The sequence below is a fragment of the Nicotiana sylvestris genome, chromosome 12 (genome assembly GCF_000393655.2).
Source record: "Nicotiana sylvestris chromosome 12, ASM39365v2, whole genome shotgun sequence".
Classification (NCBI taxonomy): domain Eukaryota; kingdom Viridiplantae; phylum Streptophyta; class Magnoliopsida; order Solanales; family Solanaceae; genus Nicotiana; species Nicotiana sylvestris.
Window position 1 is genome coordinate 138,513,078 of NC_091068.1, and position 71,848 is coordinate 138,584,925.

At 38.3% G+C, this 71,848-nt stretch overlaps 5 protein-coding genes across 6 annotated transcripts; 2 read left to right on the forward strand and 3 right to left on the reverse strand.

The window, feature by feature from the left end:
* Positions 1-11,723: 11,723 nt before the first annotated feature.
* On the reverse strand, positions 11,724-14,696 carry LOC104213127 (probable WRKY transcription factor 70). The gene is made up of 3 exons (XM_009762562.2): positions 14,340-14,696; positions 12,734-12,838; positions 11,724-12,158 (listed from the first exon to the last, which is right to left on the reverse strand). Exons 1-3 carry the CDS (start codon positions 14,642-14,644, stop codon positions 11,885-11,887), a joined length of 684 nt encoding a protein of 227 aa, XP_009760864.1. The 5' UTR covers positions 14,645-14,696; the 3' UTR covers positions 11,724-11,884.
* A 7,375-nt stretch (positions 14,697-22,071) lies between these two features.
* On the reverse strand, positions 22,072-27,084 carry LOC104213505 (uncharacterized). 2 transcript variants are annotated; one of them, XM_009763026.2, is made up of 7 exons: positions 26,434-27,084; positions 26,182-26,262; positions 24,994-25,068; positions 23,250-23,294; positions 23,096-23,185; positions 22,877-22,978; positions 22,072-22,515 (listed from the first exon to the last, which is right to left on the reverse strand). In XM_009763026.2, the coding sequence occupies exons 1-7, from the start codon at positions 26,926-26,928 to the stop codon at positions 22,336-22,338; spliced, it is 1,068 nt and encodes a 355-aa protein (XP_009761328.1). In that variant the 5' UTR covers positions 26,929-27,084; the 3' UTR covers positions 22,072-22,335. The 2 variants fall into 2 exon arrangements, with proteins under 2 accessions (XP_009761328.1, XP_009761329.1); XM_009763027.2 differs by lacking the exon at positions 23,250-23,294 and having other exon boundaries at positions 26,434-27,078.
* A 2,203-nt stretch (positions 27,085-29,287) lies between these two features.
* LOC104213504 (serine/threonine-protein kinase STN8, chloroplastic) lies at positions 29,288-33,281 on the forward strand. The gene is made up of 4 exons (XM_009763025.2): positions 29,288-30,027; positions 30,925-31,098; positions 31,364-31,768; positions 32,551-33,281. Exons 1-4 carry the CDS (start codon positions 29,470-29,472, stop codon positions 32,884-32,886), a joined length of 1,473 nt encoding a protein of 490 aa, XP_009761327.1. The 5' UTR covers positions 29,288-29,469; the 3' UTR covers positions 32,887-33,281.
* Positions 33,282-36,156: 2,875 nt separating this feature from the next.
* Positions 36,157-43,726, forward strand: LOC104213503 (leucine-rich repeat receptor protein kinase HPCA1). Its single transcript, XM_009763024.2, has 19 exons — positions 36,157-36,292; positions 37,575-37,698; positions 38,232-38,303; positions 38,413-38,487; positions 38,644-38,715; positions 38,800-38,961; positions 39,048-39,122; positions 39,198-39,269; positions 39,391-39,462; positions 39,566-39,634; positions 39,724-39,798; positions 39,888-39,959; positions 40,042-40,176; positions 40,256-40,728; positions 40,800-40,952; positions 41,053-41,192; positions 41,283-41,502; positions 41,832-42,067; positions 42,880-43,726. Exons 1-19 carry the CDS (start codon positions 36,208-36,210, stop codon positions 43,381-43,383), a joined length of 2,886 nt encoding a protein of 961 aa, XP_009761326.1. The 5' UTR covers positions 36,157-36,207; the 3' UTR covers positions 43,384-43,726.
* An 11,514-nt stretch (positions 43,727-55,240) lies between these two features.
* On the reverse strand, positions 55,241-55,648 carry LOC138883830 (uncharacterized). The gene has a single exon (XM_070164544.1). The coding sequence runs from the start codon at positions 55,646-55,648 to the stop codon at positions 55,241-55,243; it is 408 nt and encodes a 135-aa protein (XP_070020645.1).
* Positions 55,649-71,848: the final 16,200 nt, after the last annotated feature.

The following is a 71,848-nucleotide window of genomic DNA, read 5'->3' on the forward strand; positions in this document are numbered from 1 at the left end:
TCGGTGAGAAATATTTTGCAATGAACTTGTCCGCCAACTCATCCCAAGTAGTGATGGAATGGTTGGGAAGTCGTTCGAGCCAATCCAATGCCTTCCCTCTAAGTGAGAATGGGAAGAGTCTCAACCGGAGAGCATCCTCGGACACATTAGTTTGCTTGCTCCCCAACATGTATCCACGAACCCCTTGAGTTGTTTGTAAGCATTTTGATTTGCAGTGCCGTGAAATACCCAAGTTGCTCTAGCAATGTCAATATCACATTAGTTCTTTGAAAATCGCTCGCCCGGATTCGGGGTGGGACAATAGCACTTGCATAGCCTTGGTTCGGGAGCACTCTCGAAGCCACTCTTGGAGGTGGCAGAGGAGGGTCTGGAATATCACCATTGGGATTAGCATTGGCATTTCGTCCTCTACGTTGTCCTTGAGGTACAAGAGGCACCTCATCTTCTCCGACATCATCTACCTCCTCCCCCGCAATCACATTTCCAAGAGGGTCATTGGCATTGTTTGCCATTTGGTACCTAAGTTGTGACACAAACAAATTAGTAACAAAGAAGGAAAAAGAACAATACACAAAACTAGTTAGATAGATAGCCAAAACCGTTAGCTCCCCGACAACAGCGCCAAAAAGTGATCGAGTCCAACCTTGCACAACTATTGTGTAGCAAGAGAGGGTCGAAACAGCTTTTACCGATTTAGGGTCGGGATTGACTTCCACATGGAGCTAGAAGTTGGAGTCGGATTTCTATCTAATCGAGAGTTGTGTATGTGTTCCAAATTGCACTTCTAAACATTTTTGGGTTTTTGATTATCTTCTAAGTTTATCAACTACTATGCTCAATTAAACTAAAGTAAGCTAAGATTAACTATTGTGAGTTGTTTCAAATGATTAAAAGGCACTAGGGTAGTGACTTTCGCCTAGGTGGTTAATTGACGGATACTTGAGTCTAAGGTATGATTGACATATTTGGGGAGTATGATATAACCATTGCACTATTCTACTCACTCTACACCTCTCGGTGGTTCAAGTGATTTTGCCCGAATTGACTTTCTCAAGACCAATTGGGTATGCAATTTGCACAAACAATCAAGGTTCAAGTCGGGTATTGCTATCTAGGTTTAACCCTTTAATTGGGGCTATCAATCTCTTGAGTACGCCCCAATTCCTTGTTGGACCAATCTCAGAGACTTAAGCTCTCTTTCTCAAGAAGAGCCAAAATCAACTAAATTCAAACTAGTGTTTGCAACCACTAATTCAGCAATTAACCATGAAATTAGCGCCCAAATATCAAACACTCATAATCAATATAGCCCTAAAACACAAGACCCATCAATTACCCACACTAGGGTTGAGCCACAACCCTAGCTTATGGGTCTAGCTACTCATAATTGAAGAAGAAAACAAAGAAACATAAGAAGAAAAACTCATATTAATTAATTACTAAGAAAGATTCAATGTTGAAATGTAGATAAAATTGCCCAAAACATCTAAAGACTTCGAACCCACGAGCGCATCTCTTTTCTCAAACTATCTGATGACCTAAAAATGGGAAAATAAGCTATTTATACTAAGCTAAAAAATCTGGACAAAAATAACCCTGCGGGGTTAGTGCGGACCTCAAAATCACGTGTGGCCGCACTAGAGCTCTGAACTTGAGAATACAGCTCTCTGAACTCGGGCAATGCGGACCGTACAGAATGGACTGCGATCGCAATGGCTTCTAGTGTGGTCCGCATGAAATGGAGTGCGGACCGCATTGACTTCAATCTCCAAAAGTGGCAACTCTCTGATCTTTGGTTCTGCGGACCGCACTAAATCGAGTGTGGCCGCAGTGCCTTCAGTGTGGACCGCATTAAATCTCATGCGGCTGCATTGCATATTGGCCTGGAAATCACCTTCTCTAAACCTCACTTGTGCAGACCGCACAAAATGGTGTGCGGCCGCATTGGGCCTGTTTTGCCTGAGCTTTGTCTTGTCTTGGTACTTGTGCAAGTTTCACTCCTTTTGAGCTAATCTTTGACATCTTGTCACTTTATTGATCAAACCTGCAATCAAGCACACTTGTGAGCCTTTTGGGACTATTTTGTATAAATTTCTAATCAAAACTAAAGCAAGAAGGAGTATAAAATGTATCAAAATCCCTAGTTATCAGGGCCATACGATACATCGGGATAGAAATTGGCTGAGTGCCCGGAGCCAAATCAATGCAAAAATCAATATCCCTATCTAGTGGCATACCCGGCGGGTCCGAAGGGAAAACCTCAAGAAACTCATGAACAATGGGCACAAAATCAATAGAGGGAACCTCAGCACTGGAATCACGAACATATTCCAAATAGGCCAAACACCCCTTCTCGACCATACACTAAGCCTTCATATAAGAGATAACACTACGGGTAGAATGACCAGGAGTATCTCTCCACTCCAATTGAGGCAAACCCGGTAAGGCTAAGGTCACAGTCTTGGCATGACAGTCTAAGATAGCATGGTAAGGTGACAACCAGTCCATCCCTAATATGACATCGAAATCAACCATGTCCAGAAAAAGCAAATCTATACGAGTCTCAAGACCTCCAATCACAACTATACATGAATGATGGACTCAATCTACCATAATAGAATCACCCACCGGTGTAGACACATAAACAGGAGCACTCAAAAAATCACTAGGCATGACCAGATACGGTGCAAAATAAGATGACACATACGAGTATGTAGACCCTGGATCAAATAACACTGAAGCATCTCTATCACAAACCAGAACCGTACCTGTAATAACTGCATCTGAAGCCTCAGCCTCGGGCTTGGCTAGAAGGGCATAACATCGGGGCCGGGCCCCACCACCCTGAACCACATCTCTGGGACGGCCTACTGCTGGCTGGCCTCCACCTTTAGTGCCCTGAGCTCCACCTCTAATACCTCTACCTCCACCTCTAGAACCTCTACCCCCATCTCTAGCTGGCTGGGCGGGTTGTGGAACACCTAGTGCCTGAATCATGGAACGGGAACCCGTACTGAGAGCTACTCGATGCTCGAGGGCAAAACCTAGCAATGTGGCTCACATCACCACAAGTGTAACAAGCCCTTGGTTACTAAGACTGCTGACCTTTTAAACCTGAATGACCACCCCGGAAACTCTGAAGTGGCGGTGCACTGATAGGAGCTGGTGGTGCACTGTAGGACATAATGCATCTGAGAACCACAGCCACCTGAAGCACCGTGAGAAACCTGAAGTGCTGACTGAAAAGGCCTGGGAGGATGGCCTCTACCATATGAATCCCTACCTCCAGACGAGGTACCACTGAATCAGCCTGAATGACGGGGCCTCTTGTCCAACCCATGACCACCTCCCTGTGACAGAACCATCTCAACTCTCCGGGCCGCATTGGCCGCCTCCTGGAAAGAAATCTCACTCCAAGTATCCCTAGCCATCTGAAGACAAATCGGCTGAATAAGACCATCAATGAACCTCCTCACCCTCTCTCTCTCTCTCTCTCTCTCTGTGGGAAGTATGATAAGGGCATGACGAGTCAAGTCGATGAATCTAGTCTCATACTGGGTAACAGTCATAGAACCCTGCTGGAGATGCTCAAACTGCCTCCGATAGGCCTCTCTCTGAGTGATGGGGAGAAACTTCTCCAGAAATAGTTGTGTAAACTGCTCCCAAGTTAAGGTTGGCGATCCGGCTGGTCTAACTAAGCAATAATCTCTCCACCAAGTCTTGGCAGATCCAGATAAGCGAAAAGTAGCAAAATCGATCCCATTGGTCTCAACTATCCCCATGTTCCTGAGAACCTCATGACAGTTGTATAGATAATCCTGGGGATCCTCAAAAGATGCGCCGCTGAAAGTAGTAGTGAAGATCTTGGTGAATCTGTCCAATCTCCACAAGGCATCGATAGACATAGTTGCTCCACCGCCGATCTGAGCTACCACACCTGCTGAACTGCTCCAACTGGTTGAACTGTTGGAGTTTGAAACTAGGGAGCTACCTACTCTGGAGTGCGAGTAGCAGGAGTCTGGGCTCCTCCTCCAGCCTGAGAGATGGTTGGTGCTGCAGGAAGCAAGCCTGCTTGGATGACACTCTCCATAAGGCCCACTAGACGGACCAGAGCATCCTGAAGAATTGGGTAGTAATAAACCCCTCTAGGACCTGAGCTGGGCCTACCGGAACTGCTGGGGCCGGAACCTCATCATCAAAGTCAACCTAAGGCTTCGCCGTTGGTGCTGCTGCTCGGGGTTGAGCCCTGCCCCTACCTCGGCCTCTGGCACGGCCTCGGCCTCGTCCTCTGCCCCTCGTGGGAGCTGCTGTTGGGGGATCGGGCTGCTAGTCAATGGATGAGGAAGCGCGTGTTCTCGCCATCTGCGAAAGAACAGAGTAGAAATTCAATTAGCATTGAGAAATCAAACCGCACAACAGGAAAGAATAAATGTGAAGTGTTTCCTAACTCTGTAACCTCTGAGGGATAAATACATACGTCTCCGTACTGATCCCTTAGACTCTACTAAGCTTGTTTGTGAACTGTAAGACCCATGTAACCTAGAGCTCTGATATCAACTTGTCACGACCCGGATTTCCCATCCTCGAGAGTCGTGATGGAGCCTACTAATGTGGGCTAGGCAAGCCAAACCTTTACTATAATTACTTTATTAACCAATTATTTCTTTTTAATAAATATAAGGCGATAACGTGATAACAGCGGAAATTCAAATTTAAGCGGACGACAACAATAAAATATATGAAAACTGCATCTATTACAAATACTTAAGCCTTAACCACCCAAAACCTGGTGTCACAGTGTCACAGACTGTCTAAGATTGCTACATACAAAGTCTGAAGAAATAACAGTACAATGTTTCTGAATAAAGGAAAATGAAACAGGAAATAGGGATAGAGGTAGACGCCAGGGCCTACGGACGCCTGCAAGTCTAACTTGGATCTCCGCGCGGACTGAAGTTAGCCTCCACACTACTGTCCAAAAGTTTGCTCCGGGATCTGCACATAGTGCAGAGTGTAGTATCGGCACAACCGACCCCATGTGCTGGTAAGTGTCTAGCCTAACCTCGGCGAAGTAGTGGCAAGGCTAGGACCAGACTACCAAATAAACCTATGCAGTTCAAATATATACAGCGGAAAAGAAATACAGAAATAATCAGTCAATATGGGAGGGGGAGCATGCTGTGGGGGAGATAACAATTTCGAATAGAAAGACATCAAGTAACGAAAGAAACAATATAACCTGGATATCAACAAAGAATCAGAAATCAATAAATGCACGGTATCATCCTTCGTGCTTTTAATCTCGTCCTCACCAAAGCAATTATATAATAAAAATGTGCACGGCATCACCCTTCGTGTTTTTACTCTCTTTCCTCACCATATAATCAATAAAATCGGCACAGAATGGTACATCGTACGACACGGCATCACCCTTTGTGCTTTACACTCTTTCCTCACAATCATACACGGCATCACCCTTCGTGCTTTACACTTTTTCCTCACAAAACAAACAATACACGGCATCACCCTTCGTGCTTTAACACTCTTCCTCACCCAAACAACAATCACAAACAATGGGGCAAGGGAATAACAAGATTATAATACGAATCCCGGCAAGGGAACAACAATTCAATAATTAAGTCACGACAAGGGAGCAACATCAATAATATCAACATCCCGGCAAGGGAGATAACCAATAAAACAAAAATATCCCGGCAAGGAAGATAACCAATAAAGCAACAATATCCCGACAAGGGGAACAATTTGATGACTTCTTTCTCTTTTTCACTTTAATTTACAACTCACTTTACCACTTGAGTCAATGCTCCAAAGGGTTCAATCAACTCTTATACTTTTACAATTCGTAATATAGCTTGAGCCAACGCTCTTTGATGTTCAAAGGTCACAATTCCTTCCACAAACTTTTCACAACAAATAGAAATCACCACTAAAGCATGGATAATACAACGAAGTCATGATAATCACAGTATAAAGACTCACGGGCATGCTAGACACCAATGTATAGATACTCGTCACCATGCCTATACGTCGTACTCAACAATTACCACATAGCAAATAGGACTCGACTCTTAATCCCTCAAGCTAAGGTTAGACCAAACACTTACCTCGAACTTTCACGGCCAATTCAAGCCTCAAACACCGCTTTTTCCCTTTTGAATTTGACTCCAAATCAATTGTATCTAGACATAATCGACTTAATAACATCAATAAACGCTAAACAATCCAATTTCAATGTTTGATTATATTCTTCCCAAAAAGTCAAAAATTGACCCCATACCCGCTTGGTCAAAACACGAGGTTCAGACCAAAACCCAATAACTCATTCACCCCACGAGCCCGAATACATAATTTGTTTTGAAATCTGACCCCAAAACGAGGTCAAATTCCCAAATAATCAAAAAACCCTAACTCTACCCAAATCCCCAATTTTCTACCCTTAATCTCATGTTTTAAGCCTAGAATCTAATGGGTGATGATAAAAATGGAAGAAAACAAGTCAAAGATTACTTACCGAAGAGGTTATGGTGAAGAAGTTCTTCAAAAATCGCCCAAGAGGTGTGGAGAAGATGAAGTTTATGAAAAATGGAAGAATTCTCGTAATGCATTCTGTTTTTGAACTTAAAATAACTTGGCGAATTTTGGTCTATGCGATAGCGAAGAAAGGAATGTGATCGCATAGGGTAAGGGAGATTGGTCACTGCGATCGTATAGAAGAAAACGGGTTCCCTTCCCAGACTTGGTTTAATACATCGCGATCGCGGAAGAAACAATGTGATCGCATAGAACAAATTGGACCTCCCAGAATTTACTCTACGCGATCGCGGAAGGACCTATGCGATCGCATAGCACAAAACAGGACCCCTGAAGTTTACACTATGCGATCGCGAGCCTTCCTATGTGATCGCATAGCACAAAATAACTGGACACCAGCAACAACAGAAAACCAGATTTTTTCTAAGTCTAAATCACCCCGACACCTATCCAAAACTCACCCGAGCCCTCGGGGCTCCAAACCAAATATACACACAACCTCGAAAACATCCTACAGACTTATTCGTGTAATCAAATCACCAAAATAACATCATGAACATCGAATTAAACCTCAAAATCAATGAAATTTTTCAAAACTTCTGTAAACATCAAATTTGCATTTAAGGTCTGAATCACGTCAAACAGATTCTGTTTCTTACCAAACTTCACAGAATTGACTTAAATCACATATAAGACTTGTACCGGATGTCGTAACTAAAATACGGGCCCGATACCAACATTTCTAATCAAAATTCCTTTCCAAATCCTTTAAACAATTTCAGAAAATAATTTTCTTTAAAAATTCATTTCTCGGGCTTGGGACCTGGAAATTCGATTTCGGGCATACGCCCAAGTTCCATATTTTCCTACGGACCCTCCGGGACTGTCAAATCACGGGTCAAGGTCCGTTTACCCAAAACATTGACCGAAGTCAAATTAATTCATTTTATAGTCAAAATTTATCATTTTTCACGGTTTTTCACATATAGGCTTTCTGGCTACGCGCCCGGACTACTCACGCAAATCGAGGTGTACTAGAAGAGGTTTTTAAGACCTCGAAACGTAGAATTTCATTTTAAAATAATTAATAATTTTTTTCTTTGATTGCTTTATTTTCATTAAATGCTCATGGGCCATAACTTGGTAAAAGAAAATGTATATTTCTCCTAAAAAGTATGTAAAATATGTATACTATATATAATATACATATATACGGAAAAAGATTATCTGCTATTAATTTTTGTAACAGTTAAAAATATATATATTTCTCTAAAATCTTAACTAATCATGGACTTGATTTATCAAAACACGTGTATAATTAAGATTTTATTGTTTTGAATGTGATAAAGTAGTAATAAGTTTACTCGGGTTATATCCAACATAACTTTAATTTGACATAATTTTATAAATAACTGAGAGAACCGTCACAAATATGTCAGAGTAAAATAGTGAAAAAATAATACTTTTTGGAGGTGATTCAAAGGTGGACAACTATATGTTTTACTTTTGAGATGGAGAAGCCAAAGTTATAGAAGGAAACATACACCAAAAACGTCCTCTATAAAGAAGTATTAGATATGATACTACCACACTGAATATTTATACACTATAAATAGAATATCATTTAACTTAACTAAATTGATCATCTTTGTAGGTTAAGGCGATATAATTTTGAATTCAAGTATTCTATTAATGTAATAACGTTAATTTTTAGCATTTAAATGATTGTTGTATTTTTATCACATTAATTACTTTACAATGGTTATATCATCTTGTAAATAATTTTTGCTAAATTTAGTTAGTTGTTCTTTCACATAAAAGTTCCGACTAAATATTTACGTGCAACGCACGTACATAGTAACTAGTGTTATATTAAAAGCACGAAGGCCCTTAGCGAAATATCGTTCGTCTTTTTTACCCTTTTATAGTAGAGCTCATATTAGATAAAATAGTCATTTTATTATTTTCCTAATATTTAGTAATAGTAATTTAATTAATTCCCTACTATTTAGAAATAATCATTATTTTATTATTCCTCTAATATTTATAATATTGATTTCAATTCCTTTCAATTCTAGAATTCAATCGCTTACAATTCGTACAAAGGAAGTTTCTCTATATTTAGGAGTCTTCATATTTCTTCCTTTTTCGAATTAGGGCTTTCTTTAGTTAAAGAGTCAAAAAACAATTAATTTCTTTAATAGAAAAACCTATCTATAAATTTATTTAGGGATAATTTCACATAAGTACATTTGGGGAAAGTACTTTTTAGCTTCCTAACCCACAAATATAGTTTTCATGCGGTAGCCCACAAATAATTTTCAGCCGCCTAACCCACAACTTCATCAACTACACCCAAAACGCCTAAATCAAATTTTACTTTTTTCTTTCATTTTTATCTTTACCCTTTTCCCATTTTCATTCTTAAAGTAAAAAATAAAAATATATTCATTCTTAGAGTCTATAATTTTATTTTTATATTTTTTTGCAAAATTTAAAGTTTTGTAAGGGAAATTCTTATTTCACTGGAAAAAATAAAAATTTACATTATTAAACACCTTATATACATTGTTATACACACAAATATACATGGTTATAATTATGTATAATCTTGTATACTTGTGTATAATCATGTATAATTCTGTATAACTATGAGAATACCCACAAATATACATGATTATACAACGTATATATATGTATATACAACATATACATCATTCTTCCTCCCTTCAGAAGTTATTTAAAGTGAGAAGAAGAAGAAGAAGGAGAAGAACAAGCAAAATTACCAAAAAGAAAAAGGAGATTTCATAACTTAGAAGAACAAGAACTTATTCTATTGAGCCGCTGTGTAAAAACCAAGAAGAACAAGTGAAGGGATCTGAGTATGTCCATGGGCAAGAAAAATCGTAAATCTAAAACCAAAGGCAAGCGGAGAAAACCCAAGTTTTCTCCTAAAAAATCTCAACTGTCAGATCATATACCGGTAACGTCCACCGCTAGCACTCATGATCATCAGAATTCTCAACAGCTCAATCTCTTTCCTTTGCGCCCAGAAAATTTAGTCGACGACAAATACAGTGGGGTGGGGAGCAAGAGATTGAAAATGAAAGAGCAAGAGATTGAAAATGAAAGAGAAAGTAGGATGGGGAGAAAGTCTGAAAGAGAATTTGGGAATCGAAAAATTTCCTCTGCATAAAGAAAAAGAGTGGGGGCGGCGATGGCTAATCAGTGAAAAAAAATTTCAACAATATAGAACTGGGCCATACCGGGTAAGAAGGAAAAATATGGGCGGTATTTTGTTAGGATAGTGGGCCAAGTGACATAGAGTGTAATTTCTTCATTTATTTCCAACCAAAAGACTGTTCGATCCCAATGTCGCAATTATTATTCCAAAACTAGGTTCAATTGATCTTTAACAAAGTAAAAACTCGAAAAATATTATGTTATGTTTATCATGACATTTTTGTTTAATAAATGTGAATATTCATTCAAGATTATCAATATAACAAATAAAAAATAAAAGAAACATCTTAATATTACTTTTTATGTGGCTTTATAAATTTTGTACTCATGACCAAAGGTACTTTCGTATTTATATATCACAAAAATTGCTAATTTAATAAAAATTAGTTGACCTAAATCAAGGTTATGTTGAAGCATTGTGCTATTAAGATTTCTGTTTTTTCGAGCATAATATCTTAATATTTTACAATTAATATTGTTAGTGCTCAAATTGTATAATCTAGCATTCTTATGGGATGACCGGAAGCTTAAATATGAGTATGTTGTTTGATACAGATAAAGAATCACAAAAATAATAATTATGTGATTCTACAAAGATGTTTGTCGAACAAGTTTTATTTTACAAAGATCTAATGACATCTTTGGGATATACTCTCGATTATTATTGTTATTTAATTATTATTTTAATATTAAAATTTTGATGATAATTAAATTAATTGTCAAAGTTTTGACATAATTAAAAAAAATTATTCTTAGTTATTTAATTGTTATATAAATTATTTTCTTATTTGTTGTAATTTTGAGAATTATTTATATAAATCATGTGAGTACAAACAAATATACAATACACCTAAAATTAATTTAATTTATCGCTTCATAATAAAGTTCGTAGAATTTAAATATGCATTCTTTGTAGTGAGTACAACTTTGGTAACTCAAAAAGAAATATGATAATTTATGAAATTTATTTGGTGCAATTATAAAAGTATACATTTTCTTAAGTTGAGCATAATGACTAATGACTGAGGACTTTTTTTTTTGTAGTTTTTTCTTTATTGAGTTAGCTATATATGGTAAATGCTTTTTATGTTTACGATTTTTACACTTTATTTTATAATTCAAGTTTCAATTATTTTATACCTATATTTATTAAGATAGGGTATGTGCGTTGACTAGTTTAAATAAAAACCGAATGACATGTACTAAACCAACAAAAAAAAGATAATTTTATGAGTAAAGATAAGATTTTGAAGAATATATCAACTCTATGTATGTTATTAAATTTACAAAGAAAAAGTAAATAATGAACAAAAGAAAGCGAACAAACGCTATTAATGCACATTTGTATAATTGTATTCGTATATACATACATCAAATCACTAGTTTAAGAGCCACATAAGAATTTCTTTTTCTTTTTTTCCGAATTCAGTGCTTGGCTATAAAATTTTCACTCTTTACTCAAATCATTCACAAAACTTATAAAATAACCTAAAATTATATTTACGTCCAAATACAACTCTAGTTTTTAAATACTATTTTTACTTGAAAAAACAATTCACTTTTTTTGAATTTTTACAATTATTGTGTCCAAACGCCGCCATGAGTTTTACCAAAATAAATTTGGGATTTATTTGGCAAACTCATGTTTGGCCATAAATTTTGGCTACATTTTTACAAAATCCCAAAATCACCCCAATTACTGATTTTGGGCCAAAATCCCAAAACTTGGGAATTATATACATGTTTTTCCAAAATAAAGTTGGGAAATATGTTTTGAAAACGTATGTCCAAACACATTTTCATTTCAAACCAAACCTCACCCAAATCAGATTTTTCAAAACAAATTTGGGAATCTATGACCAAACGCTAACTAAGTCTTTTGAACAGAGTGTTACATCATTCACAACAAACAATAGAAAAGAAATATATGTTAGAAGCAAAAATTATTCTCATTCCAAACCAACTAGTGCTTTGCTACAAACTATACATCAACATTATACAAAACATTTACACCTATTCTGAACCACATATATCTTCCCCCATTACACGAGAAATTAATTAAGAAAAAGAGATCGAACCTAATTAATGTTTAAAATTCAAAAGATAAATCCACAAAATCAACAGTTCCCTCCATCAAATCCAAAAAATGGTGATGATTACTGGTAGAATTAAAGTTAAGTAGAACTGAAGAATCTTCATCAGTTGGTGAATCACAGATCATTTGAGAAACCTTAGGAAAAGTTTTGCATGTGTGATGACCATAGTACGTGACTCGAAATAGTGGCGGATTTTCTTGAATTCTTTGCACCTGTTTGTTTGCTTCGCATCCTTGATCAAATTTATTAGTGCACCTAAAGTAGTTCCTGCATAATTTTTTATTCATATGTCAATCACTATAATTTTCCAAAAACATAAAGAAATTATATATATACAGGTAACTAAAATACAGCTTTCTTGATTATCGACAATTGTGCTTAATATAAAAAAATGTGCAAGTGTTGGTAGACAACGTTACCTAATACCTATCCGGTGAAAGATAACAGGTATATGCAGGGAGAACCTACCCTTCGGATAGGAGGTACAGTCGCCCTCAGTAACTTCGGAAAAATGTATGCATGCATATACATATATGCGTGTGTGTATCGATTTTAATAAAAGTATATATTTTGAACGGAACCATAAGTTAAATTGTAGGCAACTGCGAGCATTAGTCGATTTAGGGGGCAAAACTTAACTTTTAATGCATGTTTGGGTTTGATTCCGACTCCAATATTTAATCAAATTTTTATTTAACAATGGTGCCTATACAACTTTCAAATCCCTGGTCCGCGTCTAAAAATAAGGGTGAAATTAGACGAAGTGCTTGCAAATTGGCTCGGACACTATTGTTATAAAAAAATACTTGTGCTTAACAAAATGTGAAGATGGTGACTCAAACCTTGGATATTTGGCATTGAGAATGTGCTTCTGACCATATTTTCTCCATGCATGGCCATCATCCACTAAAGTTGAGGTTTCGTTAATGGTTGTCTCTAAAGTTTTCCTGTATCAAAATGTTGAAAAATCATTTGTTAGAAATTTATATTTAACTTAAAATTTCACTCATCTTAAACTTTCGTATAAACAGTACCAGGATCAATCTAAGGGTTTTATCACTTCTAGCCCGTGCCAGAAACTATTCACATTCAGTAGCTAAAAATATATAATTTTTGTATATAATATACCAAAATGTATATATACAAAAAATATATTTTTTTGTTGGCTATTATTTAAAAAGCAGCTATACAGTGTCATTTTCCCATCAAATTATCCTTTTAGTATATCTTATTCAACAACAATTCAAAAATAAAGTCATTTTTCGATACCAAAATGCTCTTAAAATCTTGTCTTCCACATTTTTGTATTTTTAGGTTGAGTTAAAGGATAAAACTGTCAATGGGCATAAACGAATCCAACCAAATTTCCTTCTAGTTAACTAATTGCCCATTTGATCAAACTTCTTTTTGGTCAAAAATATTTTACTCTCAGAAATAATTTTTTAAAAGCAGAAAAAATTATTTCTTCCTAAAATTGCTTTTTAAAAAATATACTTGTAGCACTTTTAAAACCTTGATCAAACACTAATTATTGCTCAAAAATATTTTTCAAATTAATTAGCCAAAAACAAATTACTTCTTAAATAAAGCACTTTATAAAAAAATTAATTTTGAAAAAAATACTTTTTAATTAAATTAATTTTAAAAATTTGGCCAAACATGCTATAAATAAGAAGTAAATGACTAGTAGACCATCAAATCCAAAGAATAGAACTTGCTAAAACGTGGAATAATCTTTGTGTCACTACTCGTAAAAGCCTATAATACCCTATAAGATACTGCTATAAGAAGTACTTGTTCATTTATTCCACTTCTTTCTAGTCTATGCCAAAATAATACTAATAACAACTTTCTATATTTAAAAACTTTTAATTTTAAAATTTTCCATTTGACATTTAATAGCATGCTTTTGTAGCCATAAAATACTATAGTTCTTACGTCTTAATTTATGTGACACGCCTATTTTAAAAATATTTTTTGCTATCAAGGATCTGTCACAAATAACCTATCTATAAAAATTTTGTCTTTTATTTCTATATATTAAGTTTTGAATCCCCTGACACAACCAGAAAAAGTAGCTTACAGGTCAAGGGTATTCAAAACCAGTTCATGGTTCAATTTGCGCTAGCTATAATTATTTTCAACTTTTTTCTTTTTTGAACTCTCTTAGCGAAAATCTTACATCCGCCAAGATATGTTATTGTTGTTGTGTTGTCTCAATTTATATAACATTTTTTTCTTTATATTCCATCTAAATAAAAAATGACATATTTTTATATTTAAAAATAATTTAACTTAAATTATTTTATTATATTCTTAATCAGATAATTTATAGTCATATAAATTTCTAAAGCTTGTTTTAAATAATAAGTTTCAAAAAAAAAAATCATGCTCAATCAAATAATATCATATAAAAGGAAATCGAAATACTAAGAATAGTAAAATCACCTTCTTTTGTAGTGTCCTCGTCGATCTTTCAGTGACGAAGTCTTGCAACTACCACTTGAGTCTTCAGTCGACTTCAGAATTTGAGAAACTTCGCTGCATTCGTTAGATCTTAGTATCGATAAAGTCTCAGAAAATGAACTCATGATTTTCCCCACCAATTCCTCGGTCAATATTACAGATCCATCTCCGGCGCGTGCTTCAGGTTTCTTTATCATTTCTCTTAGCCGGCGCGTGAGTTCCCGGCCGCGATTCAACTTTTCCGTTACCTTTTCCAGACGAGACTGTGTGTAATTTTCAGGCTCCATTTATTACTACGTTGCTATTAGCTGAAGTAATTAACTAGCACTGAGAAACAAGTGAAGAGACGTGAAGGCTTCATTTATAAGTAAAAGGATTTGATTAAACTTTAGAGGAAAGTTGCTTGGAAAATTCGTCCTTACCTTGTGGAAAGACAAAACCCACGCGCATTGATTGAGATCGTTTTTGTTATTAACTGTTGTGATTAGACAGTTATGGTTATGGTTCATGAACCTACAATTATATTGGATCTCTTAGAATTTAAACTTAATCGGTAAATTTATACAATTTAGAAATTAAATATTTATGTCTTGTGCAGTGGCGGAAGGAGGTTCGAATCCTGTCGAAAAATTACATTATATATAAGATCAAAATTATTTTTTATGTATAAATAGTTTATGTTGAATCTCTTGGCTTATTTGTCTGTTTACTTTTTAATATTTTGAATGTTCTTGATAAAAAAAAAAATTACTCTGTCGCTAGCCTCACTTTGAGAAAACTAGGTTGATTGTGAAGATATTGATTATTTGGAGCGGGTCTGCATGAAAGTATGGGTTCGACAGAACTCATTAAATTTGATTCAAATTTTATATATATCTTTTGAGAAATTTATAAAATATGTAAATATAATAAACTTCAGAACTCATAAATTTTAAATTTAAATTTTAATTCAATTATGTAGATGAAATATGTTACCGACGCCATTAAGTAAGAATTACGGTTTAGCGATATTGGTGAAAATTCTCCCGTAAAAAGAAAAAAAAAATTAAAAAAAGTATTGGATCACTTTTGGCTTTGCATAGAAATGGATGAAAAATTTTATTTTGTATCTCATACAACTAACACTAATTGTATGATGAAGTATTTTTTTTTTTTTTGTCTCGTAATTTTGTGGATCCAAATTTTGTGGATTCAAAAGTGTAAGATTAGGGACATTTATCACACAAATATCAGTTGCATGAAGCACACGATAAAACTTCTCTCAATGGATAGAGATTTCCTACGCGCTTTGAAGAGCGTAAAAGAGAGGTACACGTTGCTGATGACGTATTCATTTGTTGTCAGCCTAATATCGTCATCCACTCCGGCGGTTTAACTGACGCTTAAGAATAATTAATTAGTGGTTTAGTCAAGCATAAGGTGGAATTCGAGGCGTGACACTTCCTTATCCTTGGAAATTGGGGACCACGAAAAATATATGTCAAATACATAGACAGTCCATTAAAATTAGCCCAATTTCTTTATTTTGTCATTTGATCATAGCTTCTTCTATTTTGGCCCTTCAACTCGACACAAAAGCTGGGCCCTCCAATTTTGGTCCATTAAAATTGGGCGCGATTTCTTTTGTTTTACTTTGACACAAAAGCGGACTAGATTCAATGTGTGATTTGTCTCACCCTTGTAGGCGCGTGAAAGCCATTTTTTAAGCCAAATTTCATACTCCCAACGTAGAGGCGGATCCAGAATTTAATTATGGATTCAATTTTAATATTTTTAACATTGAACCCATTATATTTTAAAGTTATGAGTTTATATCTATTTTTTTTACAATTTTAATAAATTTTTACATACAAATTTTTACTCCGCGTCGAAAATTATGGGTTCAGTTGAACCCGTAGTTATTATTGAAAATATATAAAAAAAAAATATTTTTCCCACAGGGAGGCAGAAAAAACGAAAATAATAATAATTTGAAATTACAATTTTTTTTTTGCGGGGGGTGGGGTGGGGGTAGCAGCTGGGTATTTGTCTGCGCTACATTTTTACCTGGGATAAAAGTTTTTGTGTCAAAGTAGAACAAAAGAACCCATTATGTTTTTAAATGTTATGGGTTTATATCTATTTTTTTTACAATTTTAATGAATTTTTACTTACAAATTTTTACTCCGCGTCGAAAGTTATGGTTCAGTTGAACCCGTAATTATTACTAAAAATATATATAAAAAATATTTTTTCCCCGGGATGTGGGCAGAAAAAATGAAAAAAATAATAATTTGAAATTACAAAAAAAAAAATTGCGGGGAGGAGGGGGGAATTGGGTGGGGGTAGCACCTGGGTATTTGCACGCGCTACATTTTGACCTGGGAGAAAAAATTTTGTGTCAAAGTGAAACAAAAGAAATGAGGTTGGAGGGCCAAAATGGAACAAGGCTGAGTTAAAGTGCCAAAATAAAAAATTGGGCCAAGTTTAATGGTTTGTATATGTATTTGGCCAAAAATATAAAAGACATGCCTGATAATTATAAAAAATGACATAGTAGTACCTATGGTTTTCATACATGCTCTTTCCGCATAATTTCACATGCAATTTGTAATTTAAAAAAAAAAAAAAGAGAGAGAGAATACTGATTTGGATTGATTATACCTAACGTAATATATTGCCTTTGTACTATTTTATATAACCATGTTCGACATAAGACTTTTGTTACATATTAAGGACCCATTGTGCATAGATTTTTTGTTTTCGAAAATATTTTCAAAAATGTGTTTGCCCATGTCTAAGTGTTAGCAGATTTTTTAGTTCAAAATTAAGAAAAAAAAATTCGTCACTCACAGAACTGTACTCCAAATATCATTTTTCAACTTAATTTTAAATATTACTCTTTTTTTTCAAAAATCACAACTTTTGAGTCCAAACGCTTTCTAAAAGTATCTTTAAAAATTGTGGTCTTAAATATATATATTATGGCATTGATTATAAAAATATATCATTAAGGGTAAAATTTTAATTTCAAACTTAATAAATTATAAAATACAAATTATTGTTCAAAAGTATTTTTTAAATTGATTAGCCAAACACAAACTATTTTTCAAAATAAACTGATTTCTCCGGGCCAAACAGACCATGAGTTAAAATGGATTAGAAATGTTAGAAGATAATATTGGTTTTAGTGGAGCATCATGCGATGACTTGTGACATAATGCTCCCTTGTAGACGTTAGGAAATATTCCGCCAAATATAAGAAAGTTCCAATGACTTTTGAGCCACTAATATCAGGAAAGGTAGAAAACAAGATCAGATTCAAATTCTTTTTGCAATTTTATTGTCACTACCCAAAATCCCACCATATGAGTCGTGATGGCACTTAATATCTAAGACTAAGTAAGCCAATTATAATAACAATTCAAGTCATTTTTTTTAAAATAGATAATCAAAACCAACAACGAAAATAAAGATACAACCCCCCAAGATTGGTAGTACTGAGTCGCGAACTCTAACTGAATACATGAAATGATCTGAAGAAAATTAAATATACAATACTGTTCGAATAATATATGATAGTACGATAAAAGGGAAAGACAGCTCTACCTTGAATCCTTGCGATCAATCTCTAACTATGTCCGAGTCCTATATCTCTAATACCTGGCTCTGTACATAAAAAAAAATGTACAGAAGTATAGTATGAGTACACCACATCGGTACCCAGTAAGTATCAAGACTAACCTCGGTGGAGTAGTGACGAGGTACAGTCAAGACACATCTAATAACCTGTGCAATATAGCATACCAAAATAATAGGAAACAAATAGCAATGATAGCAACAATTATCAACTAGTGATATAAACAGCAGGACAACATGAACAACAAAAATATTGCTTAATAAATAATGAGTACAAGTACAACCATTTAATCAAGTCCTTCAATTACAAATCTTTCATAATCAACAAGTGACATACATAGCAGGACAACAAGAACACCAAAAATATTGTTTAACAAATTATGATTACAAGTACAACCATTTAATCAAGTCCTTCAATTACACATCTTTCGTCTAAAAGTTTTCCAAATAATAATCTTTAGAATATAATACTTACCAATAAATATATTTCGAATATTCTTCCTTCAAATAAATATCCTTCGAATCTAATTCTTTGAAATAATATTTTGAATATAATTCTTTTAAATAAAAGTCACATTGTGACACCTCATTTCACAATCATAAAAATACGGGTCTCAGCCCACCTTCATATTTTTCGTAATACGGGCCTCAGCCCACTTTTATATTTCCACGGCACCTCGTGCTCATATTTCTATCACAACTGCACGGACAACTCACGTGCCAAAAATATCAATATATACAAAAATATGCACGACCAATTTACTTTACAAATAGTTTGAGTGAAGAAAATGACATTGCACTTAAATTAAAGCATCATATAAACTATTGATTTGGATGTAAAACTTATTAATTTAAAACATAATAGTACTTTCTTTTATTTAAAACAACTCAATCATTGAAAATCACTAAAAACCAAAAATATAAATCTTCAAAGTCTCGTACTAAAAAGTTAAAGCCAACACAAAGCAATAAGGAGCGCAAAACACATAATCATAAAGTCAACTAGTACATCACGGAAGAAGACAAGAATTTACATATTAATGAAATAAAATCACAAAAGACAAGAACATAAATAAAGAAATATCAACGGGGCACTCCCGAGGTACCGCCTCGTAGTCCCAAATCATAAATAAACTCACAATATCTCTTTTCCTTATATCACCACGGGAGCCTTCACATATAATTTTAAAGAAAATATTTTTTCCCGAAATAGCATCCAGCGTTTTAGCCACCCTTATCACATCGCATGACTTCTAGTAGTTCCCCTACTAGCCACGCGTTTCAAGTCACCCTTATCTCACCGCATGCGTTTTAATACCCTGGCCTTATATCACCGCATGCGTATCAATATCACAATATTTCACAAATCGCACCTCAAGTGCCCAAATATCACAGCATAATACAACTTGCACCTCAAATGCCCAATTATCGCATCATAATACAACTTGCACCTCAAGTGATTACATATCAAAACATATCACAAATTACATATCAAGTGCTCAAATATTACAACATATCACAAATTTCACATCCAGTGCTCAAATCTTACAACATATCATAAATTTCACGTCAAGTGCTCAAATATTACAACATATCACAAATTGCATATTAGGTGCCCAAATATTACAACTTGCCACATAAATCAACAATACATTATTTTTCCACAATAAGAAGCCCACGACTCGGTCATAATACGCACAAAAATTCTAACAAAATATCTGGGAGTGAAAACTCAACAAAATAATGTTTCACAATTTAACACTTCGCCTCAGTATGATTTATAGCATTTATAACTCAATATCAATCTCAACAACATGAACTGAAAAGAAATTCATCAAGGGATAACACTTTTTTTTAATTCACAACTTCATGAAATAAATAGATTTATTCATCTTATTAACTAAACTTCTCATTTAAATTGTATGTAGATAAAATCAATAATGAAAATTATTTCCATAAAAATAGCAACTCAAACAAACATAGAGTTCACATAAAAGTCAAGTAGCAATCGCACCAAATTATCATATAAAAATAATCTAGACAAATAAGGAATGAGACATGACAAATAAGAGATTTAATAAGTCCCAACAATTTTTCAATTTAATACATAAGGTTGTCTACGAATTTTAACCAATATAATTTGCACATATAAACCAAGTACGTACTCGTCACTTCGCGTTCATGGTTTTCAATCACACAATTTCCACATAAGACTCAATGCCTAAGGGAAAATTCCCCCACACAAGGTTAGGCAAGATACTTACCTCAAATCACGCTATCTCAATCCAATAATAGACATTTTTCCTCGATTATCCAACTCTGAATTTTTCGAATCTAGCCACAAATAATTCATACATTCAACACAAATTATTGGAATCAATCCCATATGAAAATACCAAATTTTTCAATAAAATCCGAAATTAGATCAAAAATCGCCCATGGGGCCCACGTCTCGGAACCCGACGAAAGTTACAAAATATGAACGCTCATTCAACCACGAGTCCAACCATACCAAAATTACTAAATTCCAAGAACAAATCGACCTCCAAATCTTAAATCTAAGGTCTAGAGAATTTCTACCATTTTCAACCCAATTCACTAATTTCATGATAAAAACAACAATAGATTCATGTATCTTAAGCAAAATTGAGTTAGAATCACTTACCCCAATCCATATGGTGAAATTCGCCTCAAAAATCGCTTCAATCCGAGCTCCATAGCTCCAAATGTGTTAAAAATGGCTGAAACTCGCCTTTTGTAATCTGTCCAGGTAAGTCGCAGGTGTCGAATACGACTTATAAATCGCATTTGGTAACAACGATTTGCCTCTGCCCCAAAACATAGCATTACCCGCCTTCAGTAAATCAATCATAACTTTTTGTACAAATGTCCAACTGATGAACGGTTTGAAGCGTTAGAAACTAGACTCAAAGACCTTTAATTTGATAGGTTGTTCATCATATAACACCTTATATATATGTAGATATGCTCGTCCAAAGTGTAATCTTGTGCGTGCTCATTTAGAATTTTAGTCTATCTTGAAATTTTCCAACTTGGCTTAGGCTTAGGCTTCTCTTTAGACCCCAAATCACTTATAATACACTCCGTACATTTATTATCATGTCCAATTGATATCCATCATATTAATAGTCCGCTTTTGCACACAAAATAATATAATTAGCGCACATCAACTTTCTTAATAGCTTAAGTACTTCAAAAATTTTCTGTGGTGTTACATTTATTCCAATGGATTAGATGCGTCACACAATAGAGACTTAAATACTAGGTTATTTCTTTTCATATGTCTAAGTTTTAATGAACAAGTTATCTGATACTACATATGTTGGTGAGAGATATCAAGTACCCAGTGATATTAATAGAGGTACATGCAAGCTAATCTGAACACCACCATTATATATAAAAAGGGGATCATTCTTGGTACTAGGATGAAACTGCCCAGCCTACTAGTGATATTATCCGCTCTAGGCCTAAGCCCACACGATTTTAAAATACGTCATTAGGATCTAAGGCTTGTTAACTTATCCATCCAACATATCTCCCGTGTCTTAATGTGGGATTCGTCTAGGATATCATATATACTCCTTTAGGACTCAGCGTCCTGGCTAAGGTGTGCCCACCATCGCCTAGGATGTCACATATACCCCTTAGGACTCAACATTCTCACTGAGGTTTGTCTCACTATCGGTTGCACAGGAAGTGCCTCTGATACCATATGTAACAAACCAGCCTACTAGTGATATTATTTGTTTTGGGCCTAAGCTCGCCCAGTTTTAAAATGCGTTACTAGGGTCTAAGACTTGTTAACTTATACACCTAGCATCTCTCCTTTATTTTACCATGTCACACGGAAACTCCAAAGAATCTCATAAACCCTCACTTGAATCTTTTCTTTTGCCTCCCATTCACTCTTCCCCGGATTCCCAAATCCCAATAATAAAATAAAGTAACCTTTATAACGTATAATCTGGTATTCAAGAATTCCATGTCCTTGCAAAATATGGAATATTGGAGAATGGTAACTACTGCTATTGTGTCATAAAAATTCAAGAAGAAACAAATAAATACAGATGGTCACTTTGGTCTCCAATTGGCCGTTACTAGATAACTCGGTGAGGGTAAGTATTTACCTATTATATCATAAAATTTAGCTATATGAACTCGGAAATATCTGGTTCCATATACCAGGATCTACATCAACTGTATTAGACACTATACAGATTACAAGCTAGATAAACAAAATCTTCAAAATAATAGATCTACTCAGCAACTGTAGAGACAATAATTATAGAGAAATCAGTGTCCTTTAGGTGTGATGTACATTGTGAAGAAATCTAGCAGACTAAAAGAAATCCATAGGGAGCTCCCAATCATCAGTGAGTTCTTTTATTTTCTTTCTTAACTTTTTTCCTGAAGATCTTTTACGGCTTCGTCCATTCTGGGAATTAGCATGCGGGTTTCTTAAGACCCGGTAATCTTCCACTTCATCTGCAGAGTAGGTTTTCTGGGCATCCCAGAATCCCTGGCAAATGTCGTTATGATATGGTTAGAATAATAAATACTTGCTGCCATCAAGTAGCACTTAACACAACTGTGACTCAACCACATGATTCTGTTTTCCAATTCAACTATGCTTAGGGTCATATCCACTGTCAGTTGTTATTTACGCTGGATTACAGAAAGAAAAAAAAAAAGAGGATGTTTGGTCGGTGGGGGTTGGGGGGTGGGGTGGGGTGGTGAGGAACTCGCCATCCCACTTCTCTTGGTCAAACCAAAGTACAGGTATTCATAAGCCAGTTCAGATAGAACTTTGAAGAAAAATACCAAAAAGTAAATAGTTACTCCTTTAACATTGATTATTGACCATGAACACTCCCAAGTACCTTAGTAAGTTTCTGTAGGCGTGAGACTGCAGCTTCTTGCACGACAATGGTGTCTGATAAAACGTCGACCACATCCTCAACAAATAGACAATAGGTGCTCACCTGACATAAACCAAGTGCAAGTATCAAGAATAAAACACACTACTTTAACTAGAATGACAAATAGGAGGACGTCAACAAGTAGCTGCACCAAAAGAAAATGCATTTGTATGAACCTACCAAGCTGGATGGTATTATGGATATTCCTAAACAATCAAGCTCAAGAGATTCCACAGCCCCCGAGTTTATATTGAAGGTATAGCCACGAACCTACAGAAAAATAATATTTATTACAGTATATACAGATACTGGAAAAAGTGAAGCAGTTTATCACCTTCCCAATATTTCGTTGACGTGGTGTTACAACATTGTACCCCACCTGCAGAAGAGACAGATATAAAAAAACTGAAGAAAGAAGCAAAGGCTATACACTAAATATAAGAAAAGAGAAGGGGAAAGGAAAACAATGATAGGTGGCAATCCATAAGCATGAAAGCACTCTCTCAAATATTCCAGCAAAACCATGAAGATTTTAAGGAGGCAGAAAGCCTGGGGAAGATAATGCATCCAAGTTGAACTCTTTATCGTTGGGGAAAGTGAATGAAGAATGACATGCACTGGAATGCCATTCTTTTTAATATTATCTAAAACTGAATAAAAGATACACGAGTCCATTTAAAACTGAATATTAATCATTTTCTTTAAATGTACAAGTAGTCACCAAAACAAACTTATGCATCTTAATCCAAGAACTGATATTCCCCGGGGCAAATTCAGTTCCTAGGAACTCCATATGTTTTCACCTTCATGCCTGAGCCCGAAGGAGGCTCATAGCCGACTAGGATGTGAGCCAATCATACATGGACAAATTTTTAATAGAAAAAACTATCATAGTGTACTTGGTCAGGCAGTATCCTTCACTTGTGAATCCTTCACGCCATTCCCATTAGTCCGAAGAAGATTGACTTGTAAGGTGCTTCAATCTCAATGTTATAGGTTTCGACTAATTCTTTAGACTTGCTCGGATCAATTTTAGTCATCAGACAGAGACCAGAGTCTAGGAAGTTTTCAATGGAAAAGGATGAAACTCCATGAGTAAATAACCAAATTGGTCTCTATCATTAATGATATACACTGATTCTCAAACTATATTTTATTCCGAAACTGTCCTCAATGTTCAAAGCTAGTTTCTAGATGGTCCTTGACTTTACCAGCCGTGAAATGTGATCAGTACTGCACTTGATTTCATAGCTGTTAAAAAAAAGCTTTTTTTGCCAGTACCGCCGGTAAAAGCTAGGCAGTACTGATAACATTTTAGGGTATAGTTGGAAATTGGAAAAGAAACTAATAACCATCAAATTTTTCTTGTTATGGATTTAGTTTGAATTTCAAATAGTATTCATATTTGTCCATAAGTTGCTCTAAACTCATTGCTTTTGAGCTTGAGGGACACAATTAATAAAAAACTAAACCAAATACTATTCACATTTATAAAGAAATCAACCAAATTTCGCTGCATTTGAGTTTTGGTGGACAACAATGAATGTCAAACATAAACCAGTGAACCACTGTCTCTATATTGTTATTTACAAGTATAGCTTTCATACCTTTTTGTTTCTTCTTGTTTTCTTTTTTCTCCTCATGATATTAAGCAAAGTGACTTGTAAAGACTAAGCTGGTTATTAACAATAGAGATCAATTATGTAATTTATTCATATCCAGTTAGAAGTAAAAATCAATATTTAAAAGTCCTTCAGCCAAATAAACTCTAAGTACTGAAGCTTTGTAAACTTACCAAAGTCTAAATATGAACCACTTTTTAGTTCGATAAGTACTGAAGAATTAAGGTTTTCATCACATGGAAATATAGAATGAATCTACACAATGAGTTCCGTGTTTGCATAGTTTAGCAGCATTTATATGATGCCAAACAGTTCAATGGAAAAGAGAGTTCTAGTTCACGGACACAGACACACAGTAAGAAGTTAACTGCCCAGGAGCATGAATAAAAACCTTCCCGAGCTACTCTGGATATCAGTAATCTCCAAAAGGAACCAATAAGAAGTGAGAGAGCATACCAACGTCTGCAGTCCAACAAGCTTAAATTCATTTTCCATCACACTCTCATCCTCAACAAGTACAACATCTCCAACCTACAATGATCAGTGAAAACACATTGTTAATCATTATCCAAGAGCAATTACCGAGGATCAATGCAATACACAAATTTTGGAATCAGAAAAAGGTTGAAAGCTGAGAAAAACCCCATCTATGTACCCTCTAAGCCAAACAGATTAAGGTGCGTGATTTTATCTCATTCTGAAAGAATTTCAGGATGTTTTGATGAAGTGGAGGCTTTTGAGTAGTATATCTTAAAAGGAAAATCTCTTAAGCTTCTTAAAGGTAAAGAAACTCTTTCAAGTTTAGCTCCAAATAAAACACAAACAGCATAACCTATCTTCACACGTGCAATATTGCTCGATCGTCATCCCACCCTGCCCAAGTGGGAGTTCCAGCCCTGTCTCAATTCCAGAGAGCATTTTAGAACAATGCTTTATTATTTTTCTGTTCCTTTGAGCTCGACTTTAGTTAGCAGAATTAGGATGTTTGAAAGACTTTTACTACTTTGGAAAAGCAACTAAGAAAGGTGGTATCCTGGAACTGCAAACTCCATTCCTTAAACAGGCCTAATAATGAAGATGAAATTGCATTAGCAGTAGGGAAATCATATGCAATCAAACCTTGATATATCCTACAAATGTCAAATAAACTTTTTTTTATGATGGTGGTGTCAGGGCCAACTTCCGTGCACCCCGACTATTCCACCGGTTACCTGCTACCTTCCACCAACACCGATTCAAGGCTTATGCATATGGAAAGAAATCAATTTAGATGAGGTAGTTTGACTCGGCACAGAGTTTAAGAAGAAAAAAAAGACTTTTGAAACTTGTGGTGTTAAAAGCATAAGGGGTAAAAACTTTGTGGGGCAATGACATCTGGTTATAAAAGCTTCTCATTAAGGGTAAAATGAAGAGTTTAAAGTTGAATTATTTCCAATTGTAGAAATATGTTATTATTTTTGGAATGGACTAATTAGGAAAGTGTATCATCTAAATTGAAACAGAGGAAGTATGCAAATTGCATCCGCCGGGTACAAATGACAGACTAATTATCTAAGATAATACTATGAACAATCTTAAATGGCTGAGCTACAAGATTGAGGTAGAAATGTAGGCATTGGAAAGCTACAATTTTTACAAAGTTACCTGTTTGACATCTTCCAGCAGAAACTTCTCCACCTCACCAGAAAGTAAGTTTGGCCTCACTTCAACTAGGAAAACAATCCACTGAAATAGGAAATAAATCAGAGGACTGCAGTTGCTAATATGTTATAACCCTATGAAAGCTGCAAACTTTTCCTACATTGCTCAGTAAATTTTGAATGGAATAAAAGGAAAATGCTAACATTTCCCAAAATATGACAAAATTGAAGTACTAGAAAGGCTTTCGAACTGTACAGAATTTATCTCCACCCAAAGCTGGGAAACAAAGCCCAAGCTGAGAGCAGAACGAATGCTGATCACTTGCTTCGCAATCATATTCGACCTTTTCATCATTTGCTTCCTCCTCCGCACAATTCCCTTTTCCAGCCGGTCCAATTTAGATTCCACATCCACAGAATCCGCACCATTTTTCATTAATTCACCCTTCTCCACTTGTTCATCTGTTATTGGAGCTGCGCTAAGAGGAATTTCAGTTTCTTCCTTGTCCTTTAGCCATAAATCGTCAGAAAATTCATACTCATCGGAATTAAACAGACTCGACTTGGTTAAGTTCCTTTTTGCTTTCCCCAGTTTGAAACAGTCACTGGAAAACTGTATCCTGTTAATTCCAAGTTCTGAATTGAGAAGTAAGTCAGGAATACCATTGATGAGTAGCGTTTTGTGGGCCAGTTTGGATGTAGTGAAACCAAATGAATGAGGAAAGAAGGTAGTAGAAAAGCAATTACACATTGCAAAAATGTTGGAATTCAGGGAATTTTCCGGCTAAAATCTGAGCCACTCGTCAGTCATGGCTATTCTTTTTCATTATCGTCGAAGCGAGCGCCAGCTTGAGAGCTTGCTCATGAAAATTCCTCATCCCCAGAGAAGATTACTGCCCCTTCAGTTAATTTAATATAAAGTTTAAATTTAAATATTTAAAATTATACGAAAAGTATTATATATTATAATTTTTCTCAAGTCAACAATAACAACAATCCAATATAATATCACGTGTAGGGTCTGGGGAGGGTAGTGTTGTATGCAGACCTTACCCCTACCCCAGAAGATAGAGAAGTTGTTTCCGAAAAACTCTCGGCACAAGAAAATGAAAAAGAGGCAATGAAACAATAACAATCAATACGTCAAGAAGACAGTGCCAACAACCTAAGAATCAGATAAATAAATGGAAAATGCAATATCAATAATCAGAATAATAGAAAGGTATTAGGCAATCGGAGCAGAAAATAATACAAACACACCAAGTACCACTAACAATCTAAAGCAAGACACTACAAACTAGCCTAACACCTTCAACAGGGGAGAAAAACGTTCAACTGCCTACTAACCTACGACCCTAATGCTCGCCCTCCAAGCCTTCCTATCTAAGGTCATGTCTCGGTGAGTTGGAGTCGCGCCATGTCCTGTCTAATCACTTATCCCCAATATTTCTTAGGCCGTTTCTACCGCTTCTCATACCTGACAAAGCCAACCGTTCGCACCTCCTAACCGGGGCGTCAAGGCTTCTCCACCGCACGTGCCCGAACTATCTAAGCCTCGCTTCCCGCATTTTGTCATCTATGGGCGCCTACCCCACCTTAGCCTGAATATCCTCATTCCTAATTTTATCCAACCTAGTATGCCTGCACATCCACCTCAACATCCTTATTTCTGCTACTTTCATCTTCTGGATATGAGAGTTCTTGATTGGCCAACACTTTGCCCCATACAACATAGCCGGTCTAACCACCGCTCTATAAAACTTGCCTTTAAGTTCTGGTGGCACCTTTTTATCAAGACGCCATATGTTAACCTCCATTTCATCCATCCCGCCCCTATACGGTGTGTGACATCCTCGTCAATCTTTTCGTTCCCCTGGATTATAGACCCAAGATACTTAAAACTCCCTTTCTTATGGATGACTTGTGAATCAAGCCTCATGTCACTGTCTGTTTCCCCCGTCACGTCATTGAACTTGTACTCCAAGTATTCTCTCTTAGTCCTGCTTAACTTGAAACCTTTAGACTCCAGGTCTGTCTCTAAACCTCCAGCCCCTCGCCGACACCGCCTCGCGTCTCATCAATCAGGACTATATCATCAGCAAATAACATACACCATGGTACCTCTCCCTTAAAATGGTGCGTCAGAGCGTCAATATAATAATACAAAAATATTTTAAAATGTTGGTCAATGTTTACGTAACTTAAATCTCGAAAATTTACATAAACTGGAACGAAGAAAATACTAAACTTACCATGTATGTGCTCTTCATTTGCTACGAAGCTTCAATTGGCATACTTTATCCATGACAATCGTTTTAAGTTGTCACATGGAAAAAATTGCAAAATTATTAAATCTCTCCCTAAAGTTTACAAACGTAGACATTTTCTAAAAATAAAGAAGTATCATATATTTGTTTGTCGGGCTAAAAAGAAAAAGAAAAAAGAAAACAAGGAGCAGAGCTTTTTCCCAACCTAAATCAAGTCAAATTAAACAATTCATCTTTTTCTAGTAAGTTTTTCTTTGTAAGAAGAATTGATCTTGGAACTTAAAAGAGTGAAAATTTATGTTAACTTTTTGACTACAATTTCAAGCAGTGTATCCCAAGTCTCTATCTTAAGCAATAGTTGGTACTTACCTAATTACACTATATTTCTCAGGCTAAAAGGAAAAGAAAAAAAGAAGAAGAAGGAAAAAGGCAGACACAATAGCCAGATTTACAACGGCTAATTAAAAAATAACAATATTTTTAAAAATAATCGAAATTTAGCTACTTTTTCATGCAAAAATAAAATCTGAACAAAAACATCCATAAAAAATCAGAAAAATTCCAACATAATATGCTGAATTTTTTACATATGAGATTCTAAAATAATATGCTGAAAATTTCAACTGGAACATATTATGCAGGAGCAAAATAGTGAAACTTTCTCTTTTTTCAGCAAAATAATAACTATTTGTCAATAACTTTGCAAATGTCAACTATTTTTTAATTAACAATCCGACATCTGACTAGCGAAGGTATTTTTCACAAAAATCCAAGTCTAATCAAACTATTCATCTATCTACTCCTCTTGCAACCGAATACAGAATACATAATGCAAGAAAACAGTTCGCGCTTTTTACATTGATAATCAAATCTTGGCTAGAAAATGCATTGTTGTTTTTTCATACTCCACACAACCATGGCCAAAAAGGATAAACCTAGGATTGCCACGTGGACAAAATTCTACCTCTGCTGACATTATACTGAGGACACACTGGAAAAAAAACCAGACGCACTCTTATTCATTCATGGCGTCTCTGCTTTCTCCTGCTACTGCAACAATTTGTTTCTCACCACTGAAACCCATTTCAAAAAGCTATTATTTTTGGTCTTGCACCAACCACTGCAAAAGAAATAATACAATTACTTGCAATTCTTTTGTTAATGACATTTCTGATAATTTAGACCATTCTTTATCTCAATTTCCACTTTTCCAATCTGGGTATACCCAGTTTCAAAAAGTGACTGGCGAATTACCTGAAGAACAGAAGTTGGGGCTGTTAGTTTTTGCTGGGCTTGCTTGGATTTATTTAACTGCTAGACCAGGAGTGTTAATTGGTGCAATTGATGCTTATATTTTAGCACCTATTCAGGTTGGGTTGGATAGTTTGAGTGGGAAAAGGAGTTTTAAAATGAGGGATTTCTTGATTGGGGAAAGGTTGGGTGAGGGTTCATTTGGGATTGTTTACTCTGGGGTTATTGTCCCCAAGAATGTAAATTTGGATGAAATTTTTAGGAGAAAAGGATCATCAGTAAAATCACTTATTACTGACTCAAGGTTCAAGGAAAAGGTCATTCTTAAACAGGTAATGAGATGATTTATCCTTAAACATTCTCCATTTATGAGCAATATTTGGCTGCATAAGTAATATCACTTGTATACTTGTTGTTAAATAAATATTCTTTCTCCCTATGTTTCATTTTATATATTGATGTTTGATTGGGTATAGAATTAAAGAAAGAAAAACTCTAGGCAGATACCAGAGTACCTTTAGAACTTGTGGTTTTATATATGTTATGGCATTTCTATAGCTATAAAAGCATGTCATTAGGATAAAATGAGAAGATTTAAGTTAAAGAGTTTTCATGTATAGAACGATGAGGTCTCATGTTCAAATCTCAACGGAGGCAATTATACTAGGTGATCTCTTCCCATATGTCCAAGCCTTGGTGGACAAAGTTACCCGATACCTCTGTGGTGGTGGGAGGTAGCAGGTATCCCGTTGAATTAGTCGAGGTGCGAGCGAGCTGGCCTTGGCAGCACGGTTATGAAAAAAAAGAGTTTTCAAGTGTAGAAAAGCGTCAAATTTTTGGGAATGGATTAAAAAGGGAAGTGTCATGTAAAATGGAATGGAGGGAGTAGCTATTTTCTTCCCTTATACTGACTAACCTTAATCTTATAAAGGTTCCAAGTTGTGAGTTCTTTGTAAACATTTTAGGCTTGATTATGATTATGTTTTCCACATCCTATTGATCTATATTATTTAACTTCCATAATCTTGATTCGATTATTGTGTCTTCTATATCCTTATAATCTGGATTGCGTCCTCAGTCCTCTTGTTTGTCTCAACTATATAGTTATGTTAAACCCCTTTTTATCATTCTCGGCTCTTGAACTATTTCTCTCTCGCATTTGTTTTCTATCTGGCTTCTTTAATACTCTTCCTTCCCTACCTACAGTTAAGTTTGTTTTCAATTTATAGGTTAAGATTGGTGTTCAAGGAGCTGCAGAATGTGGTGATTTTGAAGAATGGTTCAATTATAGGCTATCAAGAGCGGCTCCCGAGACATGTGCAGAGTTTCTTGGTAGCTTTGTTGCTGAAAAAACTAACTCACGATATACTAAGGGTGAGAAATGGCTTGTCTGGAAATTTGAGGTAATTGAGCCATTTGAAGTACTTTTCCAGCCGAACTTTTTGTGTCTTGAAAGTAAAATATAAGGTCATCTGTCATGGATGTTAGGCTAAGGCTATAGACAAACACCAGTTGCAATTATCAGTTACCATATCCCCTTTTTTCCATATTGTTGGAAATTTTCTATGATTATATTTTATATTTATTTGCCATATCTATGTTCAGTCAATTGTATCAAAACCTGTTAGATGGCAGCTGCATCCATAATGTAGGAACTTCATGTGACAGGGAAATCGGGACCTAGCTGATTACCTGCAGGATCGTGGCTTCCCCTTGAACATGGAATCTATCATGTTTGGTCGTGTCTTAGAAGGATTGGAGTCAATTCAACGGAATGCACTAATTATTAAACAAATCATGCGTCAGATTATTACTTCCCTTAAGAAAATCCATGACACGGGTATAGTCCATAGAGATGTAAAGCCGTCCAACTTAGTGGTCACGAAAAAGGGACAAATCAAGCTGATAGATTTCGGCGCAGCAACTGATCTCCGGATTGGAAAAAATTATGTGCCTGACCGCGGGTTACTCGATCCTGATTATTGTCCACCTGAACTCTATGTAATGCCAGAAGAAACTCCAAAACCACCACCCGAGCCAGTTGCTGCACTTCTTTCCCCAGTTTTATGGCAGGTATCCTTCTAATACATGGATTTATATTGCTTTTCACTCTTCCTTCGTTGTAAGCTTGACACAGAAAATGATTCTATATGTTGTTGGATAAATATTAGAGATGGATACTAATCAGAAAAACACTTAACAGTAAGAGAAGATAGAGTTTTGTGTGAAAAACCTAGTCCGAGGTACGCTATGGAGAGGCGCTGACTTCAGAATAGATTTCCGTCACTACCTAGGTGCAAATAGCAAAGTGACGGCCTACTCCCAAAATACAAAGAACCAGTCAGGAATCTTCTAATGTGCACTCAAATAGAAATTCCGCAGAACTCTCAAATCTCTCAATTGCTTTGGTAGGAATTTAGAGTGAACTGATATGAGTCTTTGGTAGGAAATGAAATGATAAAGATTGAGGATGCAGAAATTCAAGTCATGTGGATAGGTATTTATAAAGATCCAACAAGTACGTAACTTACCTTTTCAAGCCCTTTAAAGATTGGATAACACATTTTCACAAAGAATAAGTATATTCTTTAAAGAATTTTAACACCTTTTCACAAAATATTGTACCTCGCCCAGAAGGTACATTTTAATTTTTCGATCGCTCTAAATAAATTCCAACATATGTAAGTATGCCAAAGGTTAAAAAGAATGACTAAAGTTGTAAAGTTGTCTCAAATCCATTAACTACACTAGACTTTCAGTCTCTTGGATCCAACCATGATGTTATTGCAGAGTTCATGTTTTATACTTAGCATGAAAACTCTTGTTACTTAGCATGAAAACTCTTGTTATTGCAGCTAAACAGTCCCGACCTCTTTGACACATATTCTGCTGGAATAGTGCTTCTGCAAATGGCAGTACCAAACTTAAGGTCTACAGCAGGCTTAAAGAACTTCAATAGAGAACTACAGGTCATTGGATATGACTTGAATAAATGGAGAGAAAAGACCAGGATGAGGCCCGACCTCAGTATTCTTGATCTCGACTCTGGTAGAGGGTGGGATTTGGCTACGAAACTTATTTCAGAGAGAGGTGGGCGTTTATCTGCTGCTGCGGCTCTTAGACATCCTTATTTCCTTCTAGGTGGTGACCAAGCTGCTGCAGTTCTCTCCAAATTAAGCTTCACAAAATAGGAGTGCGACTTGGTGATGCAAGTACGACATGCTTTTTGTGATCGATACTCGTTTACCTCCTTGTTCTGCCGATATTTTTTTTGTCTGAGACATCTTCTCTCGTTAGTATCTGGAATCGTTGATGCTGCATTCGTACAGTTTGTTCATCAATCAATGCTCTCAATGGCTATAGAATATAGATTCATGAAGTGGTTCCAGAGCCGAAAATAAGGAGAAGATGCTGAACAGGGAAAAATGTATAAGCGACTCGGTTTTGCATAAATTTAAAAGATCAAGAAGGAAATTTGTAGTTTACCCATTTTGGTAAGGTGAAGAAAATCATAATACATTTATTTTCTTCTTGTTTTAAATAATAGGAAATAGCTTCTAACACTTTGTTTGAGGACAAGAGGAAATTTCACCACGTTGCCAGTGGCGGAGCCACATTCAACCAAGGAGTGTCAATTGATACCCCTTCGCCGAAAAATTATATTGTATTGCTAGATAAATTTTTCTGTTTTATGTATATTTACTGTATCCCTAAACTTTTTGGTGTATCTATATATTTATATTTTGATACCCCTCGGTAAAAATTCTGGCTCTCCCACTGCAGTTGTAGCAATCAAGTTCTTTTCCCTGCACAATAACTAAGAAATTTATGAGTTAGAACAGCTTCAAAGATAACCATTTTCGCAAAGCTACAAGCCAGGGGCGAAGCTACTTTGGTTGAAGGGTGGTCTATAAGGTAAAAAATTACTTGTTATTGATTAAAAACAGACTTTGAACACCCTTGCATACAGGGGTGGATCTACCTAGGAGATTAGGGGTGGTACGGCACCCGGTCGCTCTGGTAAAATTTTATTTATCTACTATGTTTTACTAAAAAACATATAAATATTAAAAGAGTGCACCCCAAAGTCACAAATTGATAGTGGATGCCACGGGTAAGCTGCCAAATTTCTAGACCGTGACTCGGGATCGAAACTTAACGCATTCCGTAGCTGGTGCCTCCTTGTCGTTTTAGTTCTCTTCTTACTTTCTTCTTCATTTTTGTATTTTATCTACTCTTTTTTATATTTGTTCTCTTCTAAAATTTACTTTTCTTTTTATTTTATAGTTTTGCGTATGTATTCTTTTTATTTTTAGAGCAAAAACTTATTCTGAAATATTGAATCGAAGGTCTATTGGAAAGAAAGGGTAAGATTAAGTATACGCTAATTCTCCCCTTGTGGGATTATACTGAATTTATTATTATTGTTGTTGTTGTATTCATCCAATATTATATTTTCTTTACTATACAATTTTTTTAAAGTGATGACATCGATAAAAATAATATTAATCTAGCTCCAAAAAAAAAATCTAGCTCTATGTAGATTAAATAAGTGTATTTGCTAACTTAATTTTTTTATTTTTTATGTTTTTATTCATATTCAATAGAATTTGAATTGAGAGAATTAGATCGAGCTGCACAAAACTTATTCTGTTTGGTGATCACGTATTTATATGCACCAAAAATCTGCTAAATTAAATTGAATAATTTCAAAATGGATCGAACCGAACTGAACTAAATCAATATGGGTTTAACCGACAAAATGTATACCCTAATTCAATCTCCTTCGGTAGTAGTAGGTTTGTATTAAAAATAGTGGCACCCATAATCATCAAAACCTGGATCTGCCTCTGCTTGTATAGCCCATTGATTTGAACACCTTTATTGAATTTCCTGGCTTCGCCACTGCTGCAAGCTATTATACGTGTGTTTGGTTCATGATCTTTGTAAACGAATAACGTGACCAGCAACTGGATGGCAGAAGGTATATGAATTTTTGCATGTATTTCTTATACAGTTATTTTCTTTTAGGCGGTTGCAGTCCTTGTGCAGGCACTTCCGCATACTGAACAACGCTTTAGGGGTCGTTTCGTAGGGTGTATAAAAATAATGGTGAATAAGGTGTATTAGTAATGCATGGGTCAGTAATGCAAGCATTAGCTATGCATAGATTATTTCTTATCCATCGTTTGGTGTGGTGTATTACAAATTAAAATGCATTGCATAATATTTAAGAAAATTAGTTGTTTACAAAAATCCCCTGCATATTATTTAGCTTTAAGGGACTTTAAGAACAATCTTATCTTTAATCATGCTAATGCATGCATTAATATATAGCCTTGGTATTGTTAATACCATGGTTTGCTATGTATTAGTTATACATATAATAATACCAAATAGGTTGTATAACTAATACTTGCATACATAGGTTGAAAAAGTGTACCAAACAAGGGATTAGTAATACCAAAAGCTAATGCATGCATTATTACCCTGAGGTAGAGAGACTGTTTCCAAATAGACCCTCGACACACTTCCCTCCAAGAGGTTGCTTACCATCAGAGCAACCCCTCTTGTCTTAAGCTAACGAACATGGTACTAATATAAATTTAACTTACGAATAAGTAACCAAAAAAATCATATTCGATTGATTGGTTTGAAACTAAAGAGTAGTCCGGTGCACTAAGCTCCTGCTATGCGTGAGTTTTCGGGCTGGACCACAAGGGTCTATTGTACACAGTTTTGCCCTATATTTTTGCAAAATGCTGTTTTCACGGCTTAACCGTGACCTCCGGGTCACATGACAGCAAAAATCATATTCGATTATTAGTTGAAAACAATATAAGAATTATGTGAAGTATTGTTTTAATCTAGAATTAAAGCTGAATGCTGTTGAATTAATAAATATATAATATAAATTAGATCTTATGCTCGAATTAGATTTCAAATAAATTTTACCAAATATACCGATTTTTTGTTTTTAGGAAAGCTAAGCACCTCCGATTTTATTCATTAATCAAACAAGTCGTTACTCCAACTATAAAAGTCGTGTTGCGGGAAAAAAAGAAAAGAAACGGAAACATTTATACGATTTCCTAGGAACTCATAACTTCAATCATTATGCTCTGCCTTAGAATCAAAGAAATCAGTATCTTTAATTTAGGTTATAAAGTATGGTAAAATGTTCATGTTTCATACGGTATAGTAATGCAGTGATAATTGTCTCACGATGCTATACTGTCAGTGGAGGGAGTATGACATATCAAAATGATTTCAAGTCGGTAGTGGGAATTAGATGACTGTTAGATTGGCTTCTAAGATAAGTTTAATCATTAAAAAGCCATATAGTCCTAGTGATTACCAACCAAGTACACCCCCCCCCCCAACAGAACCCCTCCAACTTTGCTTGTATTTTTCAAGATTGGCAATCATACTTCGCTGCCCCAGCCACTATAAGTGACCAAAACTATCAAAATCAAAATCAGACATTGTTGTTCTGAAGCATTTTTGAAGCCATGGCAGCCGCCCGGCTGTTGCTCTGCTACCTCATCCTCTCTTCTGCTATCTATTTAACCTACAGTGTCACAGACCCCAGAGATGGTAAGAAACTCTAACTTGTATGCGTAAAACAATGGTGTAACTGGCAACATTTTTTTACTTGTCCTCCATGTTCTCCTTTAATAAATATACTACATGCTACCAATGGGGTGGAGCCACATTGCATGAAGGGGTTTACGGACAGAGGCAGAGCTATGATTTGAAATTTATGGGCTATGAATTCATCACTGAACTCATAGGTCATCTGAATTCATTAGTGGGTTCGCAATCAAATATGTATGCATATTTTATGAACTTTCTAATATAAATACAGTGTTTAAGCAAATGTTACTGGGTTCGTCCGCACCCGCTGCTAATGCGCCCTCCGCCCTCGACGTAAGGGAACTGGCTTCTAGGGTAGTGGTAAAGGTGGCTCAAAAATTGTTTGAAATAAAAAATATTGCATTTTCACATTTCTTTTTTTGAATTCTCTCGTTAAAGTTCCTGATTAAACCACTAGTTTTTTTTTTTTTTTTGAATTTCCCAGATTTCCTGGGGTGTTGTATTTATTTCCAAAATATAGGAGGAGGATGTGAGCCTTACCTCCAAGGATTACAACATAATGATATACATCCGACAGAGGTTGTTACATAAGTTTGCGTCTCTGTTAAAGTACTGGACATTTACTACTTAGCTAACAAAAAAATTTGCTTTGTCATATTTAAGCCTAACAGTAGGCATCTGGTGTTTGTCAAGCACAAAAGAACCTTTAGTTCCTTTTGGGAGTTGTTGGAAAGAAAGGTATAATTTGGCTTCAGAGTTAGTAGTAGCCAATTTTGCGAGAGAATCTGCTACTTCATTTGCCTCCCTGAAGCAATGCACTGGGCTAATATTGGCCTGGTTCATTATTTGCGAAGTGTCCTTTATGATCTTCTTCAACCTATAGTTGTTGGTATCACCCTCCTTAAGCATATTCATTACCAGCATTGAGTCCAATTCAATTGTGAAGTCTGAGAACCCATTTTGTACACACCAATTAATGCCAAACATAGCAGCTTGAGCCTCTGCCATGTTATTGCTGCTGCATTTTGAAGGAATTGAGAAGGCCATAATGAGATCTCCTTGGTCGTTTCTCACTACTCCTCCCAATCCCGCTTTCCATTACCATGAATAAAGCTTCCATCAGTGTTTACTTTAATTGATCCCTGTTTGGGTTTGTTCCAGCATACTGAGATAGCCTTAGGAATAGGTTGAAGTTTCAACATGTTGTCACAAAAGTTGGCCCAAGGCAATGTTAGCTTGCATTTTGGGAAAGCTCTATAATTTCAAAATTTGTTGAGTGCAGTTGCAATACTTCGATCTCTGAAAGACCAGTGGGAAAATACACCACCTAGTTGGCAAAAGAGCGATGATCCTTGCGGAACATCCTGGGAAGGTGTAACCTGCAACAACTCAAGGGTAACTGCATTGTGAGTGTGCTCTTGTCTTTTATCCTCCAACATTCAGTGGCCGTTTGGTTTACGTTCTAGTTATGTCGGAGTTATAATATGGGAATTAAAAGTCTCAGAGACTAATGACAATGCGGTGATTGTTATAAGGTGAATAATAACGCATGAATTGTTATGTAGGATTGCCTAATTTAAGGGCATTTCTTTCTTTAGATACTCTTATCCACATATTGCTAATTCATGTACTCTATCCGTATAACATAATATACAGATTTCCCTTATAAGTTATACAAAGTCTAGTTTCCACTATATAAATCTGCATAACTTGTGCAGAGTTTACTACCAAAAAGAAATTGTATTAGTTATACGGAAAGTATATTAGTTATACAAGATTTTACATTGAAAACCAAATGTTATATAAGCAATACGAAATGTTATACGGAAAAGTAAAATTTCTTATACTTCACCAAACGGCCCCTTAGTCTTTGAATACTCCATGTTGTTTCACCAGCGAAGCACTTCTTAATCGTTGATGGTATTTCTTATTTCTTCAGGGGATTATCGACGATGGGACTGAGAGGAAAATTAAGTGGTGACATTGGTGGGCTCACTGAATTAATTTCCTTGTGAGTTGGTTTTCAGATCTAAAACTCCTGTTGAACATTGGCAGAGGCCAATAGCTTAAATTTGTCATCATAATTTGTTGACTTCAGTTTCTAAACTTGCATTTTCCAGAGACTTGTCATTCAATCGAGGACTTACAGGTTCCCTCTCTCCGCGGATAGGAGATCTGCAGAAACTTAACATATTGTAAGACTATTAATGCTTTTTTCATTTTTATTTTCATATAGCCGATTTAACTTGCTTGGCGTTGAGACATAGTTGTTTTTTTTCATTAAACGTGATGGTCTTCCCCCGAAACATACATTACATACGTTTACCTAAACGTCTATATTTACATTTCAGAATCCTCGCTGGTTGTAGCTTCAGCGGCAGTATACCAAGGGAATTGGGAAAGCTTGCTGAGTTATCTTTCTTGTAAGAATTACTCAGCCATATTAACTTATGTTTGTTGTAGGTGTATCATCAGTTCATTTAGTTCCATGTCAATTTCTTTGACAGGGCACTTAACTCAAACAATTTCACTGGCGAGATACCACGAACTCTTGGCAATCTGGCAAAACTCTACTGGCTTGATCTAGCAGATAATCAGTTAACAGGACCAATTCCTGTTTCAACCTCCTCAAGTCCGGGGTTGGACCTTTTAAAAAAGGCAAAGCACTTGTGAGTAAACTTTATTTATCCAAATTACGTGTCATTCTTGAGATAGGATATATATCTTTTATGGTCTAACTTCTATGTTATTGCAGCCATTTTAACAAAAACCAACTTTCAGGCTCCATTCCGGACAATCTTTTTAGCGGTGACATGGTGCTAATACATGTGTAAGTCAAGAAACTAACAAACTATTTGCGTTATTCTCCCTTGCCTTCTCATTCGTTGCATTTCTAAAATTGCAGATTATTTGATGGAAATCAATTTAGCGGGAGCATTCCATTAACATTAGGACTTGTTCAGACACTTGAGGTTCTGTGAGTAGAATCGACCATCTTTCATTAGCATACCTTTCATATTACTTCACCTTTTTTATTTGGATTATATGCTAGTACTGTTTTATCTTTAGTTGGTATTCATGTGACTTCATATATACAGTCGGCTTGATAGAAATGCCTTAAATGGTAGTGTCCCATCAAACCTTAACAACCTCACAAGCATCGTAGAGTTGTAAGTATACTTGTCTCCATCTTTTGCTCATTCAATTGTGTGCTTGAAATCAATAATTGGTAGACTGAAGTGGTTCTTTGTGCTCTTATTGTTCTGCTTTTAGGAATTTAGCACACAACGGACTGTCGGGCCGACTACCAGATTTAAGTGGAATGAATTCCCTTAATTATCTGTAAGGCTAGCATGAGAATAAGCAGAATCCTAATTTTAGCAAGTTGTTTCTCTATGATAAAGTGATACATCATATTCTTTTTTTTCCAGGGACTTGAGCAACAACTCATTCCATCAATCGGAGGCGCCAGTATGGTTCTCGACATTACAGTCTCTCACCACTCTGTGAGTATTAATCAGTTATGAATTTCAACTACGAATTTCCACAAACTATGATAAATCTAAGTTGGAACGACGACTGGTGTGCTGCTCAGAGTCATTGAATATGGCTCACTCCAGGGATCAGTGCCCCAGAAGCTTTTCACTTTACCCCAATTACAACAAGTGTGAGTATCATCATCCTAACTGAATTTTCCCTCTCTATTACCCACGGCGAAGAGTTTGGGATGATTTTAATAACTTTTGCAGGAAACTGAGGAACAATGCATTTAATGACACGCTGAACATGGGTGGGACCATTGGCAGGCAACTCACACTTGTTGATTTACAGAATAACGCGATTTCCTCAATAACGCTCGGCTCTGGATACAAAAATACATTGATGTGAGATGACTCATGACTCTTTTTTTTGTCTGTTATATGTTGTTTTTTCTCTCTCTGATTACTTTGTGGTTGTACTCAGACTGATTGGAAACCCTGTCTGCGACACGGCCCTTGGGAACACGAATTACTGCCAGCTTCAGCAGCAATCCGCGAAACCTTATTCTACTAGCCTAGCTAATTGTGGAAGCAAATCATGTCCTGCTGATCAAAAAGTTAGCCCGCAAAGTTGTGATTGCGCTTATCCATACGAGGGAACATTCTACTTTAGAGGACCATCTTTTAGGGAGTTGTCCAATGCTAATACGTTTCATTCGCTTGAAATGAGCTTGTGGGTGAAGTTAGATCTCACGCCCGGTTCAGTTTCTCTACAGAATCCTTTCTTCAACATTGATGATTATCTTCAGGTGCAGTTAGGATTATTTCCACCAACGGGAAAATATTTTAATAGATCAGAGATTGAGAGGATTGGATTTGCTTTGAGTAACCAGACTTATAAGCCACCTCCAGAATTCGGACCTTACTATTTTATAGCATCTCCTTACACTTTCCAAGGTATATATATCACATAGGTTTCTACAACTCTACTTCTAACAGAATACTAACTTGAACTATAACTGTCTCAGCCGAACGTGGAGAAACTTCTATTAGTTCGAGACAAATTATTGGAATAGCTGTTGGGTGTACCATCCTGGTCCTCTTGCTTGTTGGTCTTGCAATATATGCTATGAAGCAAAAGAAACTTGCTGAAAAAGCTATTGGATTGAGTAAACCATTTGGTAATATCATTTTCTACTGAAATAGAGCTGAGTTATATATGTCCAGCACGTACGTAGGATTGATCTAAAAAGTTAGATTACTTTGATCTTTTTTGGCCAGGATCGTGGGCTCCAAGTAGGAACGATAGTGAAAGTGCACCACAACTAAAGGGAGCGAGATGGTTTTCTTATGACGAACTCAAAAAATGCACGAGTAACTTTTCAACGAGAAATGAGATTGGTTCCGGTGGCTATGGGAAGGTTTGCTATCAAAATCCACTGTATATCCATTATAAAGGGATAAACTCTTGCTCGGCTACTTTTCTTATTCGCTTGTATTCTGTTTCCTAGGTATACAAAGGAATCCTCTCAAGTGGGCAAGTAATTGCTATCAAAAGAGCTCAACATGGATCCATGCAGGGAGGACTCGAGTTCAAGACCGAAATTGAGTTGCTTTCACGGGTTCACCACAAAAACCTCGTTGGTCTGGTCGGATTCTGTTTTGAGCAAGGCGAACAAATACTGGTCTATGAGTATATTTCAAATGGTACACTCCGAGAAAATTTATCAGGTATGCTACATCCTCCTATATTAACCAGTCCAAGTATTATTTGATTCAAATATGTTCTAACATTTGGTAATGCCTTTAAAAGGATTAATTTAAGAATAATTACCTTTCCATTTAGCATAACTCGTAAGTTGTTGCCATGTGACCAGGAGGTCACGGGTTCGAGCCGTGGAAACAACCTCTTACATAAATGCAGGGTAAGACTGCATACAATAGACCCTTCTGGTCCGGCCCTTCCCCCGACTTCGCGCATAGTGGGAGCTTAGTGCACCAGGTTGCCCTTACCTTTCCATTTGGCTCGTGTAGAAATTAATTTCTATTATGTTCTACAGGGAAAACAGGCATTTATCTAGATTGGAAGAGGAGACTTCGTGTTGCGCTTGGTTCAGCCAGAGGATTAGCTTATCTGCATGAGCTTGCCAACCCTCCTATAATTCACAGAGATGTGAAATCGACTAATATTTTATTGGATCAGAATTTAACAGCAAAGGTCGCAGATTTTGGCTTGTCCAAACTCGTGTCAGATAGCTCAAAGGGTCATGTTTCCACTCAAGTTAAAGGCACATTGGTAAGTACCACAACCTTCTTAATTCTTTCATCCTTCATATATGTATCCAGAAAATGATTTGCACCAGCTACCGTAGGTAAAAGAGCAGAGGGGCGGTAGGAATAACAAGATATCTAGTTTTAGGAACACATCCTAAAGTTGAAGCTTGTCCAATATACAAGAATAATGTTTAAACATCTGCACAAGATAAAATACCATCAGATTTCCTAAATGTAAAGGAATGAGCAAATTATAATGGTTAAATGACTTGTCCTAGACGTTATTATTTCTGCCTCTGAGCAGAGGCGGACCCTGGATTTTTACGCAACGGGGGCACAATATTCTGCTCAACCAGTGCCCCCTAAAGGCTTTTAATGTTCGGGGAGCCAAGTGCTTTAAATTAACCATTTTCATGCTATATACATATACAAGATTTCTGCCGAAGCTTATGGAGTCTGGTGACCCCGATCACTATAACACATAGGTCCGGCTCTGCCTCTGAGTATGGATATATGCTTCTTTTGGCCTTTTGGCTCGTGAAACATGATACATTTGTTTCCTAACCAGAGGCGGATCCAGGATTTGAGGCTTATGTGTTCCTACCTTAATTTCAGATTAATATGCAATAATAACTGGGTTCACAGTCAGATATTTGCCAATATTTAGTGAATTTCTTAATATAAATACAGAGTCTACGCAAGAGTTACTGAGTTTCCGGGAACCCGTAGTCCATGCACTAGGTCCGCCCTTGGTTTCCTTATTGGTGTTTCCAGATGATACATTTTATCTTTTATATTTTGTTGGAATGAATTTAAGACCTGAGTACATTGCAGGGTTATCTAGATCCTGAATACTATTTGACTCAACAATTAACCGAGAAAAGTGATGTGTATAGCTTTGGAGTTGTAATGCTAGAAATGATAACTGCAAAGCAACCAATAGAGAAGGGAAAATATGTCGTTCGAGAGGTGAGAGCAGCTATTAATAAGAACGATGACGAGCATTATGGCTTGAGTGATATGATCGATCCAATCATTAGAAGCGCGCCAAATTTAATCGCGTTTACAAAGTTCGTGGATCTGGCAATGCAATGTGTTGAAGAGTCTGCTGCTGATCGTCCAACAATGAGTGAAGTGGTAAAAATGCTTGAAACTATTCTACAAAATGATGGTTTGGAAACAAATTCGACGTCTGCATCATCATCAATCACAGATTTTGGGACAGCAATAGGACATCCTTATAATAAGGATGCTCTACAGAGAAAGGAAATAAGTGATACTCATGCTTTTGATTACAGTGGTGGTTATACTATTCCAAGAAATGTGGAACCAAAATAGGGACAACCAAAAAAGGACTTGTCTTTGCTAATTCTCATTCTTTAATTTATTATTCTCTATAGTAAAATTTTGGAAAATGGGTGAAAGGGATTATAGAATTTAGTTGTTGCATTGTACCTATATTGGCTAGAATATTTTGTGACACGTGAACGTGATCACGTATGGAATCAAGATCGAAGTTCAGATTTTATCACCAAGGCTTACAGTTTAGTGATACTGGTGAGAGCCTCGCATATAATAGGTGTGAGCTCGATTTTTACTGTCCCCATTCCCTGATCCTCCAATGTAATAGAGAAAAAAAAATCAGATTTTCTAGGTTGAAGAGAAAAGTTTACATGGACCATTGTATGATTCCATGTGTCAATGTTCATGTTCTAATTTTCTTCTGATTTTGGTATTGTGTGTCCTGACTTATAGGGCATCTAGTGCAAAGAAATCATATATGATAATAATAAAATATAACAAAATAAGCAAATAATTGTTTCTGGCTGCTATGAATTCTCGCTTTGACCATTTGAACTTCAATTTTAGTATTCATTGGGGGTGTGCTTGGTACGAAGTCCGGAAAATGTTTTCCAATTTTCCCATGTTTGGTTGGCTTAAATGTTTTGGAAAACATTTTCCTTATCAAGTCATTTTCCTCAAATTGGAGGAAAATGTTTTCCTTATCAAGAGAAGGGAAAATATTTTCCAAAACTCCTTCTCAACCTTCCCCACCCTCATCAACCCACCCCACCCCCTCTCCAAAAAAGGTTTATTTTTTTAATATTCAGTTTTTCCGTTACCATCCACCCAACACCTCCACCCCCACCCCACCCCAACCCCCACCCTTTAATTTTTTTTTTGGCAATTTCAAATTTCTCTTTTTTCGTTTTTTGCACCACCCACCCCAACCCTCCCCCCCCCCACCCCGCACAAAAAAAAATTACTTTTTTTTTGTAATTTAAATTTAAATTTAACTCTAAGTTAAGGACTACTTGTCCTTAACTTTTGAACCTGTTAATTTAAGTTCAAGACCTATTGTCCTTAACTTTTGAGCTTGTTAGTCTAAGTTCAGAACCAAGTATCCTTAACTTTTGAGCTTGTTCGTCTAAGTTCAGGACTTATTGTTCTTAACTTTTGAGCTTGTTAGTCTAAGTTTAGGACCTATTGTCCTTAACTTTTGAGCTTCTTAGCCTAAGTTCAGGACCTATTGTCCTTAACTTTTGAGCTTGTTAGTCTAAGTTCAGGACTTCAGGACCTTTTGTCCTTAACTTTGAACTTGTAAATGTAAGTTCATGACCTATTGTCCTTAACTTTTGAGTTTGTTAGTCTAAGTTCAGGACCAAGTGTCCTTAACTTTTGAACTTGGAACTCGAAATTCAGCACCAAATGTCCTTAACTTTTGAACTCGTAATAGGTCCATAGTCAGACAGATAGAGTAGGCACTGAAAGATCCTTATGTTCATGACAAATCTGGTAATTTGTGTTCCTTATTGCTCATGTGTAACCCTTTGCATCAGGCAGGTCCATTGCGGCTTGTGAGGTACTATACAATGCTGGTTACAACAACATTTTCGAGGTTCAAGGTGGTTTAGAAGCTACTGAAGAAGAGGTTTCAAATTAATCTTACTTATATCTTTTTTGCTTTAATATATATTCATCTTTCCAGAATACAAGTTCGTATATTTAAATACAAATTGGATCAGGATCTTGAAAGAGAAGGTCCTCAACCATTTAAGTTCGCAAGAATTTGGGGGCTTTCAGAATTCCTCGGGTAATTATTTCATGCGTGTGCCTAACACATGAAAGATATAGAAGAAAGGGTAACACAGTTTTTTTATATTAATTTTAATAGACTAGTGGTTACTATTGCTAAGCATTAAAAATACTGGATAAAAAGTAAATACCACTTTAAAAAGTGGCTACCCCACATAATTTTTACACTATTTACCCTTTAATGCCCAGGCCCAAACTATTTACTACTCCTACCTATGAGGTCCAAACTATTTACCCGATTTTTTTTCTTGCCAACCATCTTTCTTTCTTCTATCGTCCATTTTATGCATTAGAAAACTGTTCTTTTCTTGAAATTTTATGACAAATTTTGTTTTCAAGAATTCAAAATTTATTGTACAGAAGCCTGTGACCATTAGGTGAATGAAAACCAAGCAATCCGGTTCACAGCTGTGACCATTAGAAGAATCCACACTGATCTTGGCAAATTCTTTAGAGCTTCAAACATTTCTCCAAAAAACAACAATCCTCCTTTTTTTCCTGATGAACCCAAGTACTCACTGTTGATGAAATCTTTCTGTGGCAACCGTTTTTCATCCACAGTTGTGTAGATTCGTTAGTTATTGTTCTTTGATGTGTGGATTGTATCTTTAATGCTGGTTTTTGGAGATTTATTGTACAAAAATTTAAATCCACCATTGAAGGACCTTGAAGTTTGAAACTCATAATTTGATTTGTTTGAGTTTTTAATTATTTTGATTCGATCATGTATGGTTTTGTTTGAAAAGTTGATTGGAGGTTGTAGCTAAAGTTTTAATCAATTTGGTGGAGATTTGGTAGTAGATTTTAGAAATTTGGGTTGAAATATAGTTGAACCAAAGAAGAAGACGAATTTGTGTTGTATACTCAAAGAGTATACAAATATATTGTGATGACCTTTTAAGTCATCACTTGTTTTAAAATGAAACTCCATGTTCTGAGGCCTTGAAAACCTCATTTAGAGCCACCTCGATTTGCGTGCGCAGATCGGGCGCGTAGCCGGAAAGCTTAAATATGATAATCTGTGAAAAACGATTAGTTTTGATTATAGAATGAGCTAATTTGACTTCGGTCAACGGTTTGGGTAAACAGACCCAGACCCGTGATTTGACGATCCCGAAGGTCCGTAGGAAAATATGGGACTTGGGCGTATTCCCGGAATCGAATTCCGAGGTCCCGAGCCCGAGAAATGAATTTTCAAAGAAAATTATTTTCTGGAATTGTTTAAAGAAATTTGAAATGAAATTTGATTAGAACATGATGGTATCGGACCCGTATTTTGGTTCCGGCATCCGATACAGATCTTATATATGATTTAAGATATTTCTGTGGAATTTGATGAAAAACGGATGTCATATGACGTGATTTAGACTTAAATTGCAAAGTTGATGTTTAAAGAAGTTTTGAGAAGATTTCATTGATCTCGAGATTTAATTTGATGTTCATGATGTTATTTTGATGATTTGATTACACGAATAAGTTCGTAGGATGTTCTTGAGGTTTTGTGTGCACTTGGTTTGGAGTCCCGAGGGCTCGGGTAAGTTTCGAAATATTTTTACACTTAGAAAAAAGTTTCAGATTTAGAGAAGTTGCAGGTCTCTGAAGCCAGGTCTCGCGGTCCGCAGTGGAAGCTTCGCGACCGCGGTGGGATTTGTGCGGTCCGCGGTGAGCAAGGACAAGCCTTCGCGGCCGCGCTCGATTTCTCGCGATCCGCGGTGGCAGTCTTTTTTATGCGGTCTGTAGAGAGGGTCTGCGAGGAGTATATTTAAACGGACTTTTCAGTTATTTTTCACTTTTCAAAATCCTAAAAACATAAGAGGCGATTTTTCAAACAACCTTTCTTCTCCAATTCAATTGTAAGTCATTTTTAACTAGTTTTCTTCAACCATTAACATCTTTTAACATGATTTCAACTTCAAATCAATTATTTTCATGGAGAAAATTGGGTGTTTTGGGTAGAACCTAGGTTTTTCAAAAATTGGGGATTTGGACCTCGATTTGAGGTCCGATTTCAAAATAAATTACATATTTGAGCTTGTGGGGGAATGAGTAATCGGGTTTTAGTTCGAACCTCGGGTTTTGACCACGTGGGCCCGGGGGCAATTCTGACTTTTTGGGTAAAACTTTGAAAAACTCATTTTCATGCATTCAAAATTGATTCATTTAGCGTTTATTGATGTAATTAAGTAAATTATGACTAGATACGAGCGAATTCATGGAGGAATCGAAGGGTAAAGTTATAATTGAAACTTGAGTTGTGTTCGAGGCATCGAGGTAAGTGTTTGGTCTAACCTTAGCTTGAAGGATTAGGAGTTGTGTCCTATTTGCTATTTGCTTCTTGTCGAGTACGACGTATAGGCATGGTGACGAGTATCTATACGTTGGTGTCAAGCATGACCGTGAGTCTTATATTGTGATTTTCATGATTTCGTTGTATTATTCATGCCTTGGTGAAGATTTCTAATTGTTGTATAAAGTTTGTAGAAATAATTGTGACCTATGAACATTGAGGAGCGTTGGCTCAAGTTGTATAGCGAAATTGTGAAAGTATAAGTGACAATTAAACTTTTAGAGCATTGACTCGAGTTGTGAAATGAGTTGTGAAAGTATAAGTGATAATCGAACCTCTAGAGCATTGGCTCGAGTTGTGAAAGTATAGATGATAATCGAACCTCTAAAGTATTGGCTCGAGTTACGAAGTGAATTGTGAAGTAAAATTGAGACAGAGAAGAGATCATTATGTTGTCACCCTTGTCAGGCTATTGTTGATTTATTTGTTGTTCCCTTGCCGGGATTTAATTGTTTAACTGTTGTTGCCTTGCCGGTATTTAATTGTTTAACTATTGTTCCCTTGCCGGGATTTGAATTGTTTAACTGTTGTTCCCTTGTCGGGATCTCCATTATTATTTTGTTTATTCCCTTGCCCCTTTGCTTGTGATTGTTGTTTAGGTGAAGAAGAGTGTTAAAACATGAAGGGTGATGCCGTGCATTGTTTGCTATTGTGAGGAAAGAGTGTAAAGCACAAAGGGTGATGCTGTGCCGTATGATGTACCATTCCGTACCGATTATCATTGATTATTTGGTGAGGAAAGAGAGTAAAAGCACGTAGGGTGGTGCCATGCACATCTTTATTATATGATTGATTTGGTGATGACGAAAGTAAAAGCACGAAGGGTGATGTCGTGCACACTTTTATTATGAAATTGCTTTGGAGAGGGCAAGAGTAAAAGCACGAAGAGTGATGCCGTGCAAATTGTTGATTTCTGATTTTTTGGTGATATTCGAGTTATATTATTTCTTTCCTTACTTGATGCTTTCTATTCGGAACTGTTATCTTCCCACAGCGTGTTTTCCCTCCCCCATTGACTGGTTATTTCTGTATTTCTTTTTTCGCTGTATATACATTTGAACTGCACAAGTTTATTTGGTAGTCTGGTCCTAGCCTCGTCACTACTTCGCCGAGGTTAGGCTAGACACTTACCAGTACATGGGGTCGGTTGTGCTGATACTACACTCTGCACTGTGTGCAGATCCAGGAGCAGCTTTCGGACAGTAGTTGGAGGGCTTCCTTCAGTCCACTCGGAGACCCAAGATAGACCTGTAGGCGTCCGCAGGCCCTGGCGTCTCCCTCTATCTCTATTCCCTGTTTCATTTCCTTTTGTTTAGAAACAGTGTATTGTATTTCTTCAAACTTTGTATGTAGTAACTCTTAGACAGTCTGTGACACTATGACACCAGGTTTTGGGGTATTTGTGGTTTTAAAAGTTGTAATAGACGTAGCCTTAAGATATATAATTGTTGACTTCCGCTTATTTACTTAAAAATTCCTCAATTATCATGTTATCGCCTTATGTTTGTTAAAATAAAGCGATATGAAAGTGTAGCAAGTAGTTAAGGTTTGGCTTGCCTAGCTCCCATTAGTAGGTGCCATCGCGACTCTCGAGGGTAGGAAATTCGGGTCGTGACAAGTTGGTATCATAGCTCTAGGTTACATAGGTCTCACAGTTCACAGACAAGCTTAGTAGAGTTTGAGGGATCGGTACGGAGACGTCTATATTTATCCCCCAGAGGCTACAGAGTTAGGAAAAACTTCACATTTATTCTTTCCTATCGTGCGGTTTGGTTTCTCAATGCTAATTGAATTTCTACTCTGTTCTTTCGCAGATGGTGAGAACACGCGCTTCCTCATCCACCGCTTAGCAGCCCGAGCCTCCAGCAGCAGCTCCCACGAGGGGCAAAGGGCGAGGTCGAGGCTGTGCTAGAGGCCGAGGTAGGGACAAAGCTCAGCCCTGAGCAGCAGCGCCAGTGGCGGAGCCTCAAGTTGACTTTGATGAGGAGGTTCTGGCCCCAACAGTCCCGGTGGGCCCAGCTCAGGTCCCAGAGGGGTTTATTGCTACCCCAGTTCTTCAGGATGTTTTGGTCCGACTAGTGGGCCTCATGGAGAGTGTCACCCGGGCAGACTTGCTTCCTGTAGCACCAGCCATCTCTCAGGCTGGAGGAGGGGCCTAGACTCCTGCTACTAGCACTCCGGAGCAGGTAGCTCCCCAGATTCAGACTCCAGCGGTTCAGCCAGTTGGAGCAGTATAGCCGGATGTGGTAGCTTAGATCGGTGATAGAGCGACTATGTCTGCCGATGCTTTGTGGAGATTGGATAGGTTCACCAAGCTCTTCACTTCTACTTTCAACGGAGCATCTACTGAGGATCCCCAGGATTATCTAGACATCTGCCACGAGGTTCTTAGGAACATGGGCATTGTTGAGACCAATGGGGTCGATTTTGCGACATTTCTCTTGTCTGGATCCGCCAAGACTTGGTGGAGGGATTACTGCTTAGCGAGACCAGCTGGATCGCCAGCCTTGACTTGGGAGCAGTTTACAGTGTTATTCCTGGAGAAGTTTCTCCCCGTTACTCAGAGAGAGGCCTATCAGAGGGATTTTGAGCACCTCTAGCAGGGTTCCATGACTGTTACCCAGTATGAGACTAGGTTCATCGATTTGGTTCGCCATGCTCTCATCATACTCTCCACCGAGAGAGAGAGAGAGGGTGAGGAGGTTTATTGATAGTTTTATTCAGCCGATTCATCTTCAGATGGCTAGAGAGGCTGAGAGTGAGATTACTTTTTAGGAGGCGGCCAATGTGGCCCGTAGAGTTGAGATGGTTCTGTCACAGGGAGGCGGTCATGGGTCAGATAAGAGGCCCCGTCATTCAGGCAGATTCAGTGGCATCTCATCCGAAGGTCGAGATTCGTATGGTAGAGGCCATCCTCCTAGGCCCTTTCAGTCAGCGCTCCAGGTTTCTCACGGTACTTCAGGTGGTCGTGGTCCCCAGATGCAATATCTCGATCAGTAGTCCTACAGTGCACCACCTGCTCCTATCAGTGCACCGCCGCTTCAGAGTTTTCGGGGTACTCATTCAGGTCATCAGGTCCAGCAGTCTCAACAGCCAAGGGCTTGTTACACGTGTGGTGATCCGGGGCACGTTGCCAGGTTTTGCCCTCGAGTACCGAGTAGCTCTCAGCATCAGGGTTTTCGTGCTATGGTACAGGCACCAGGTGTTCCATAACCTGCCCAGTCATCTAGAGGTGGGGGTAGAGGTGCTGGAGGTGGAGGTAGAGGTATTAGAGGTAGAGCTCAGGCCGCCAGAGGTGGAGGCCAGCCAGCTGCAGGCCGTCCTAGAAATGTAGTTTAGGGTGGTGGGGCCCAGCCCCGATGTTACGCCCTTCCAGCCAAGCCCGAGGCTGAGGCTTCAGATGCAGTCATTACAGGTACTATTCTGGTTTGTGATAGAGATGCTTCAGTGTTATTTAATCCAGGGTCTACCTACTCGTATGTGTCATCTTATTTTGCACCATATCTGGTTATGCCTAGTGATTCATTGAGTACTCCTGTTTATGTGTCTACACCTGTAGGTGATTCTATTGTGGTAGATCGAGTCCATCGCTCTTGTATTATGGTGATTGGGGTCTTGAGACTCGTGTGGATTTGTTGCTTCTACACATGGTCGATTTCGATGTTATATTGGGGTTAGACTGGTTATCACCTTACCACGCTATCTTGGATTGTCATGCCAAGACTGTGACCTTAGCCTTACCAGATTTGCCCAGTTTAGAGTGGAGAGGAACTCCTGGTCATTCTACCCGCAGTGTTATCTCGTATGTGAAGACTCGGCGTATGGTCGAGAAGGGGTGTTTGGCCTATTTGGCATATGTTCGTGATTCTAGTGCTGAGGTCCCTTCTATTGATTCTGTGCCTGTTGTTCGAGAGTTTCTTGATGTTTTCCCTTCAGACCTGCCGAGTATGCTACCCGACAAGGATATTGACTTTTGCATTAATTTGGTCTAGGCACTAAGCCCATTTCTATCCTGCCGTATCGCATGGCCTCGCTGGAGTTGAAAGAGTTAAAGGAACAGTTGCAAGACTTGCTTGAGAAGGGTTTCATTAGACCCAGTGTTTCGCCTTGGGGTGCGCCGGTGTTGTTTGTTAAGAAGAATGATGGATCGATGAGAATGTGTATTGATTACCGACAGTTGAATAAGGTTACAATCAAGAATAAGTAACCATTGCCGAGGATCGATGATTTGTTTGATCAGCTTCAGGGTACCAAGGTGTTTTCAAAGATTGATTTGAGATCTGGCTAACATCAGTTGAGGATTAGGGCATCCAATTTCCCTAAGACAACTTTCCGCACTCGGTACGAGCATTATGAGTTCCTGGTCATGTCATTTGGGTTGACCAATGCCCCAACAGCTTTTATGGATTTGATAAACCGAGTGTTCAGGCCTTATTTGGACTCGTTCTTGATAGTCTTCATTGATGATATTTTGATATATTCCCGCAGCCGGGAGGAGCACGAGCAACATCTTAGAGTGGTTCTTTAGACCTTAAGGGATAATCAGTTATATGCTAAGTTCTCGAAGTGTGAGATCTGGTTGAGTTCAGTTGCATTTCTGGGTCATGTTGTATCCGCAGAGGGTATTCAGGTTGATCCGAAGAATATTGAGGCAGTCAAGAACTGGCCTAGACCACCATCAGCTACAGAGATTCAGAGTTTTTTGGGATTGGCAGGCTACTACCGTCGGTTCGTGGAGGGGTTCTCATCTATCACAGCCCCGATGACCAGGTTGAACTAGAAGGGTGCCTAGTTCAGATGGTCAGACGAGTGTGAGGTGAGCTTTCAGAAGCTCAAGACAGCTCTGATTACGACACCGGTGTTGGTTTTGCCCACATGATCAAGGCCTTATACAGTTTATTGTGATGCATCTCGTATTGAACTTGGTGCAATGTTAATGCAGGATGGCTAGGTCATTGCCTATGCTTCACGGCAGTTGAAGATTATGAGAAGAATTATCCGGTTCATAATTTGGAGTTTGCAGCCATTGTTCACACCTTGAAGATGTTAAGCTGAAGTTACCCCTGTCCGTGCCTCTCTTACCGAACCTGTTCACATTCCTTCTGATGATGAAACCACTCTGAGGGACACCAATGAGTGTATTCAACGTCTCTTCGTTGGTGGTTTTGAAAGTGGAGAACTAGGTCCAGTTTTAGATGAAGTTCCTTTTTCTTTCTCTGTTCCCATTCCTTCTATTCCTCCGTTGGTTTTAAGTGCTTCCTTGCCCATTCTATCTGTTCCTGCTCCCATATCTATTTTTTCTCCCTTGCCTGTCTCTGCTCCCTTACCTGCTTCGAGTCCTTTGACTCCTGTTATTTTCACTTCTTCTACCACTCCTCCTTCTATAGCTCCCCCTTCCTCTGTTCAACATGCAGAGGAGGGTTCCAGTAGCAGAAGCTTGGCTATGAGGAGTTACACTTGAAGTTCCTGCTAATAACAGTCTTTTAAGGAAGTCTGGTGGAGCAGATGCCTGGCTTGGGCCTTTGATTGGAGATATTGAGAAGAAAAAGATGAGCAGTCACAGTTGCTTAACTCTGATGAATGACATAGTTCATTCTACTTTGAAGGTATTTTTTCTTTACTTACTAACAAGTTTTTTTTATCTCTAAATTCTTATTTCTATGAGTTGTCACTGTAGGCTAACCTTATTGGTACAAAATTGATGGGAAGAATTTCCCTTATGGAAAAGAAAACTCGTGAGTCTGAAAAGTCTATCCACGAGGCTGGGGAAATAGCCAAGGGAGCCCAGCTAGAAGCAGCTAATTGGAAAGACCAGTTTGAGAATGTTCAGGGAACTATAGAAGAATTTCAAGAGAGTAGAAATCACCTGGAGCAGTAAAAGTGAGGTTTGACTTCTGAGTTAGCAGTTGCCAAAGTTTCTTCAAGTCAATTTGAAAAAGACAAGGAACGCCTTAAATGTTGCTTTTCAGAACAGTTATCAAAGTCAAGTGAAGAAATAAGAGAACTTAAGGCACTCTTGGACAATAAAGAAGAATATGCAGGAGAATTAGTGCAGAACTTGACTCAAGTTCAAGCTGATTTAAAGATCTCCTCTGACAAAGTACGTGCCTTAGAGAGTTCCCATGCCTCCCTTGAAGCTTCCCTTGATTCTCATTTAGCTGAACATCAAGTGTTAAAGAATGATCTTGCTATGTGGGAAAGGGAGTATGAAATATTTGAGGAGAAGTTTGATTTAGAGGTGAGTTGGGCTTTCTTAAACTCTCGTCGTGATGCTTTAATGGAGGCCAGTCAAGAAAATTTTGACTTAAACTCAGAGTTGGCCAAAGTTTTAGAAACCATTGAAAGAACCCAACAATCATTTGACTTTCCTTCTCCGGCAATTGAAGCTCCCGTGGCTAAGGAACTTGTAAATGACGAAGCCGTTGCTGTGCTAGTTGAAGTTGAAGATGTTGCAATTCCAGCTCCCGAGGGTGAAATTTCTACGACTCAGTCTATGGAAGCTGAAACTTCCATGACTCTTGCTCCCCTCGTTGAACCTAGCACTTCAAGCTCAGCTGAAACCGCTCCTGTTGCTGCTTCTTCAGAAGTTGCCACCATGCCTGTGGCTGTTTCTGGAAGTGAAATTAATGTTGCGACTTCTGATGTACCAACCCCTTCAGTGATCAGTTAAATTTCCAGACTTTGTTTTTACTTTCTTTGTTGGATGATGGTTTTATCCCTTAGTTATTTTTAAGGGATTTTTTGGTGAAAGTCCCTAGTTATCATAATGGGGCACTTGTATAAACTTTTTGTTGACTAAGTTTCTACTTAGTCTTTTTAATTATATCAAAAAGTTTGTTAGTACTTCAATGTGCTCTATTCTTGACTTTTCCTTATCTATTTAGGATTTCTAGAATAGTTTAGCATTTTAATCCTTTGAAAATACTTTATGATTCTTCTCATGACTTATTAACATGAGGTTTATAAAAGAGGGCCCTTTTATATATCGACACTTAATGAAGAAGACGTCTCAACTTCATAATGGTGTTATAATACGATGAAAGAAATAGGAACACACATGTTTTGTTTGAAACAACTTTGACAAGTTTTTATTCATGAACTTGGACAAGCTTTTGAATATTACATGTATTGAGATACATCTATAACTTTCTCGTAACTGTTTTTCTTGTAACAGATTTTTACAAAATAAATATTATTCAACAAGGTTTTTCCTTATAACCCGTTTCAATACACAGTCATGACCCTATCTTAATGTATTAGGAAGGGTTTGAGAGGTGACTCCGTTGTTCTCATGGGAAAGAACACTATGATAAATGCTGAAGTTCCGTAACTTCTGCTCGACACTTTTCTCTTTGTGACTTGATTTTTTCGATTTTCGTATTCGATTTACGTCTCCATTTTACCGCACATATCTGTGTATAATATGCAGTCCCCCAAGTGTTTGAGCGCTGAAGTATGAAGCCTCGAGCACTTGTTTGTTTCTCCCAATTTGGTCCTTTTCCTGAAAACAGAAAAACATACGGGACTCGGAGGTGCGATTAAAGATGAAGACTGCCTAACCCGTATGTATTTCCATAAGATTAATTTGTAACCATGCGCTGGGAATTTTAGAATATTCCATTTTGTTGTGCAGGTCGTGACTTATCATTTGGCACGAGTTAGGGTTTTTGCCTAGCATCTAAAATCGTTAGTAAAATTTTAACAATTCAAATAAAAATTCTAATATAACGATACCTGATCGTAGGTACTTTCTCAGAAATAATATCTCTTTAGGTGGACAACATTCCAATGCAAGGGTAGAACCTTGCCATCCATTGTCTCCAACTCGTATGCTCCTTTTCCCGCAATGTCACGAACTCTGTAGGGTCCTTCCCATATTGGACTTAGCTTTCCTAAATTAACAGCATTTGTAGATTGGAACACATTTTTAAGCACGAAGTCCCCAATTTTAAAGAATCTGAGACGTGCTTTCCTGTTATAATACCGTTCAATTACTTGCTTTTGTGCTGCCATCCTTATTAATGCAGCTTCTCTTCTTCCTTCGAGCAAATCAAGGTTCACCCGCATCTCTTCATCATTTGATTCCTCCGTTGCTTGAACGTACTGTGTCATCGGTTCTCCTATTTCAACTGGAATTAAGGCCCCCACACCATAAACCATTGAAAATGGTGTTTCTCCCGTGCTTGTTTTTGTCGTTGTACGATAAGCCCATAATACTCCAGGTAATACCTCAGGCCAATTACCTTTTAAATCCTGTAACCTTTTCTTCAAGTTGTTGATAATGACCTTGTTTATGGATTCCGCTTGTCAATTACCCACTGGATGGTATGGTGTAGATGTTATCCTTTTAATTTGCCAACTGTCACACCTCCTTATCCGCCCCCGTAGGGGTGAAGGAGTTTTTCCAATTAAAGGACAATCGAAACGGGATTTGTTTATTTATTTCAGAGTCGCCACTTGGGAGATTTAGGGTGTCCCAAGTCATCAATTTAATTCCGAATCAAGGAAAAGAATGACTCTGTATTACAGTCCGCGAACCAGAAATCCGGATAAGGAATTCTGTTAACCCGGGAGAAGGTGTTAGGCATTCCCGAGTTCCGTGATTCTAGCACGGTCGCTCAACTGTCATATTCGGCTTGTTTATTTGATTTTATACAAATATGAGCTCATGTGCAAGTTTTAACTTTTAACCGCTTTTGTCATTATTATTATTTTTTTATCAAGAATTGCAACATCATGGAAATACATCTCGAACCACGTCACATCAATGCACCCGTGGTTGTTGGCACATTTCCATTCCGTTGAGATTTAGATTTGGGCCACATAAATGTGCACCCGAGTTTAAGAAATTTAAATTATTAAAGGCGCGCCTAAGGCGACTTGCGTAATTTTTACTTTGGGTAGGGCCGTGAAATTTTGCTAAAACGGTCCCTCCGAAGTCTAAGCAATTTTAAAGCAAATATTTACTAAGGGCCCCGCGATTTTTCATTTTTTTCTTTTTTATTCGGCGAGGCTCATCTCATTCTTATTTTTTAAAAGGAATTTGCAATATCATGGACACGCATCTCGAACCACGTCACAATCAATGTACCCGTGATTAAAGACATGTCTCGACTCCGCTGAGATTTGGATTTGGATCACATAAATGTGCACCCGAGTTTAAGAAAGTAAGATTAATTAAGACACGTCCTAAAGAAACTAACGTATTGTTATTTTGGGTAAGGCCGTGGAGTTCGCTAAACGGCCTATCCCGAATTCTAAGTGATCAACACATACATTTTTGTGAGGGCCTCGCAATCTGCGCGTTTTATTTGGCGAGGCTCATTTCGTTTATTTTAAAAGGACGATCCTAAAGCGACTACATTTTCTATTTACCTTTGTCTCTAAAGAAAAAAAACCTAATTAATTACAAGCATGCAATGTCCCAGCTTTTGTTGTTCGAATCAACAACTTAACGATGACGCACCTCAACGACAATACATACCTTTATTTTAATTGACAGACGTGAACTCCCAAAATTCCTAAACCAATTTATCATGCCCGTCAACTATTACGAACTATGGGTTTTAATGAACCGATTTAGTGTAAATGAACCTTTCTTTTCCTGACTTTAACCGTTTTCAACACTAATCTACCAATAACATTTCAGGTTTTGCTTACTATCGAATTCAGAAACTGTTATTCAACGAAGACATCCTAATATAATGGCATGATCAATGATAAAATTACTAGCGAGTACGATGAATATTACTAAATCAACTCATGAATTGGAATCCTATTACAAGTTCATTACCCCTTTTAACCTGACCTTAATCTAGACCCACCTATTACTGATGACATTCGAGTTCCTCCAAACTGATTCAACAATCCCATTTCACAAACCTATTGAACTGACTTCACTTCATGCCATTCTAAAGATTCAATTTAACATTTCAATGTTATACAATGCTTAACAGATAACCCTCCTTAAAAACAGTTTTGATTATACACATAACTACTATCTATATAACAGGAAAACATCTAAACTAACACTAATTAAAATGCAGGCAGTTCTTAGTTGATCAACAAATGTGTTCGAACATTTCCTTTCAAACTTCAGCGAGCTTACATCAATGTGGTTTAGGGTAGTGTACCTGGTATAGGAAAGCAAAAGAAGAAGAGGAATGGTCAGTGCAGCATTAGCATACACAACAACAGCAGCAACAGAAAAATAGCAACACAACCCCAGTAGTCAGATTTTTGTTATCAACGGCAAACCCAACCAAACAAAATCCAGTAATACCAGTAGGAGAAACCAGCAACAGATTTAAACCAAACAGAGGCCCAGTGAACTCAGAAAACCCAAAACACTCAACTGAAACAGTGTTGAACCAGCAGAGAAACCAGGAAAACTGAGCTGAAAACCCAGCAGTGTCCCAACAAATACAGGCTAAGCAGAGAAGGAAACAGATGCAGAAAACAATAGCCTCTGATTTGTTATGTTCAAAAATCCAGCACACTCTTAACTCTCTATTACTCTGAATTTAGGCTGACCTATTCAAGGTTTGAAAGTCCAGCCTTGTTTTTGGCTTTTTCTTTTATCTCTCAACACTCAAAACTGTCCAGCCTCTAAACTTAATTGTCTAGCCTCTAAATTTTAACTGTCCAGCTTCTAAATTTTAACTGTCCAGCTTCTAAATTTTAACTGTCCAGCCCCTTTCTTAGCCAAGAATAACTCTATTTATAACCTGAAAAAGGACCCCCTAAGGTTTGCCTAGAACTTCACAACCTCTAGGTCTGCCCATACCCCTTAATCCTCCATGCCTAAATGCCTTTTCTTGATCCCTACTATATTGTTCCCCATGCTTGTCCTATTTGTTTTAATCAAGAGTCATGGGCGTATTATAATACTCACTTAATTCCCATGCTTGTTGTTTTGTTCCCCATTGTCATTTGGTTAATAGTATTTTAATTACCACTTGACATGCTTTTAACTCAACCCCTGATTAAACTCTGTCAAATGCCAAAATTACCCTTAACAACTGCATATTACTGTGTTACCCTAACTTTAATAGTCAGTATATAAACCCCACTGAATTTAGCTAATCACTGACTACTAACTAATCAACTTAAACTCAATACTGATTTTAGATTGGTCTGTTAAGTTTCTACAGCTATACCCAACTCTCAGCCTAAGTTCAGCCAATGATTCAAACTCAATCAAACAAGGGTGCCAATCAAATGGTATGAGTCGGTCATATTGGGAGCCAATCCTGACCAACTCAAAACCAATTGATCCAATAGGCAGTTGAGGATGCAAACTAAGATCGAAGCACTACTGCAATAGGCCTATTGATACAAGTCTCACCATAGGTAAGAGGAACAGGCTAGTAATCACATTGAAATGAGCAGACTCAGATTTTCTAGTTTTTCAAGTGAACTCAGTTGACGACACTTATTCAATCGACTATATGCACACAATGGATAACAACAAACAGACTAAAACACCAAGACAGAGTGATTCACATCTCTGGGGAAAAACAGGGAACCTAAGTATTAACTGACTATTTGATGATTCTAATCAAGTTACACACACAGTTCATCACAATGGATTAACAAACGAACAAAAGAATTGACTAAATAAGAGGTCTACTTGAAGATGGACAGAACTGAAAGAAAATGACAGAAAGAATCATCAAATTAGCTAGACATGCTGACAAACACAAATAGAAATTCAAACACTGACAGAAGGGACAAGGAAACTTATCTTGGGAGCTCAAAACAAAACGAACCAGGCTTGAACTCGGACTCGACCATTTTTGGGGTCGAATGGACCTTAATCGAGTGTTCTCAACTGAGAACACTTCGACTAAAGTCGATTAGACCCCACATCGTCTTTTAATTCGGACAGACCTCAACTTTTGGTCTTTTTAGGGTTCTTCGTGGTCTGATTTAGGGTTCGTTCAGTTCTGGTCAAATTTGAACAGAACCAACAGCGTTTAGGGTGTGAGGGAGGCCAGGAGGTGTTGTGGTATGAGTTTGGGGTCGGTGGGTGTAGATCTGGTTTTTGCTCGAATCTTCGATTAAAGATTCGAGAAGCTGCAGGGTGATTCAAGGTAAATGGTTAATGGATTCATGTTCAGGGTGGTTGGGTGCATCAGGGGTGTTATTTTGGTAGTCATCGGAGCCGTGGTTGCTGGGTTTACGGTGGGGGAATCCTAAGGCGGCTAGGGTTTGAGAAGGGGGTTCTGGGGACGAAGATGAACAGTGGGCGAGGGGGGGGGGTTTGGTTTGGGGCGTGGGGTGACGGATTGGGATTTATATACGGGATGGGTGGTTTAATCCTGGCCGCTGGATCAATCAAGATCGATGGCCAGGATTATGGGAGCTTAACAATACGATGTCGTTTGGTTAAGTAGGGGGTTCGGTTCGAACCAGGCAATGGGTCGGGTTCAGGGAACGGGTAAGGAGGTGAGATCCTGGCCGTTGGATTGATTTAATCCAACGGCTCCGATTAAAAGGAACCAAAACGATGCCGTTTGAGGCGTCTGGGAGCTTGACCAAATTGGACCGGGTATGGGGTTGATTTGGGGTTGGATTTGGGTCCATCTAGGGTGGCCCAACCCCTATTTCCCTTATTTTTACCCATTTTCCTTCTTTTTTTTAATTATCAAAATTAAACAAAATCCTAAATAAGTCATAAAATCAAAAAATAAAAATAAAAAAAAAAAATAAAATAAAATTACATACATATTATTTAACACCTATAATAATTAACACACAATATTAAAAAATAAAATCACATAATGACAAGAAATACACGTGCATATTTTTTTCTTTTAACCAAATTATGGTTAATTAATTCGTAAATGCACCACTAATTCCTAAATGCATGCAACATGTATTTTTGTATTTTTAACTATAGCAAGGCGAGCATTTACGGATAGACAATTATGAAAATGTCACACAAATTCCCAAAATTGTACCCGAAGGTAACTTGTTTTATTTCTTTTTCGATTTCTTTTGGAGTAGTTTCCGTGAAGCAAAAATCACGTGCTCACAGCTGCCCCTCTTTGACCGAAAACACAAAGAGCTTTCGTGCAAAGATGAAGTGAGTGGATACGAGCGATTTTTGCCCTGTTGGAGCACTCTGTGTGAAGCATATTTTTTTAGAAGAAGATTTATCCGAACCTTTGCTTCAAAGGTTTCCTACATATCCCTGGCTAAAGGGGAATCATGTTAATGTAGTTCGGGAAGTGTTGATAGCTGGGACAACCATGGGACTGCGATTTGCTGTTACTGCTACTGCACGCTGTTATTACTGCTTACCGATCTCCTTATTGCATCGTGCTTTAAAAGGAAAATCAAGAAGCTAGGCTAGATAACGGATTACAAGATCCCATCTATCCTCCCTTTGTTCTTGACGCCTTGCTTCCTTGTCGGCTTGCGTCTATTCCAGTGCTTCTTTTCTTTCGAGAACTGACGGGGATGATACTGGCCTTTTGCTTCTCTGAATGCCAATTCTCACTGTCTGGCTCTGTCCGCTGGGGATATGGCTTCCTTCATTAAGATTTTTTGCTATGCTGGGAATAATTTGATGTTCAAAAGCCGCTCCTCTCGAGATTTGTCTTATCTTCCTTTCGGCTCATGCGCTTGAATTTGCGCTGGGATCTCTTGTTGCAACCTTCTGTTTTCTGGTGAGTTGTTGGTTTCAAGACCTGAAAATGCAAAGACTGAAAAATATTCCTCTTGTTATACAGGTGGACGCCTATCTATCTAAAACATGAAAATATTCCTCTCATTATACAGGTGGTCGCCTATTTAACTAAGCGCCTATTTAACTAAGACATAAAAATATTCCTCTCATTATACAGGTGGGCGCCTATTTAACTAAGACATGAAAATATTCCTCTCATTATACAGGTGGGCGCCTATTTAACTAAGACATAAAAATATTCCTCTCATTATACAGGTGGGCGCCTATTTAACTAAGACATGAAAATATTCCTCTCATTATACAGGTGGGCGCCTATTTAACTAAGACATGAAAATATTCCTCTCATTATACAGGTGGGCGCCTATTTAACTAAGACATGAAAATATTCCTCTCATTATACAGGTGGGCGCCTATTTAACTAAGACATAAAAATATTCCTCTCATTATACAGGTGGGCGCCTATTTAACTAAGACATGAAAATATTTCTCTCATTATACAGGTGGGCGCCTATTTAACTAAGACATGAAAATATTCCTCTCATTATACAGGTGGGCGCCTATTTAACTAAGACATGAAAATATTCCTCTCATTATACAGGTGGGCGCCTATTTAACTAAGACATGAAAATATTCCTCTCATTATACAGGTGGGCGCCTATTTAACTAAGACATGAAAATATTCCTCTCATTATACAGGTGGGCGCCTATTTAACTAAGACATGAAAATATTCCTCTCATTATACAGGTGGACGCCTATTTAACTAAGACATGAAAATATTCCTCTCATTATACAGGTGGGCGCCTATTTAACTAAGACATAAAAATATTCCTCTCATTATACAGGTGGACGCCTATTTAACTAAGACATGAAAATATTTCTCTCATTATACAGGTGGGCGCCTATTTAACTAAGACATGAAAATATTCCTCTCATTATACAGGTGGGCGGCTATTTAACTAAGACATAAAAATATTCCTCTCATTATACAGGTGGGCGCCTATTTAACTAAGACATGAAAAATATTCCTCTCATTATACAGGTGGGCGCCTGTTTAACTAAGACATGAAAATATTCCTCTCATTATACAGGTGAGCGCATATTTAACTAAGACATGAAAATATTCATCTCATTATAAAGGTGGGCGCCTATTTAACTAAGACATAAAACTATTTGAATTTATTTCCTCGTTCCTCTGAGAATTTTTTTTGACAACGGCAGAAAATTTTCTGCCCCGGTTTTGGTGACCTTCCTTGTGGCGTGTTTTTCTGCCATTATCAACCCTTATTTCCTGTAGCAATCAAAGAAAATTTTGTTAGTTTTAACATGGTGAGTGGCCGTGTCACTCCTCCTGGGGGATAATTTTTTTTTTCCTTTCCCTTTCTCTTGCTCTGTGCTCCCAAAACTGGTTGGGGATAAAGTTGCTTGCTGGGGATGATATGTCTGCTGGGGATGGTATTTCTGCTGGGGATGGTTTTCCATTTATCCCTTCCCCGCTCTTTTGTTTCAAAACATGCTGTGGGAGTCCTCTTCAACTCCAAAACTACTCTCTTAAAAGTTTATTTTCTCCCAGCACTGCATGGCATAAAATGTTATCACCTGGGGATAACATTATTGAGGATAGGACTGTTGGGGTTATCTTACTGCGGATTAATTCTCTCTTCCTCATTCCCCCTTTCTGTGGTGTCTGACCACCTCGGACCTTGGTCCGTGATCTATCGAAGTTCTGCTGGGGATCTTCTTGAAACTTGGTCCATAAGTCCCTCAACCGTCGTTTTCCGCTTTTCTTTATGCCCCCCTTAACTTTTTAGGCCAGTTTGTCATTTGGTTTTACAACAAACGCCTTTTGTCTTATTGCCTTGGCTTTGGCCTGTCCCATTCGCATTTTGCTTTGTACCATTTTGGCCACTGGTAGTAAACTCTGAAAAATCCTTTTCAAAACAAATTTCTGGAAAAAGTCTTTTTAGACAAAGAAATGAAAAAGATAAAAAAAGAGAAAAATCTTTCTGAACAAATGCTGGGGGAGAAGAAAAGGAAAGAACTTATCTGGACGGTATGACTGGTCCAATGATCATGTCGTGCATTACGGATTAATCGACCCAGTCTATTTGTATCAATCAATCTTCCTGATGGCCTCACTTGCTGGGGATAAATAGATGCCCACCGCTTCGTGAATGCGGATCCTTTTTGCCAATCTATCTTGTCGCCTTATAGTGCCCTTCGAGGGGTTTTCACTAATAAGACTCTCTCCTTTCTCTCAGCTCCTGTCGCCTTATGGTGCCTGTGAAAGTTTTCACCGATAAGACTCTCTCGTTTTATTTCTCTCATCTTTCGTCGCCTTATGGTGCCCGTGAAGGTTTTCACCGATAAGACTCTCTCATTTTATTTTTTTAGCGGAGGATTGGAGTGCTGCCGATATAACTCTCACTTCCGGAGATTCTTTTCGGCTATTAATTCATTTCCAGTTTATGATCCTCTTCTTTGCTGGGGATCAGTGTATTATTCTCGGCTTCCATTTGTCTGACTTGGCACCTCTCGGATATTGATCGGGAGGTCTTTTTGGACATCGATGTTGGTTTTGTGCGGGTTTAAAGAAAGGCTATCAAAAATTCAAAAATAACTTCGACGGGTGAAACACTACAACTCTTGGAATCAACACTTTTTTTTTTTGAAACTTCAAAAACATAACTCCTGCCCCAGTTTTCTTGCTTGGGGATTTTTATATTTACACTATGTGGAGCTATGCACACTATGCACACTATGGTGTACTATGACCGAGCCGTGAGGTGCCTACGTATCCTCTTTGAGGAATCAGGTCAAACGTAGTTCCTACATTCCTTTGTTTTTCTTATGACCTTTATCTTGTTTTCATTTTTCTTTTCTTCTTCTTTTTTTTTTTCATATATTTTTTCATTAGTGACTCCAAAAGAGGGGTATGAAAGAATAAATAAGGCTCAAAGGGGGAAGCAAAGGTTAAAAGTGTTTGGATAGAAGAAAGAATTGCCTCCGTCATTTCATTATCCAATAAGTACCAAGTACAAACAAACGAACCAATAACTATCATAATCAAAGAAATTACGCATAATATCTTTTGACTGCATCAGAATTGATAGCCATGTCGACGCATCTTCCTTCGATATCTGTTAGACATAAAGCGCCATTGGATAACACTCTGGTCACAACATAAGGCCCTTGCCAATTTGGGGCGAACTTGCCTTTTGCTTCGATCTGATATGGGAGGATTCGTTTCAATACTTGTTGCCCTACTTCAAATTTTCTGGGGCGCACCTTCTTATTGTATGCCCTTGTCATTCTCCTCTGATACAACTGGCCATGACACACTACTGCTAATCTTTTTTCATCTATTAAGTTCAACTGCTCCAGTCGAGTTTTGACCCATTCATCGTCGTCAATCCCGGCTTCAGCGACAATTCGGAGGGACGGAATTTCGACCTCTGCCGGTATTACTGCTTCAGTTCCGTATACCAATAAATAAGGAGTTGCACCTACGGAAGTCCGGACTGTAGTGCGATAACCCAACAAAGCAAAGGGTAATTTCTCATGCCATTGTCTAGATCCTTCTACCATCTTCCTCAGTATCTTCTTGATGTTCTTATTGGCTGCTTCAACTGCTCCATTCGCCTTGGGACGATATGGAGTGGAATTGCGGTGTGTAATCTTAAACTGTTGGCATACCTCCCTCATCAAATTGCTGTTAAGATTTGCACCATTATCCGTGATGATCACTTTTGGGACCCCAAATCTGCAGATGATATGGGAGTGAACAAAATCCACCACTGCCTTCTTGGTTACCGACTTGAAAGTTTTAGCTTCCACCCACTTGGTGAAGTAATCGATGGTCACCAGAATGAACCTATGGTCGTTGATCGCTGCCGGCTCAATAGGCCCAATGACATCCATGCCCCATGCGACAAATGGCCATGACGCTGACATTGTATGCAATTCTGTCGGCAGAGAATGAATAAGATCTCCGTGTATCTGACATTGATGGCATTTCCTCACGAAATTGATACAATCATGCTCCATAGTGAGCCAATAGTACCCTGCTCGAAGAATCTTCTTTGCCAATACATATCCGCTCATATGTGGCCCACAAACTCCAGCATGCACCTTCGCCATAACCGTCGTGGCTTGACCAGCGTCTATACATCTTAGTAATCCTAAGTCTGGGGTTCTTCTGTACAACACTCCTCCACTGAGGAAGAAACCATTTGCCAAACGCCGGATAGCTCTTTTTTGGTCTCCGGTGGCCTGATCCGGATATATCCCCATCTTGAGGTACTCTTTTATGTCATAAAACCATGGCTCGCCATCCACTTCCTCCTCTACCACGGTGCAATAAGCATGCTAATCACGAACCTGAATGTGCAAGGGGTCAACATACATTTTGTCGGGGTGGTGTAACATTGATGCTAAGGTGGCCAATGCATCGGCAACCTCATTATGAACTCTCGGGATGTGTCTGAATTCCACTGATCGAAATCGCTTGCTCAGATCGTGCAAACATTGTAGATATGGTATGAGTTTCAAATCCCGTGTTTCCCACTCACCCTGAATCTGATGCACCAGGAGGTACGAGTCTCCCAAGACCAAAACGTCCTGGACATCCATGTCTGCAGCTAGTCGCAGACTCAAAATGCATGCTTCATACTCGGCCATGTTGTTGGTACAATAGAAACGTAGCTGGGCTGTAACAGGATGGTGACGCCTTGTTTCCGAAATGAGTACCGCTCATATTCCAACCCCTTTCGCGTTTGCGGCTCCATCAAAGAAAAGCTTCCAACTTGGTTCCTCGGGTAATTCCATCTCACCTATATGCATTACTTCCTCGTCCGGAAAATACGTCCTCAAAGGCTCGTATTCTTCATCAACGGGATTCTCAGTCAAGTGGTCGGCCAACGCTTGGGCTTTCATGGCCGTCCTCGTCACAAAGACGATGTCAAACTCTGTGAGCAAAATTTGCCATTTTGCTAACCTCCATGTGGGCATAGGTTTCTGAAAAATGTACTTTAATGGATCCAAACGAGAAATGAGATAAGTAGTATATGAGGACAAATAGTGCTTCAACTTCTGAGCCACCCAAGTTAGGGCGCAACATGTCCTCTCGAGTTGAGTGTACTTGACCTTATATACTGTAAACTTCTTGCTAAGATAATAAATGGCCCGCTCCTTCCTTCCTGTAATGTCGTGTTGCCCCAACACGCAGCCAAACGAATTCTCCAGGACCGTCAGATAAAGAATTAATGGTCTCCCCGGCTCAGGTGGGACCAACACAAGTGGATTTGACAAATATCCTTTGATCTGGTACATGGTCAAACCTTCGCAGTCTTTGAAAGAACTTCCTTAGGTCTGCTACATGGTCTTCCTGACGCCAAGACTTTATGATCACATCATCTACGTATACTTCAATTTATTTGTGTATCATGTCGTGAAACATAGTAGTCATTGCTCGCATGTATGTTGACCCAACATTCTTCAATCCGAAGGGCATTACCCGGTAGCAGTAAGTTCCCCATGGCGTAATGAAAGTCGTCTTTTCTGCATCTTCTTCGTCCATTAAGATCTGATGATATCTTGCATAGCAGTCCACAAAGGATCCGATCTCGCGCCCAGCGCAATTATCGATCAAGATGTGGATGTTGGGCAATGGAAAATTATCCTTAGGACTTGCCTTGTTGAGATTGCGGTAGTCGACACATACCCTGATTTTCCCTCCCTTCTTCGGCACTGGTACCACATTGGCCAACCAATCGGGATATCGAGTGACCCGAATAACTTTTGCCTGCAGCTGCTTGGTCACTTCTTCTTTGATCTCCACACTCATATCTATCTTAAACTTCCTCATTTTTTGCTTGACCGGAGGGTATACCAGGTCAGTGGGCAATTTGTGAACCACTAGATCGGTGCTTAATCCCGGCATATCATCATATGACCATGCAAAAACATCTTTGAACTCAATGAGGGTTTTGATTAATTCCTCCCTGATGTTTGGCTCAATGTGGATGCTGATTTTGGTTTCTCTGACATTATCTGCATCCCCTAGATTTACAGCTTCGGTGTCATTCAGATTAGGCTTGGGTTTCTCTTCGAACTGGCATAATTCTCAGTTTATTTCTTCGAAGGCTTCATCCTTGTCATATTCAGACTCATCGTCATAACCGATATCTGATATAATTAAGTCGGAGTCAGATTGATTTATTAGACTAGGTCGAAGATCCATTGTGCATGCCATGTCATTAGAACCAGTAAAAAGAGAACTGTTCAGAAAGAGAAAAGAACAAAACAAAATTAAAATGCAACAAGAAAAGAGAATTTCATTAAAAATGCGGGATAACAGGGTTCACACTTTACAAAATAAAATGAGATTTGGATTACACCCTGAAATAATCCGAAAAACAAGAAAGAAAAATCAAAGCCTAATACCAGGACTCCCCCCGGGTAGGAAGAAGAGTGACCGTCCAATTGTTGGTTTTGGCCTCAGGCCCCACAAACTGTATGCCTGCGCTGCTGGAACCCTCTCCAACTTCTATCACATGGACATCAGCAAACAACCTTTCGAAGCTCTGATTCAAATCCCCGTCCATCCCAATCAATGGTCCGAGAATTTTCGGGACCGGTGACCCCTTGGCACTTGCTCTAATAAAGGATCTGGAGATACGCGGAATTGGTTTGGGAAGAACCCAAACTTTCTTCTTCATTTTCCGTGCTCGCTTTACATCTGCCGCAGTCGGTTTGAACCCCAATCCAAAGGTCTCTAAATTCTTGGGCAAGGAGACAGGTTGAACAATCCCCTGAAGCTCAGCCCCAGGCCTTTCCCTGGCACAAACCCATTACCCAACATCTCTAAATCCATCATGACGGTTGCGGAAGCTACCCTGGGGTTTGGAATGCTTTCACCCTCGGTAATCTTGTTTGCTGATACTGCATCAAAAATCTGGTAAACCCAGGGACCTTTGTCACCGTTGGTTTCTATAAAGGGCACAATGACGCCTCCCATGGTGCACGCAGTATCTTCCCCATGCAGCACGACATCTTATCTGTCCCATTCGAACTTGACCATTTGATGCAAGGTGGATGGAACCGCTTTGGCCGCGTGGATCCACGGTCGTCCCAACAAAAGGTTATAAGATACCACGACATCCAATACTTGGAACTCCATGGTAAACTAGACCGGGCCGATGGTCAACTCGAGTATAATATCCCCCACGGTGTCTGTTCAACTTCCATCAAATCCTCGGACGCAAATGCTGTTCTTTTGGATTCTACCATGGTCAATCTTCAACTTGTTCAGGGTGGATAATGGACAAATATTGGCACTTGAGTCGTTATCTACCAACGCCCGGGTAACTGCAGAATCTTCACATTTGATAGTCAAGTAGAGAGCTTTATTATGTTCTGTGCCCTCAACTGGCAGATCATCATCAGAGAACGTTACCTTGTTTACCTCAAAAATTTTGTTGGCTATTATTTCAAGGTGGTTTACTGAAATTTCATTGGGCACATGAGCTTCATTCAGTATCTTCATTAGGGCCCGGCGATGCTCATCCGAATGAATCAATAATGATAACAACGAGATCTGGACCGGTGTTTTCTTCAATTGTTCGACCACGGAGTAATCCTGCACTTTCATCTTTTTCAAGAATTCCTCAGCCTCTTCTTCTGACACGGGTTTCTTTGCTACTGCTGGGTTGGACCTTCTCAACTCCACTGGAGCAAAACACCGTCCCGATCGAGTTAGTCCCTGCGCCTCACAACTATCCTCCTCCACTTGCTTTCCCTTGTACATTACCATTGCCTTTTCATACTTCCAAGGCACGGCCTTGCTATCAATCATTGGCAATTGGACTACCGGCTTTATGGTGACCAGTTCCCTGCAGACCCCTTTCAACACAACTACGGGTATGGATGATGTCCCCGATACTACCAATTTGGCTGGCTCTGGTTTCTTTGTTGCGGTGGACGGATTCTTCCCTAATATCACCACTGGTTTGACATCTTCCCCCTTCAATTGTACCCCTGCTACCCCATCGGTCGATTCTTCTTTCGGAGTGGCATGGATCATCATCACCGTCAATGAGGGTTTCCTCGGCTCTCCTCCCTTGCACAACAATTCGATCATGTGAGTTTCGTGGTGTACTGGCAATGGGTTCTGGTTGATGTTGGGCGCATCCGGTGTCTCGACCTCGATCTTGTTGGCATCAATAAGATCTTGTATTGCATGCCTCAACCTCCAACATTTTTCGGTATCATGCCCTAGCATTCCTGAGCAGTACTCGCAGCTTATCGATCGGTCCACATTTTGGGGAGGGGGATTTGGCCCTCTAGGCTCGACAGGACTCACCAAACCTAGCTGCCTTAATTTGTGGAACACGGCGGTATAGGTCTCTCCCAGCTCAGTAAAAGCTCTATGTTTCTGTAGCCTTTCATTCCTAGCAGCTTGACTTCCTCGAAAGCCTACCCCAGGAGGGTTCCTATATGCCCTTGGGGGAGGGTAGGCATTTTGGGGTGGAGGGTATGTGCTCTGTGGAGGTGGATATGCATTTTGGGGAGCCGGCGCGCGCCATTGTGGGCGAACCGGAGGCTGAGTTTATGTTTGGGCTTGGTGCACGAAGAAGTGTGGTTCTTGAGATGGATAGTAGTGTTGTGGCGGGCTGTATGGGTAATTTGGATTGTGGGGTCTGGGTTGGTTGTAGTATGGTTTGCCGGACCTGGACCAACTGCCTGTCTCAGCCGTGGCGACTTCTTCTTTCTTCTTCCTTCCCAATGCACCTCCCATGCCGCTCTGAATAGCCTGGGTCATTGCCTTGAGCGCTGAGTAATTCAGGATTTTATCGGACCTCAGTCCCTCCTCTATCATAACCCCTATCTTTACTACCTCATTGAAGGACTTTCCAACCGTCGTCACCAAGTGACCAAAGTAAGTTAGATCCAGCGTTTGCAAGAAGTAGTCTACCATTTCTCCCTCTCTCATAGGAGGATCAACCCTGGCTGCCTGTTCTCTCCAGTGGAAATTAAACTCACGAAAGCTTTCCCCAGGCTTCTTTCCGGTCCTCAGTAATATGAGACGGTCAGGGACTATCTCGAGATTGTATTGAAAGTGACCCGCGAAAGCCTGCGCTAGATCATCCCAAGTGTACCATCTGTTGGGATCTTGCCTAGTATACCATTTCAATGCCGATCCACTCAAGCTTTGACCGAAATAAGCTATCAGTAGCTCATCTTTGCCGCCTGCTCCTCTCATTTTGCTACAAAATCCCCGCAAATGTGCCATAGGATCACCGTGCCCTTCATATAAGTCAAACTTAGGCATCTTGAATCCTGCTGGGAGTTGGACATCCAGGAAAGGGCATAGATCCTTGTAGGCCACGCTGACCTGGTTGCCCAATCCATGCATGCTTCTGAAGGATTGCTTCAGGATTTTGAACTTCCTCATTACCTCATCCTGCTCTGGCACCTTAACCGGCTTTTCAATCCCCGCCGGGACCTCCAAGTGCGGATTATAGGTATGGGGCTCTGGTGCATTGAATGTGGGTTCAGGGGGATAGTACTGCGCATCGTGAGCCTGAAACAATGGCTCACTGGTTGATCTTTGCAGTGTGGCTGGTGTGGGTCCCATAAAAGCGGGAACATTTGGTGGTGGGAAAGGTTGATGGGGTGGTGGAGCTTGGGAATCATAGGGGCTTCTCCCCTGATAATAGGGGTGATTCGGGAGGCTTGTTGAAGGGCCAGAGTGAGGATATTCCGGCATATGCCCTGGGGTGGTTCAGGGCTCTTTTGTACTTTAGCCAAGGCTAACTGCATCGCACTCATCTCCAATCCCATCCTCTCTATCTTCTCCATTGCCTCTTTCAGCAACTGGCTTACTGGCCTTTCTTCTTCGGCACTATTTTTTGAAGTAGTCATGATTATTGGTACAGGTCCCTTGGATCTGGTTTGATAAGGATGTGCTGCCAGAACGCTTTAACAACTAACTGTCTGGTATAGGAAAACAACAAACTTGTTAGCGTTAGAGTTTAACAGATTTGGTAGTAGCACGTTGGGGATGCAATGCTCCTAAGCAGTTAACCATTTCTAACATGTTTTTGCTTCAACCGCATGCGTCATCCCGACTTGCTTTATTTGTGCCTTTAAAGTGTTTTGGGAACCCCCCCGTTTTTCTCTTTATTATTCTTTTCTTTTTTCCTTCTCTCTTTTTCCTTTTTCTTTCTTTCTTTTTTTTTCTTTCTTTTTAGTGGCGGTCGAATCTTATGTGGATTGCCAAAGTATCACGTCCCCGCGTGAATCAGACCGGGCGTAGTTCTGCCACAAAGTAAAGACACAAAATTCTTTTGGAATCATTCAATTCATCACCAAAATTTGCTATTACAAACTACTTATTTTAAACAAAGAACAACAATAGTACAGATTCCAAAATTCTTAACCTGACTCGATGAAAAGAAAAAAAACAACATATGGGAAGATAACGGACCCATAAAGTCAACAAACAAGACTCGAACTAGGGATACATTAAGGATTTCAACTCAGGTGCTCGCGAGGCATCGCTCGGCCTTTCTGCGGGCTTTGATGTGAGACACCTTAGTAAGCTTTTCAACTCATTCATGATCCGGTGAACGTAGCCCATGACGGAGGTGAGTAGGGTATCACG

Excerpts from the sequence above, each read along its gene's own strand:
- LOC104213127 (XM_009762562.2), bottom strand. The coding sequence starts at position 14,644 with ATGGAGCCTGAAAATTACACACAGTCTCGTCTGGAAAAGGTAACGGAA. Across the intron at positions 12,839-14,339 it reads CGAGGACACTACAAAAGAAG|GAAAACTTTAGAGACAACCA; the intron begins GTGATTTTACTA and ends ATTTTGATACAG. Across the intron at positions 12,159-12,733 it reads CTCAATGCCAAATATCCAAG|GAACTACTTTAGGTGCACTA; the intron begins GTTTGAGTCACC and ends AAAATTATGCAG.
- LOC104213505 (XM_009763026.2), bottom strand. The coding sequence starts at position 26,928 with ATGTGTAATTGCTTTTCTACTACCTTCTTTCCTCATTCATTTGGTTTC. Across the intron at positions 22,979-23,095 it reads CCATAATACCATCCAGCTTG|GTGAGCACCTATTGTCTATT; the intron begins GTAGGTTCATAC and ends GGTTTATGTCAG. Across the intron at positions 22,516-22,876 it reads GCCTACAGAAACTTACTAAG|GGATTCTGGGATGCCCAGAA; the intron begins GTACTTGGGAGT and ends GACATTTGCCAG.
- LOC104213504 (XM_009763025.2), top strand. The coding sequence starts at position 29,470 with ATGGCGTCTCTGCTTTCTCCTGCTACTGCAACAATTTGTTTCTCACCA. Across the intron at positions 30,028-30,924 it reads AAAAGGTCATTCTTAAACAG|GTTAAGATTGGTGTTCAAGG; the intron begins GTAATGAGATGA and ends TTCAATTTATAG. Across the intron at positions 31,099-31,363 it reads GGCTTGTCTGGAAATTTGAG|GGAAATCGGGACCTAGCTGA; the intron begins GTAATTGAGCCA and ends TTCATGTGACAG.
- LOC104213503 (XM_009763024.2), top strand. The coding sequence starts at position 36,208 with ATGGCAGCCGCCCGGCTGTTGCTCTGCTACCTCATCCTCTCTTCTGCT. Across the intron at positions 36,293-37,574 it reads TGTCACAGACCCCAGAGATG|TTGCAATACTTCGATCTCTG; the intron begins GTAAGAAACTCT and ends TGTTGAGTGCAG. Across the intron at positions 42,068-42,879 it reads CTCAAGTTAAAGGCACATTG|GGTTATCTAGATCCTGAATA; the intron begins GTAAGTACCACA and ends AGTACATTGCAG.
- LOC138883830 (XM_070164544.1), bottom strand. The coding sequence starts at position 55,648 with ATGGTTTATGGTGTGGGGGCCTTAATTCCAGTTGAAATAGGAGAACCG.